Source organism: Diadema antillarum, unplaced genomic scaffold (genome assembly GCF_040938485.1).
Source record: "Diadema antillarum isolate AM-2024a unplaced genomic scaffold, OU_Dant_1.0 seq00001962_RagTag, whole genome shotgun sequence".
In the NCBI taxonomy this organism is placed as follows: domain Eukaryota; kingdom Metazoa; phylum Echinodermata; class Echinoidea; order Diadematoida; family Diadematidae; genus Diadema; species Diadema antillarum.
The window spans coordinates 26089-98177 of NW_027272621.1; the positions used below are offsets into that span (position 1 = coordinate 26089).

The 72089-nt window shown below is 37.8% G+C and overlaps 1 protein-coding gene and 1 long non-coding RNA gene across 2 annotated transcripts; both read left to right on the forward strand.

Annotated features, from left to right (window-relative positions):
* Positions 1-9390: 9390 nt before the first annotated feature.
* On the forward strand, positions 9391-14541 carry LOC139713432 (uncharacterized). The gene is made up of 5 exons (XR_011709639.1): positions 9391-9433; positions 11650-11793; positions 12397-12503; positions 12921-13069; positions 14026-14541. It is a non-coding gene; the product is annotated as an uncharacterized lncRNA (long non-coding RNA).
* Positions 14542-18894: 4353 nt separating this feature from the next.
* LOC139713430 (gamma-butyrobetaine dioxygenase-like) lies at positions 18895-36894 on the forward strand. Its single transcript, XM_071625162.1, has 7 exons — positions 18895-19220; positions 22806-22961; positions 23920-24065; positions 32669-32774; positions 35494-35693; positions 36110-36276; positions 36713-36894. The coding sequence occupies exons 1-7, from the start codon at positions 18987-18989 to the stop codon at positions 36892-36894; spliced, it is 1191 nt and encodes a 396-aa protein (XP_071481263.1). The 5' UTR covers positions 18895-18986.
* The last annotated feature ends 35195 nt before the right edge of the window (positions 36895-72089 follow it).

The following is a 72089-nucleotide window of genomic DNA, read 5'->3' on the forward strand; positions in this document are numbered from 1 at the left end:
AACAAAACAAAACAAAGCAAAAAAAAAAAAAAAAACTAAATCAAAACACACAAAAATCCTCGTTCCTCGTGCCGCTACAATTTTCACTGAATTTCAGGCAATTACTAAAAAAATATGTATTTAAAAAAAATGTATATAAGAATTATATATATATATATATCATATATATATATCTATATATATATATATATATATATATATGTGTGTGTATATAAATATATATGTATATATATATATATAGAGAGAGAGAGAGAGAGAGAGAGAGAGAGAGAGAAAGAGGGGGCGAGCACCCACTACCCCATCCCCCTTGTGCAAAAGTCATTGCGAACAATGCCCTTCACAAACTCGAGTACGTGGGACCATAATGATCTCGCGGCAGCGTTCTAGTTTTTGTGCAGCTCTATGGTTAGGACGAGGTTATTGGTCGCTGGCTTATTGGTCGCTCAGGGTAGCCCAATTTACGGTCCAAATTAAGGGCAGAGTGCCGATGTCCACAAACAATAGATGGCGCAGTCTTCAAATAAAAAACTGGCATCTAACCCTATTATTCTCCCGCCCTCCCCCGACGTTTCGCGTGTTTGTTCCGCAACGCGTGATGCTCTCGCTGCGACATTTCATGACTTTTTTTCTTTTAAGTATCGCGCAACTTTTCAGACCAAATTTGTCGCTCCCGGGCATACGATTTGAAGCCACGCCCCTTTGAAAAAAATTCGTCTACCCTAAAAAAACTCAAAAACATGATTTTGTGTACAACGTAAATTGTGTTTTTGTTATTAATTCATATAAAAATAAACATTTTTACTTTCAATGGCTGATGATGATTTTTTTTTTTTGCCTGATTATGCTTTAAAAGGTTTCTGCGACAAATTTTGATGAAAACTCCCCCCCCCCAAAAAAAACCCAAAGAAGTCAATAAACAATAAAATACGTAAGTAATGGTATGAAGCCAAATTTTTGCTTCAATATTATCATTGTTGAGAATATTGAAATGAATATGTTCACCAAAAAATAGAGGTCTTGGAGCTTTATTTTTTTATTTAAAGGTAAAAAATATATATATATTTTTGCATAAATAAGCATAATATAAAATACATAAATCAAATTTTGAAAAATCTAACTATACAGTCTTGTAGATTACATTGCCCTCTACCTTGGTGCAATTTTTCGCGAGGATCCACGACCGAGATCTGAAAGGGGGGGGGGGGGGCAAAAAGCCCCCCCCTTCATTTGCCACTCCGTAGCCCTTTATCCGATTTCAACCAAATTTGGTGACTTTTCCTAAAATCTTATTGCGAACATTTTGATGTATAATTTAGCCATATTTGATGTTGCTGGTTGCCATGGCAACCATAAACTGACAACCATGTCAGTCAGATTTTGCATCTTTTTTCTGTTCCCATTTCATTTAACAGCATTACAATGTATGAAATGGGTGTTTCTTGGCTGAAATTTATTGAAGGAGCAGAATTTGAAGTAATTATGGTCCTGGAAAGTCTTTCTTATTAATTCCTTTGTTTTTTATGTGACAAAGGCATAAAGCAATAAATATAATAGAGATAATTAAAAACAATAATATTTTCTAAAGATTGCCCTTCTATTTTGTGTTATTTTCATTCTTTCACCCAAGTTATGCCTCTAATATCATTAGTTTATCATATTATCAATTTGCAATCTCAAAATTCCACTATTATGCAAATATGAAATGTCATAACTATATGTACCCATCCCAAACATTTCATCTCAGGTCTCATAATGTACTTCTTTTTGTTGATATGAATAGCGCCGCCATGTGGTGACCTTGAGAAATTTAAACCATAACAAATAATAAGATTTCATTTGCTTATCATTTGTGGCAAATATGAAAATGATTGGTCTATGATAAGACATATATAATGGGAATAAAGAAATAATACAGAATAATACAGTTTTGGGCATATTTCCTATGTATTTCTTTATATTTTGGTAAATAGCGCCCTCCATGGGTGACGTTGAGAAAATTCTAATAAACGGTCATGTAGATTATATGTTATTCTAGCCTACCCATGTGCCAAATATGACGATGATACATCAAATAATTAAAAAGTAATATATATATAGGGGGGCACAATGTGCCCCCCCCCCCCTTGGGCCTGCGAGAGGTCAAAATAGCTTGGGCTTAATAGGGTTAAGTCATATTACTTTTTCGGGCCTTAAAAACAAGTATTCCTTAAATGTTTCCTGCACCCTAAAGAAGTACTTCATCATGATTGAACAATATACCACTTTCCCAAATTTCGGCCTTTTTGATACCCTTTGATTATATACGCTCGTACATCACACTTTCCATCTAATCCGTGAGAAAAAACGACCCCTATTACGCGTTTTCTTTAGCGAGTATGGTCACGGTGTCCACCTTTCAGTTGGAGTTTTCCATCCCATTGGATGCTGTTTGGAAGATGAAACATTCACTTTACTATACAGTATATCAGCCGTTGGTATGCGAGTTTGTCAAAAACGAAAATAAATAAGAAAATTTTTAAAACAAAATGAATTGTAAATGTGAACCATTTATATTTTGCCTCCTTGTGGTAGGATATTTCCAGCATTTCCGAACTTTCAAATAATCATTTTAGATTTAATAATATTAAAGGTAGTAGATCCGATTCACAAACATCTCCAATATCAGTCAAATGTCATATTAACCATCATGCTAAGAAGGTTTTCTTTGTGAAATTTGGAGGTCAGTGAAATTCAAAAATTAAACATCCGTTAGCCATTGGAAGAAGTTGAGTGCAAATTCAGACCTCAGGCTTAGTGCTCAGATGTTTTCCTATTTGATTTGATCTGTCTTACTGTGCACACTAAGATACATACTGGAATGGTTATTTCTTATTTATTAAATTATAGTAGCATATTTGGTTACTAGCTGTCTCTAGGCATTTTCGAATTTGGGCTGCAAAGAGATCCACTACCTTTAAGTTAGAAGAGAGATAAGTAAATAATGATAAAATAAACAAACAAAAAAGAATGAGTTTCTTTTGTAATACTATCTGACAAACTTTTTACTTTACCATTTTACTTCATAGCTCAGCACTTTCCATTCTCTCTCATACCCTCTTACCCATTACATTTAAATGAAATACAACTAAAATGAGTTTGCGCGCCTGCATAATACTCTTTGGAAATCATAAGTGAGAATGTTTTTAGGTTTTGGCTCACTTTAAAATGAGAACCAATAGAACTGTCACAACATGAGAAAATGTATAAGTAATAATCGACAGTACATTTCCGAATTTGGCCTGCAAAGAAATCCGCTACCTGTAAGTTAGTAAAGAAATTAGTAAATAATGATAAAATAAACAACAAAAAAGAATGAGTTTCTACCGCCGTATCCAGAACAGAGCCTGAAACGGTGCAGGCTCAAGAAATCGTTTGTACTAATACGTCTTGAAGTACTGTGTGATACTGTTGACTCAGACTTCTACAAAGCTGTAAGTGAGAATTTTAACCCAATCCGGCTCATTACCTGTGTTTTTTATGAAAAATATGAATAAAGAATGTGAATTAAATAACGACGCGTCACAATGCAGTCTAACGCTCTCACAATGTTATCATACATAGGGTTTTTCCCTAGCTGTTTTTACTCCGGAGCTCTTGCAATATTCAGGCTTTTGTAATACTATCTGACAAACTTTTTACTTTACCATTTTACTTCATAGCTCAGCATTCTCTCTCATACCCTCTTACCCATTACATTTAAATGAAATACAACTAAATTGAGCTTGCGTGCCTGCATAATACTCTTTGGAAATTATAAGTGAGAATGTTCTTAGGTTTTGGCTCACTTCAAAATGAGAACCAATCGAACTGTCACAACATGAGAAAATGTATAACTAATAGAGAACTGGAGTAAGACAGGCCTTTCATTTTGTTTTGTCTCTCCTGATCGTTCGTAAGAAATGCTAATTCATGACCACCTTTTCACAAGTTGATTGGAGCATGCATTCATAATGGAAAATAGTTGACATAATAATATATCCCCAGGCATTATCATGCCAACATGTGCTTATATGTACATGTACTATATCTTTGTGAGACGTAGATGTAAAATGTCTCAGGTTTTCGATTATAGTAATTTCGAGGAAATTTCTTTAATTTTTATCATATCTTTTTATATGTAAACTTGAGGCTATTAGATTTTCATCCACTTACCTCTGTTCCTGTGAAAAAATGCAAGTGTCAACCTCAATGTCATCCACGAATCGCATGTACTCGGGCGGCCAGTGGAAAAAAAAAAAAAAACCACCGGTCACACGCGCCAAGGGCCATGGCATGCAGTGCCAATATAATAATAGCTCGCACAAATTGATACATAACATTTGTGTTTGTGTGCATGGGGACGATCCGATGGTTCATACAACAAAAGGGTTTCGTACAATTATTTTTAACATTGTTAAACGTACTCTTCCACATTTACGTAGCATATAATGTGTCTTTATATTTATTTGGATTGTTATCTTGAGAATTGCTAAAAACCGTTATTATGAAAAAGTGGACCTTTCAGAATTTGGGGGGGGGGGGGGTGCGTACGCACCCGACGCACCCCCCCCCCCCCCCCCCCCCCCCCCCCCTGGCTACGGGCCTGTTTATGACAGAGACCGTACTTCAAAATCTTCAAAAATGGACTTATTGGTTTTTGCGAACAAACTCTTCATATATAATATTCACTATTTTAGATATAATTATGTATATATAAAATTATATACATATAAAATGTATATGTATATACAAAATTATACATATAATATATATATATATTGACAAGCGGATATGTGCAGATTTATATCGAGCTCTTGTAACTTGTTAACTATTATAGCAAAACCTTGTGTATAAACACGGACAGTAATGTTGCTGCTAATTAGAAATTCAACTTTCGTTAATTACCTATTCATATTATTACATTTTCTTTCCTAATATGTATGCTTTGCAAGTTTTGGGATTTTATACTGGTTTGTCGAGGAATGATAAGCATTGTTTTTTGTTAACATTGTGCAGAATGCATTCAATGCCATTCAGTACAATTCAATAAAAAGCCCTCTTTTTTATTATCAACAGCGAATATGAGACTGCAAGTACAAATAGCTTTCGATGAATGGCTGTTGTCACTCGTGTATATGTTCTCCAAAATTAAGATTAAAATGATCAAAGTAGGCCTATATATTCAGTTGTACCTTGTTCTTGCCTGTTATTTGTGAGGATAGACACATAGAACTATTATGTACAGACAGACATCCACACGAACATGATATGAACCTATTACACAATCCATACAGAAAGATAAAGAATAACATGCGATAATAGCCATCACGTGTCGCAATAGCAATATCCTTTTGATTGACCATTTTTTTTTTGGGACATCAAATGACCGGATTTATAATCGCAATCAGTTCGGTTACTGGGGTAAGAACGAGTATTCATACTTATACTGTGTGTGTCACAATGTTCAAGGCTAAACAGGATTGCAGGATAATGATGTCATACCATAGACCTTCATTGCCAAAATTTTGCAGGGAAGTCCAAAGTGACTAAAATCGATCAAGAGAGTGGTGAAGGCGAATGAAGTTCACCGTTTTTTGCGGGGTTTTTTTAAACTACAAACACACACACCATAACTGTCTGAACACACGACAATGAAACATGTTTGTTCATTAAGAGCAATGATTTCAAGAAAATGAAAATGAATAATAGAATAAATGAAAATACAAATGAATGAATAAATAAATAAATAAATAAATAAGTAAATGAATATGAGTGAATGAAAAAATTGAATGAATGAATGAATGAATGAATGAATGAAGAGAGGTCTTCTACGTAGAGGTCTTCTACGTAATGTAGGTTGTAATTCTCTTACACGGGACCCTTAGCTAATTTCAGAGGGACAGAGTACCTGATTTTTGACATTTCAGAAATCATTTTCCTGCATAATATTTGCTGGTATCACGCATACACCCTATAATCATTTCGATAGACGCTGTTCTATTTAGAACTTTTGGGGGGTATGCAATTCAAATATTTTATTTAATTAAGCGTTCTTTGTTAGTGTTTTGATTTGTTTTTGTCGAGGTTTTTATTTAGAAAGAGGAGCCAAGATCTGATAGTTTTGTTATTCTTATCTTTTCCAAACTGTATTGGGAGTCAGACTCTCATGAGAGAAATGCAAAAAAAAAAGCAAGCAAACAAACTACAACAAACAAATAACAGATAAATCGGAATGTGATTGACGGCGATTAAGCTTGTTGGATGTCATTCTTTCTTTTCATCCGTAAACTTAAAGCCTCATTTTTTTAAATGAAGAGGAGATTGTTGAAATAATAAGAAAAAATGTAATGTGCCCATCAGTGGATTATGTTTTTGTTATTATTTTCATAAAATGTATGTCTTGCAAAGGTTTGAAAACATATATCACGTAATAATTATTATCATATAAGCAGGGCCTTATTTGAAAGATTCGATGACTAAAACATTTTGCATTTACAGTAAAAAGCGAATACTTCAGAACATACTATAAAGTACTTTACGAAATTTCTATTCATTGGATTGGTTATGTTTCTTCCCCATAAAACAGTACTCAAACATGTACAAGGAGGGAATTTTGATGTAGTAGAGAAATGAGAAAGTTAAATGTCTGGAAACTATACATTGAAAAAAAAACATTTAGAGGAATTCAAATTTTACTTGATGCAAAATCTGTTTTGAAATGGCTGAGATATCTCAAAACAAAATAAGACAAAGCAATTTGTGGGTTCCACCTTTTATTAGGATCGCTTTGTTTTGATTATCTCAACCATTTTAAACCAATAAAACTGATATCAAATAAAATTTGCGTTCCCCTTATAATATTATGCTCTTTCATTTCTCATTATCTAAAAAAAAAATGTAGAATCATTAAAAAAAAAAAACTTTGGAAAACCTGAAGCCCAGTAATGTGTGATAAGTCATTTAATTGCTTTTTTTTTTTGCCTGTCGTACAAAAAAAAAAAAAAACCCGAAGAAGAAGAAGGAGGAGAAGAAAAAGAAGGAGAAGAAGAAGAAGAAGAAGAAGAAGAAAACACCCCACAGTCTGTGCCAAGCAGTCCAGGGGAAGGGAGGGGAAATTTTAATCTTTCGGGAAAGTCTAGGGGTAATATCCAGTTTCTCGTCTGATACAGTATCTTTTACTTCCCCGGGCTGCACGGACATGACGACGCACTGAACGTCAGATGAAAACAATAGCAATACCAGCTTTGAGGGGAAAACTGATTAAAAACACTTACATCAGAGCAATGACAGATAAAACACAAAATTTCTGATCATGTTATGGTTTGTTATTTTTGTTCCATTGATACGTTTATTTTATTTTTTTCCGTCGGTTATGTTATATTTTTGTTAGTTGCATTTCCATCTAACCTATTCCTCACAGTATGCGCTTCCTTTCGCTTTGTGATAGTCCTATATCTTTATTAATTTTTAGCTGCATGGCGCTTTAAATAACATAACGCGCATGATTTCTGTTTGTGAACAGCCCTTTATCCTTCGTCCGTTGTCAACCCATAATTTTGTTCTGCTATGTTATAGTCTTGTTCACCTGTTTTGCTTGTTTGTTTCTATATGTTTTCTCCGCTCGACTTCTCCTTTTCCCTCTTTACCCTATTGATCTTATTGATCATTGGATTTAAAGGATTCACTACAGGTAATTGTTCTGTCACGGAATGGACTAGGCCTCTCGAGGCTGCGAGAAAGACAGAGCCGGATTGTCAAGAAGATGCAACCCAGAACAACAACAACAACAACAACAACAACAATAACCAACAAATAAGTAAGTAAATAGATAAATAAATGAAAATCAGGCGGGAGGTACGTTTTACTGACGCCAGGCCTGGAAGCCCTCATGGAAAGTAAAACGAAAGCAAGCCAAAAAGATACAGAAACCCGCTACACGTAGATGGCGTCAATATTCTGCACTAGAATTGTACGCCACAAAACTTAACAACAACGACATCAACAACTGAAGACCCATCTGAGCATAAACTGTATTATATCCCTCAAAGTCTCTTGCCATAGGATTACACAGAGCACGAACATGGTGTAGTTTTACTAGCTAGCTACGAGCAGCTGGATGCGGTGCAATTGGTTACTAGCCAGCGTGATATAGTACTTTTGGGAATCCACGATCTGCACCCATCGTGATCGTGTGATCGATATCTACATTTCTCACTTTTATACACGCAGTGCGCATGCGCGTAGTAGCGATACTTTTGAGCGACCTAGTCCTGTGGCTTGTAGCTAGCTAGCGCTAGGCTCAGGAGCAGCGCGGTGTAGCCTCATGGCGCTATTTACAGTCACTACTGTTACAACCAATACTACAGAAATCTGTGGTGCGATGGCGTGTGTGTGTGTGTAACGTTAATGTGATCAATGCATTCAGCTCAATTGACAAAGTGACTGCTTCAAGTAACGGAGGAATGATCGCAGGAGGACACCATATCAGGTGCGAATTAGGAATAAACTAAAACCGATTTTGGAGATGATCTGGGTAACGAAGCCGCTTTAGGCCTACTTTTAACGTAGTCCTGGACCTCCTCGACCTTTCGGAGTTTTGCACGCTGTCATAGTGTAGCTCGTGTGTGTAGGAATCAACGTTGTAATACTCGGTGGCCTATACTAGTAGACCAGCCAAACCTCAAAAAAGGCTCTAGATAAGGATTCGACGGCATTTTTTGTTAATGCTCCGTTCTCATACTGAAAGTCTTGCAAAAATACTAAGGAATAGCGTACGGCCGGATGTCAAGCGTACTTTTGCCGAAAAATGTCATTTTTACCCCAAAATTCAGAAGCATGTCAAAAATCACGATTTTGATTTTTTGCTTGCATTCAATTCATATTTGAAAGATCATGAGTTTCAATTGTCCCTTTTAATGAAATTGCAGTTTAAATGTGTTTCTTTAGCATTTTAAAAGGTTATTTTGTACAGCCATATATGGGGCTCTCAAATGTTTGGGTGTTGTTTTCTCGAAATAATATTCACAGATTAATTAACGTTCTGTAAAGTTTGTTTTTCCAAGCTAATTAGATGATCTTCCAAAAGTAATTTAATGGTTTATAAAACTACAAATGCTTCTTTAATTGAATGTGTCAATATCATTTCTAGTTTTCTTGAAGAAATCTTTACTTTTAATCAAAACTCTGAACTTGCAGGAACTCAGAAAATGCATTTTCCGAGCATTTTCCAGTAGCCCCGCGCAGCTTGTGTGCGCGCGAATACTTAATACGTGTGCGTACGTCTACCACGCACTACCCCGACGATCTAGCTACATTGTGTATACAGGTAAAATCTCTCGCGCGAGAGCTAGAGCTGCATGTTTCGGTCGTTGAGTTGGAAACGTGGTGACTGGAAAAGGGACTATTTCCTTCGAATGTAAGTGACTTAGTAAATAAATACATAGTTCCTTATTGCACTGCATAACGGAACTTAAAAATCTGTTTTAACCTATTAGTTAGATATACAACTTTGATCTGAGACTTGGTTAATATCAAGGTTCAAGCGCTAGTACTACGTTAGGCCGATGTCTTTAATTACTGTATTTCGCACCGATCCCGTTGGCGCGGGCATGCCTACACCAACCCCCGGGCCGCCACCCGACCGTGCCGGCGGTGTTTGTTAGTGGAACAGCGATTATTCCGTAAAGCACGTCTTGACACGGTGCGAAAAGAGGCCTAACAAACATTAGGTCTACGTCTAGATTTAGGTGTCTTGTTAGTTCGATCTAGGTTTGTAATTTATGGCCTCATCACATGCAGTTGGACTGAATCCTCGTCTACTGTTGGGTCTAATCTATCTAACGGTAATACACTCTCTCTAACTGTTAATACTAACGTTAGTGTTAGACATTCTAGCTAGTAGGGGTAGTGTTACTCTAACGACGAATGTTAGTGTTAGTGCTAGAATGTACGGCTACGCCTGTTATTATGCCAAAACAATTCAATCGGGCTAGGCCCTATGACACTAGTAGTATAATCACAATGAACTTAACACCTAACGTTAGCACATTAGCAGTTGTATAACGTGGACAGTACAGGTCCACTACTACTAACGTTACTGCGCTGGTTAGATGTATTTCTATTTGTAGGGCTAGAGCCAGGTCCAGGGCAAGGGGCTGTAGACTATACAGAAGATGTAGATGTAGATCTACCAACGTTTAGAGTCTAATAGTAATATACTAGACCTACAATATAAAATCTAGGGCCGGGGTCTGAAGCATAAATAGCTGGCATCTGGAATTAGGATCTAGGTCTAACCTTAGTCAAGATCTGGGCCACTGATTCTACCTAACGTTAGAGGTTTCTAGTAATCTACTACTCATATCTAGGCAGTTTTGTTGTAAAGACCCAGCTTACTAGGCCTAGCTAGACCTAAGTTTAGGCATCTAGAGGTTCTAAAATCTATGCATAATAATTATACTATATATGCATGGGTGTATGCAAGGGGGGGGGGGGTCGGGAGGGTCGTACGACCCCCCCCCCCCCCCCCAAATTTTCAAAAGGTCCACTTTTTGTAAGAGACATTTTTGGAGGGCTTTTTACCCTATATACAATCAAGAAAAAACAAGTGACCAAGTGGTGTTCCAGCAAATTGTCAAAAACCTCGTAAATTTCGTAAGTTAATTTAATGGCAATGCCATACCTTATTTCTAAGTCGCACTGCCATGCCGAAAAAGTAACTTTTGTATGCACCAAATGGCCCCATTTTAAGATATAAAATTCAAAAACTCCCTACCGTGGGAGGGGGGACACCCCCCTCCCACACCCTCCCCCGGTCGGTCGCTCCGCTCCCTCGCAAAAAAGGTCCAAAAATTTTGATTACGACCCCCCCCGGAAAAAATCCTGGATACACCCCTGATATGTAGGCTAACTTTGATCAAAAAGTTCATGTTAGATCTAACATTAGAAGATCCTAACATTAGCTCTAACGTGAATTATCTAGGCTAATATTAGTCTCTAGAGCAGAGGTCTAAGGTTGATTCCACTCTTTCTGGTATTTGTAGACCTGTGGGTTCAGAAAAAGAGTCTAGGATTTAGGCCGAGGTGTTTTATATAAAAGCGAGTCTACAACCAAGTGATCTTGCCATTCGAATATGCCTGAAAGAGAGAGAGAGAGAGAGAGAGAAAGTGTTCAGTCCTGACTGCCAACCTCTCCTAATCTGTGAATCATTTACATGTACTCTTCTAGTTTACAAATAGATCTAGTCAAAGAGAAACTATTTAGAAATGTCTTTACTCATAAGTACCAAGTTCTTATGTTAATGTCTCAAAGAATAAAGGTTCATTTGAAAAAATGTAAATATTACATTTTTAATGGATCATTTATACCGACTCACTGAAACCTAAATATCTTCTTCTTTTTTAACTTTTTAAAAAGCTAAAAAAAAAAAAAAAATATCATCTTAATGAAAGAGATATATTTTTAGTTATAATTGATTTGCATGGGAAACAAAGAAAATTATGTCAATGTCAAGATGCCTTTTCAAAACAATTAAATTTCAAATTGATTTTATTTTTTGTTCACTATTAGCTTATGCTCTGCTTTAAAGATGAAAAAAAAATTATTTGAGTCATGTTGATTTCTGTTTTCAGCTAGATGTACCAACAAGTGGACAGACTGAGTCTTGTCTTCAAACTTCACCAAAGAGAGAGACATATGCCTATTCTGACTTGCCAAAATCTAATTGTAAAGACTGAGCTCTTTCTACCTGCAACAAATTGCAGAACAACCAGAAGGTAAGAAACGGTAAATGTCTTAAATAGCGGTCTAATTTGAAATATCTTTTAAATACTAACTTACTAAGTGTTTGATTATCAAATGTATCACTTCAGTGCCCAGTTGAAAATAATGCCAAATCTAAATACATTGAGTATCAAATATTCCTATTCCATTTGAATAAATTGTAACAAGCATGTTTTCGCTTTGACAGTTGCATTACAATGCAGTGTACAAATACTTTGCAAACAAAGAGAGGAGAATAATCTTATACACGTGTATCTCCATTTATATAATAAGGGGAGCAAATCTATGATCGGATGTGTATTCTTGTTTTCTTGTAAATTCATTGCATGTTCTATTGTAGAGGATCATATGAAAGAACGGTATTCTATCTACTGAAGATGAGATCATATAAAAATCAAACATAAATGTAATCAAGTAAGATATTATATGTAATGAAATATTTCTCAACCATGTCAATTGGCACAAGTGTTTAATGTGTGCACAAATGAAAATACGTCTGTAGTCAAAGATCAATTAACTTTCCATTGTTATTATGTTGCGTTAAGTATGACGTAAGGGTGATATGCTGTGATGTATTGTTCTTTATATTTATCAAGGTGTCACCAACAAATGGACATGCTGAGTTTGAGATCACATCCACTAGAGTGAGGGGGAGATAGAAAGATGTCTTGACTGCGATGTGAATGCCCTTTCCAGCTCAGAAGTAAGTGTCATCGATTTGAAATTAGGAATATCATCTCATGAATACAAATCGATTTATGCAAGGAAATCATATCCTAATCCACATACAAATGAGAGCATGATACAATCAAATATTTGTGTACAGGAATTACAGGTGTCAAGATGACTTCCATCCTACATAATTCATTTTCAGTAAGATATGGCTTTAGAGCATCAAAGATGATAATAACAATGACATGATTAATGTATTACATGTAAGACAAATTAATGTTGACAGTGACCTGAAGATCCAAAATCTCATACTAAGGGATTCATGAGATCGTGATGATTAATTCTAATTCATGATGAATGTGTTTGTTTATGTTGCAGTATGATTATCCTGTTTCACTCATAAAAATGATAACTTATTTAAGTTTTTGTTAATTGTATTTTCGACCAGAATTAGCACAAAGTGGACAAAATGGACCCTGCAAACCACAGCCAACTACGGACAAGAGAGAGAGAGAGAAAAAAGAAAGAGAGAGATGTCCTGACTACCAACCTCTAATCTGTGCATCCTGCACTCTATTTCGAAAGGAAATGTGGGAGGTAAGCAATAATACATGTACATGTAAAATGTAAACCCCAAATATGTTGGAATATTTTGTCAAGCCTTTGACATCTTGACCAAATTTTTGACTGTCGATCGTTCATTGGGCAGAAAATTAACGCATGTTTTGCTAAATGAATGCAGTACTGCATATGCATGTAGTCAATCACTCCAACAACGAAGATTTACATGAATTAACGCTGATTATTATTTTTTTTTTTAGCCTCTGTCAAAGATGGTTGCAGGAGTTTTTATGTTGTTGCAGTCATCATTCACACGCACATCTGTCCTATTCTCATCTTGCAATAACTTAACATTTACTCAGCAGATCATCTTCAACTTTGGTTTTATACAGAAGAGATGATTACCTGCTGAGCCTTGTACAAGTAGCATTTTAGTTATTGTTGTGATTTTGCTGCTGATTGTAAATTACAGGGAAACCCTGATTTTTATTGACTGTAGAGCATTGCTACCATGACATTATATTTACCTTCGGATGGCAAAGTTACCATAACCTCTAAGCAATTTGACTTTGATTAGTTATGAGGGTATTGATGTGAAAGGTCACAGGGACATTATATGCACGAAAGTGTTGAATGTATCCAGTTGCAGTATCAGGCAAGCACTACCTTGAAATTCTTCTGAATGGAATAAAAAGCTTAATGGAAAGAATTGGATATTTGGATCATGAAAGTTTCCTACATTTTATATTTCATCGTGTACTCACGGTTAAATTGCTACAATTAGGATCTACTGTATAAAATAATATACTTTACAGTTTCAAGGAAACACTACATATAGAGGAAATCAAGTAACCGTATGTCTTTATTAGCCTATATGTCACTGTGTCTTCACCAAAGATTAAAATGCCCATGTCACTTTCCTCATCAAGTAAAGACAGATACACCATTCTTTCTCTCTCTCTCTCTCTCTCTCTCTCTCTGTCTCTCTCCAGAAACAACCCTGCCAGGCTATCCGGTCCGCATCCAGATTCCGTATGAAGGATGTCATCAGAACCTGAACTTACATGTGGAATGCATCCATCTAAACTTCTCAAATATAATCACAATGTGCTTTCAGAACTATTATAGAAGTTGAATATATAAAAGACATGTGTATATATTAGACATTTCTACTAATCCAGATTAAATGCTTCTTTTCTAATCTTTTTTTTTTCTTTTTTTCCCTTAGTGATGAAGTAAAACAAGACCTGATATCAAAATGTGCACAACACTACTTGGCAAAGAGCATTTACAATATGATTTGATGTAGATCTACTTCCAATGTTGATGGCAGCATTAAAGGGATGAGGGATGGCCTACTTTTGGTTGAGATGGGGGCTGATATGGAGATTTTGTAAAATAATGAGAACCCTGTTACGAAATATTAAAGAGTAAACAATACCAAGAGGAATTCCAAATTTATTTGTTAAAAATTGGTTTTGAAAAGGCTGAGATGTACAAAAACAAAGAGGTCCTAATAAAGGTGGCACCCATTTCTAATTATTATCATTCTGTGTCACTTTTTAAAAAAATTTCTCGGCCGTTTCAAAACCAAGAACTTTAATCAAACAAACTTCAAATTATTCTAAGAATTTGATGCTCTTTCATATTTCATAAGTTGTTTTTATTTGCTTGCAAAAAGTTAAAGTCTGAATCTCCATCTCAACCAAAACTATACCATGCCTTTGAGACTCACAGTTACAAGCCGCATACTAGTAGTTCATGGAAATTGATCCTGTTATTTCCTTTGAAGCCCAAACGCCAACATTTTAATCCTGTCAGATTGGAATGTCTTTTGTTTTTGTTTTTATGGGGGGGGGGGCAGCAAAAGGGAAGTGAACTTTGCCTTTCTTCATCAGATGGAGGAAAATATGTGACATGTTAGTCAGAAAAAAAAAACTGCACGTTGAAGTGCTTAAAAAGAGAAAATTTCACAAAGTAACAGTTGGTGAATCTGAAGGGAAATAGCATAGAGCATGTTTTTTCTTTTCTAGTTTAAGATATAAAAGAATAGTATGTAGCTTAAAGGAACGAACATAAGTAAAATGTTTCAATCCAAACGCCAAGTACAAGAAGTAGTGAAAAGAAAATGTACTGGTCAAGATGTATGTTTTGCCAGGTTTTCTTTCACATGTGCCATAATTGTCATGATGTTGGTAATACTGTAATATATGTTAGCTATTCAGGGCCCCAGCAATGTATTCTGGTACTTGGAATGAGGGAAAGTATTAGAGGGAAATACCGGTACCATGCATTTTGGAGAGGTGATTTTTTTTTCTTCATTGAGAGACGAGTATTCAGTACAGATACCTTATCACACTGGTCTGCAGAACACAAAAATAATATCAGACTAAAAGTAGATTTTTAAAAATTTGGCAGTCACCATTCTAATTTAGTTGTACATTGACGAAAGTTCAATGCAACAGCGTACAGTCATAATTAGCTAGGATATGTAACCACAAATTTTTAAAAAGATAGAGATATTGAAATATTGCTTAAAGAGAACATTTTGTTTTTCTAACTGGTGTAACGTTTGTGATGCTGGACACATTATAGTATATGTCACATTAAAAAAAAATTGAGGCTGTCAATGCAGTTAATGTAGTCAGCGCAATTTGTATTGTTTTTCAAACTCTTTTGATGTATATCACAGAGATTTGTTCATGAAAGACATTTTCACTGAGGACTCATTCTTTTCTAAAGCTTTTAATCATTTAAGAAGATTGCTTTCAGATGGATTTTTTTGTTTGTTTTTAGATGTCCACAAATGGAGACTGAGGTTCTTTACCTTTCAAAACGAAATACTGTTGAAGAGAAATAATTATATATATTTTGCAGGATTCAAGCATGTTCTTACTGTGTATGGTATTCTAATCAGCATTTTGGTAACCAGCAACATAGATGTCAAGTGCTGCTATTCTAGTAAATGTACGCTAATGGCAAATCATTGCTTTAAAAAAGAGAAATTGCCTCGTTTACTGTTTACTGTATTTCATTCGTGAACGCTGTTTGAGACGGTGGTTGCGGGCGTGTGCACATTGTGTAGTACGTTTTGTTGGTTGACTGGGAATTTAGAGTGTTGGTGATAACTGAAATGATTTTTTTTTTTCACAAATTTGTGATAATATAGAAAAAAAAATCGAATTGCAAACAAACAAGTTGTTACATGTCTGCTCCAAGGACATAGAACTTGGCCAAGGATTAATATAATCTGCAATATAGACTCGATGATATAACCGACTTAATGATGGGAAGGGGAAATAAAGCTGTTATTGCATTGTACGCATTTCAATTCTACTTCCTTTTCGCTTCTTATTTTCTCTTTTGAGGGTGATGTTTGCCTTACTTTTTCACACAAATCCGGGATACATAATAACATTTTTATGTCGCCGACTAAGTGTGCGTTCCAAACAACGTTCATGTCAACAATCAACCATCATAAAAGAAACATTTAGTATAAGTCTTCTGCGGGAGAATAAATCAAAATAAAATGCAAACACCTCGCCTTAGAACATTACAAAAGTAAAAGCGATTTCGTGCCTATCCCTTGCAGGGCTCCGTTTCAGGGCCTGAGAATGCAAACTATATAGCATTACGAATTCCAAAGCATTCTCGGGGGAAGGGGTGAGTATGCAGGATGGGAGATTTGGTATCGTAATTTTTCCCAGTAACATGTGATTTGTTATCACGGTTTCCATGACAACCATTTCCGAACATAGTAAACAATTTTATATAACTCTTAGGTTTCATTGTTAAACATAGATTAGTTAGATTGACACATTTTTCACACAAACACAAAATGTTTCAACACTTTCGTACGTTTTACAATTATGAATATTTGAAATTTTCAGGGAGTGACCTAATGATGATCAGTTGCCATGGTAACAACACTACTGATTTTATTTTTTTTTTGGGGGGGGGGGGTGGGGGGGTGGGGGGGGGTGGGGAAGAAGCACCTTTCAGTCATATCAAGGTGCCACAAAGGGTTTTGCAGTCAGCTATCCAACCTGTCCATTGACTTCGCCAACTATGTAAGATAAATACCTACACGCACTATACCATGTACAATATATATGGGCTTACGCTATACATTCGATTTTTCATTCAAAATGCGCGTCCGGTAAAAATACATCGTCCCATTTAGGATAACATAAAACGAGTTATCTTTCGCCTTATCTTGTAATTTCTTTGCTGCATAAGATATCAGAATATATATTATATTTCGGAATAATAAAAACTTTTGAATAGATTGATTTAGGTAGTTTAAAAAAACTTTGAAATATTGGTAGATTTTACAAAGTACAATTTTGAGTAAATCAAGTTTTTATGTTTCATTGTGCCATATATGTGCGTGTAAAAATTCTACATTCAAATGCATATTAGTCAGGTTCTAAACTTGAAATGGAAGATAACACATTTCTAGTTTGAAAGGTACTTATCAACCATTACTTATTTCGGTAAAAAAATAAAAATCGTGATTTTTTACATTCTTTCAAATTTTGTGCTAAAAAAGACATTTTTCGGCAAAAACGCGCTTGACATCCGGCCGTACGCTAAGCTTGAGTATTTTTGCAAGACTTTCAGCTGGAAAACTTAGCATTAACAAATTTTGCCGTCCAAAGTAAAAAAAAATCGTCTTGGCTGGCCTACTATACAGTATACAGCGCAGCGGTGTCGTTCGCTACGCGCTGCACGCACTGCTGCTGCACTGCTACGGCCAACAAATCGTTCAGGAAACCTGCACATTTTTCCAAAAGGGAACCGTCATCACTCTAGTAAAATGCTCGAGAGGGATATAAAACAAATATCGACTGCTTTCTTTCGGGCCATGGTAAAACTATTTGACCTCGGTGATTTCTCAACAGTGCTATGTCCCTCGACTTCGTCTCGGGACATAGCACTGTTGAGAAATCACCTCGGTGCAAATAGTTTTACCATCTCCCTCTGCAGCAGTCGATATTTGTATACTATCCCTTGTTAAAAGTGTAACCTTCGAAGATGCATATAGTGTCTTGCTTGTACTGAATAGGTTTGCCGGAAAAGCTGTAATCCGCTCTATATGTCCCCCTTCTCTCTCTCTCTCTCTCTCTCTCTCTCTTTAACTAACGCTATGCAGAGTGGATATTGTAGAAATCAAGAGCGACAACCATACATGGGTAACTCTATACGAATAGGGCTGAACAGATAGTTGCACAACTTGAAAAGTTGCCAGATCCAATGGTTCTGTACAGTTTTGTGTGTCCTGATAGAGAGAAACGTTATATACAGAGACTCCAACCCCAAGCACCTTCTGATCGGGATTCTCCCGCCTGGAAACCCCTAGCAAACGGGAGACTCCAATTTGATGTGCGCGAAGTTCCTTGCTCTAGGGTTGCAGATGCTCCCTCGTGCTATCTAAGGCTTATTTTTTTCAACATACAATGATATTAAGTAAGAAATCATTTCAAGCGGGAGACACAGAGCCAGGGCGGGAGAAATTTACTCTCAAGCGGGAGAATGTGAGATTTTGCAAAAAAAGGGATTTCGGCGGGAGATCCCCCGTCGAAAACGGGAGAGTTGGAGTCTCTGTATATAAGTTCTTATAGGCTGCATTTAATTGTTGTACATATTTACGACTCCAACGCATTGTACGGATACAACGTTTGCATGGGTCCCCTGTGCGCTCGTATGTGTAATATACCATTCTTTATGCGCACGTTACTGGCTCTCTGTGCGGTAAAAAAAAAGACAACAACAAAAAATAAAGAGCGCAAAATTGCGGCGTACATTCAACGTTTGTTGTAATATTCTTTTTTGACGGGCTGTCCGTAAGGGAAAAATTGCGGTCTGGAGGGATCGTCATTCGATCGCCATCGTATCTTCAGAACACTTGTCTGTGCTTGTCAAGCCTCAGAACATAGTGTGCAGTACTACCATGAATCAGCCTGGAGACACTATCGTTCGGGTGGAGCAGGCCCCTGATTGGTATGAGCTGACTTGGACGGACGGCTACACCGGCCGCTACCCGTTCGTCTGGCTTCGGGACAACTGCCGTTGTCATGCATGTTATCACGCGAGTTCGAAAGAGCGATCGAGCTTGCTTTCTAACCTCGATGTCGATGTTCAACCCACCAATGAGGCGCTTACCAATGGCGGCCAGACTTTAAAGGTGAAGCCAACATTTTTCTTGTTACCCAATATTCCGTTTATTTTAAAGGAAACATGAAGGGAATTTTTACCTGACAACGTACAGAAGTTCTTATAACTCCAAATTTGTTCATATCTAATATTCTGCCCCCATAGAAAACAGTCTTTTAATGTATTTACTGAACATTCATTCATACCCATTGATTGCCTCGTTGATTGATAGTCAAGTTCTGCAGAACATAATTACCACTGATCAGGCATACATGGGTGGTATACACGGCCACATTAACAGCGGCAAATTGAATAAGTTCATATCTATGATGTATGTTATGCTCGCATGTTTCCATGGTATTTAACTCCCTCTGTTGCCTTTTCTGCCAGGATTATAGACAATATCACAGTTACATTAATTACAGACGCAGTGAAACAAAACAAAACAAAAATCGGGATTTATGCTGTTGATCATGAAAATTATGACTGCTAAGACTCATATCACGTACGACAATAGTTTTAATATAGTAATTGCACTGTTTTTTCCGCTCACCTAAAACTGTATAACATTAAAATTATGTAATATACAAATGTATAAATGTGTTCCTATTTTGCTAGTTCTATTTTCAGTGGCCGATCCAAGTTTCATCAATCTTTCCTCATTTGCCACTGTCGCGATATAAAGACTCAATTTGCTAATCTAAACTCAGTAATTTATACAATGTATACGTCAATAAATCAAGCAATGATTTTGATAGTCTGCCTGATGCATTGTGTACACCTGGTCTTGTTTGTGTTCCTTCTGTCATACTTTAACAATTCGGTTGTCATGAAATAAAATTGTCGTATCTTCCGCGCTTGCGAATCTGTGTGTGTGTGTGTGTGTGTGTGTGTGTGTGTGTGTTATCACGATTAACTCAGCTTTGCTTATTACATGAGAATTTCTTGATGTTCTCTCCGTATCTCTTAGTTTATGATATCGCGTTTCCAATGTTTCAATGTGTTCTGATTATGCTTGTGTTCTCTTTGCGCTGTGGAGATTTTAACCCCATGCGTGCCGGATTCGGTATTGCGACATGGCTCGTTTAAGCCCCCGTTCCACTATCACGATTTGGACCCCGATCTGTCCCGATCTAGCAGATCGGAAGAGAGCGGCAAAAGCGTACGGGGATCGGAAGCATCGTAGCAGCAGCGTGTGGAGGTCGGGGTTGGAGCGGGCAGTTTTTCAGATCGGGAAGAAATTTTGAACCGGTTCAAAATTTCTTCCCGATCTCCCCGATCAAAATTGACATATTTTTAATCGTATGGCAAGCGGGGAGAGCGTAGTGACAGCGTAAACGCAGCGGGGAGAGCGTAATGACGGCGTAAACGCAGCGGGATGAGCGTAACAAGGTCTTTCTGAGCGTAGTAACATCGGCACAAGAACGGGAAGTAATTTTAGCTTTAATTTTCGAAGAAGAAGAAGAGATGAAGAAAAAGAAGAGAAGAAAGCAGCGAAGCAGCTACCGAAAAGGCGAAGAAAGAGAGACTGCACGTGATGCTGAAAGAGGAGGAAGAGGACATAGCAGAATTTTGAAGAATATGAAATCATCTACAACTGGAGGAAGGCGGACTATAAAAGCAAGGACATCAAGAAAAATCCTTTGAAAAATCAGCACGTCTTTGTTAATACAATGCATTGCTGCAAAAGAACCGTGAGTTGAGGAGGCTCTTCAAGTTCAAGTTCAAGTTGATTTATTTCACTTCCAACAAACAAATAATAAGAAATACAAAGAAATGCTCATATACACAGACGTCATGAAATCAGTACCACAATGCAATGAACAGAATAACATTGTAAAAGAGATACAGGCAAATTATCAACAGAGATACAAATAACAGTTACGTCACTGTGGTAAATGCATACAAAATATTGCTGGAAATGGAGGGGTCTGCTAAAAAGCAGAGCTTGTAGTATTAGAATGCAGTCCCCTCATAGAGAAAAATATATAATTGCAAAAAACAACAACAACAAATTTCCCTAAGCGGCAGCAAAAAAAAAAAAAGGACAGACAGAGTTATACACACATACATGCACACATACGGACGCACATTAACAAACACATGGCGGCTCTCTTGTAAGGAAAAAAATTGATGAGAGGATAGAAAGATATATAGTAGTAGTGAAGAAGGTAGTAAGTCCGAGGTGGACAAGGGGGGGGGGGGGGGGAGGAGGGGAGAGGAGAGGGAAATGGTGGGTCATAACCAGGGCACTGGAGACACAGAAGCACGGGCTCGCTGATGAAGAAAGAGTAGTGAGAATAACGAAGCAACAACAACTTTGAAAATCAAAAGTAAAAAAAGAAGAATGAATCTTCGAGGTCCACAGTATATTTCTTCGGTTCTGCATGCTAATAAGTTGACTGACTGCTGACCCACAGTCGAATCGGGGTACATCGGGGCACATCGGGCACTTTTCAGCTCTCTGAACGGGGTAACAGCGTGATAAGATCGTATAGATCGTTCAGAGCGTAGATATACAGTGTGCATTGATCGAATAACATCGGCAACATCGCACTAACAGCGTAGCTACATCGTTCTAAAGCGTACCGGCAGCGGCAGAGATCGCAATGTGTAATTCCCGATCATCGTATATAGTAAGAGCGTAGCAAGCACTTGGTAGTCGTAACTGCAGCGTACTTAGAGCGTTCTAACATTGTACTGTGTCCAGATCGGCTCAGGTTTTACCCGATCCTTCCCGATCTGAGAAAATTGTCAAATCGTAGCGAGAACGGCATAGTGGAACGGGGGCTTTAGAAAACAAACAAGTTCCTGGCTTCTGAGCGTGGCTACTCTGTTTGCTTTTATTAATAAAACTTCAAAGATAAATGAATACACCAGCGCATTTATAAGTAGGCATGGGATTTCGATATGTGAAAATGATCGTTTCCATGGTATATATTCATTTCATGGCATTGGCAGTGAGGATGATATAATGAGAATGTCTGTACTGGAATGCATTTTTTTTTTACTTACCAGCTCGTCTCAGCAGCAAACTTGTTACATAGGGCGATTAGACTAATCAATATCGTTGCATAATCAATTAATCGAAATACTCCTGTTCTTCTAGAATGATATGAACGACTATACCGCCAGGCTCAGAAGCAGGATGGTGATGCATATTTACTGTTGTTTTAATTCATATCTATCTTAGTATTTCGCTAGAAAGAGTAAAAACGTAGGGCCTTATATATAAGATAATGAAATATTCCGTTTGAGTTTTCATCTCTTTTTCAATTTTAGTTATTTCTGCATTTTTCAAGAATATGCAAACGAAAATACAATAACTATGATTTTGCTTATTTTTGTAAGGAAGATCAAGACTGTTAGTGATCAAACAAAATTATTCAGTCATTTAGAAACAAACTACAGTATATTGTTACAATTTGACTTCCACGATGTTGCAGGAGCCGTCACAAAAAACATCCCTATGCTGTTTAAGCTCCAAATCTGTGATAATTGATAACATCTGAAAACACTTTTATTTACAAGCGCTAGAAAAAGATAAAAGGAAGTCAGTAATTTTAATAGGTAGGTTGCAGAAGGTGACATTCTTTCTTGCAACTTTTATTCGTAGGTCAGTTGGCCTGATGGATGCACGAGTGATTTTCCCGCCAACTGGCTGTACCGCATGCGCTTTGAGAAGACCAAGTTTGACCCTGTCAAAGAGCTGGTACCAAAGCCGTGGGGGGCAGAAATGTTGCACAATATTCCTCGATTTGACTATGATAAGGTAATGCACGCAATCATGATTATATGTAAAAGAAAATTCTTAGAGATTTCTATTAATCCGATTAAGTTCCTATTAGTTAAAGGGAAAATCAAGTCCAAGTTAATATAAGTTATTCTGATTTTAAAAAAAAAAAATCTTACGAATTCTACGGTAAAAATTTTGCTGAAATCGGATGAAAAATGAGGAAGTTATGAAATTTTGAAGTTTTGCTAATTTCTGCAAAACAGTTCTTGTACAGTGGGTATGAATGTGCACTTGTGTGAGCTCCCTATGTCATGTAACCTCACAGTTTTTTATTGATCGTGTGCGCAAATGACGTAAATTCAATGTCTCTGTTATAAAAGTCCGAGACATTATATTCATGGTTGAATAATTTCAGAATAGTAATCAGTTGGATATATCAGGATTTGAGCCTCGGGCATAACTGCGTTTGAATGACAAATTGGAAATTTCAAAATTGTATGTGTACAAACTATAATATGGTAAGTTAAAAGGGGATGACATGCTCACTTTGCCATTTGCATATTCATATTGACTGTTCAAGAACTGATTCCTCAAAAATTAGCGAAACTGCATGTGTATATAGGCCGGTTGTTACACAAAATGATAACCGTATGAAAATTTCGCAATAAAGCCAAAAATATAAATAGATATCATTACTTTTCTCAATAAACCTTAGATAGATAGTTTATTCTAGAAGCAATTTATCATTACTGTTGTTCACATTTTGTATATTCAACAATACTTTGATTGTACTGATTAACTTTACATTGGTTGCTTCTATATCCCTAACTCACATTTTACGATTATTTTCAAGCACTAAAGCTGGGTTTTTGTTTCTTCGGCAAATGGTAAATAACGCCTTTCAGTGTTTACAAATGACATCTGCACGTTTACCCGTTTTGCGATCAAGTTCTTAAAATTATCTTGAAAGTCTCGTCTTCTTCAAATTGTCTAGGTGATGGAAGACCCGAAGGTGTTCAAAGACTGGCTGACCACCCTGGTGGTCACTGGCCTGGCGCTCATACAGGGGGCACCAAAAGAGACAGGAGTCATTGAGCAAATTGGAAAACATGTGGGACACCTCCGCACCACCATGTATGGGTGAGTGTTTCGTTTCTTTGTTTTACTGTTACCAAGCACAAAGAATAATGGGCGTTTGGAGTAACAATAAATTTTATATTTCATGTATACAGCGGACAATTTCAGACTGTTTTTTTTTTGGTACAGATTACGCACTTTACAAAATTTTTAATTGTACACACACACACACACACGCACACGCACACAGATACCTGAAGCAATGGAAAGGATGCCTACTGAAGTGTACTGACAGACCATAGTCCACTGACATCGGGCAAGTTTATGCATTTGCCGCTTTGAAAACGAGGGAAGTCCCTAACCAACTGAGAAAAAAAAGAAAGGTAATTTCTACCAATGTCCACATGTGAAATGGATTATCAAATTGGGCTCTCAAATGAAATTTACAGTTGAACGTATCTTACGTTTGTCATACAGTAAGCGCTTCCTGGTATATAGGAATATTCGTATATTATTATCATCATGATTTGTGCGCCTTTCTGACATGGTTGACAGCACTGGCGTAGCCGGGGGGGGGGGGGGGGGGCGATGGGGGCGGTCGCCCCCCCCCCCCTAAGATTTGGACCGGGGATTTGGGAGGCGGAAAAAAAATGCGTGTATACTGTATGCATGCACATGAAGCGGGTCTCCTTTGCAACCTTTCATCAAATAAGATATTTTTTTTTTAATATTTCACTCAAAGTGTGCACCAGATCGTTGAATTTCAATTCAAAATATGCAAAATCTCTCGTGCTTGGCAGGGGGTATCCCCCTCCCAAACCCTCCCCCTCTGTGCCTCTTTCCCTAGCTAAGTACACTTTTTAGATTTACAAAAAAATTATGAATAATTCTGAGTGCACAAGACTTATCACTTATATTGCGAAAACTCAAGGTTCCCTCATGTATAAGGGGAATTTCCCCTTTTAATCGACCCTTTCCTCCCTCAGCCCCCCCCCCCCCATCAGTTTTTTTTTTTTTTTTTGCTGATTTCCCAAATGTTGATTCCATCAAATATGCGTATACGAGATATCTCAATTTCAACCTTAAAAAGGCAAAAGCTCCATTGGAAGGGAAGGGTTGAGATAACACTCGCCCACGCCTTCTCCCTGATCGTCCCCCCCCCCCCCCCCCGCCATGCATAGAAGTAGACTGTGGCTATACCCAGATCGCTTTATTTCAATTCTAAAAACGCAAAAGCTCCACGAGCGGGAGGGGGAATCCCCCTTCCCCTAAGCTCTACCTCACTAGACTTTATACATACACACAGATGGTGCACATTCGGAATAAGAGCTAAATTCCGTGATTTTAACACTTCGATGAAAAAGTATTGCACCAAAAATTTGCACCAGATCGCTGAATTTCAGGTCTGAAAACGCAAAATCACCTTCGTGTGGGAGGGGATATGCCCCTTATCTACACCCTCGTGTGCATGCATTTTCTGTTTGATTGCTGAACAGACAGCGTTCATGATATTCAGTGTAAGAATTAATACAAGAAGACTAGTGTATTTAAATTATACCATTTTATAGGTAAATTGTTCAATAATAATCTACACTAAAATATACTGCAACCTTAAACAAGTGGGACTGTTTCAACTCGTTAAAATACGCAAAAACATGCATCAAATTGCACCATTTGCAACATCAAAATCCAAAAAGTTCTTACCGTGGGAGGGGGGACATCCCCTCCCACACCCTCCCCTATACCCCCTCGATCGCTCCACTCGCTCGGGTTCAGTCGCGTTCATGATATTCAGTGAAAAGAATTAATACAAGAAGTGTATCTAAATTATACCTTTTTATAGGCAAATTGTTCAATAATAATCTACATCAAAATAAACTGCTACCATAAACAAGTGGGACTGTTTCACGTCGATAAAACGCGCAAAAACATGCATCAAATTGCACCATTTACAACATCAAAATCCAAAAAGTTCTTACCGTGGGAGGGGGGACATCCCCCTCCCACACCCTCCCCCCCCCCCCTCGCTCGCTCCGCTCGCTCGGGTTCAGTCGCGTTCATGATATTCAGTAAACAGAATTAATACAAGAAGTGTATCTAAATTATACCCTTTTATAGGCAAATTGTTTAATAATAATCTACATCAAAATAAACTACACTACCATAAACAAGTGGGACTGTTTCACGTCGATAAAACGCGCAAAAACATGCATCAAATTGCACCATTTGCAACATCAAAATGCAAAAAGTTCTTACCGTGGGAGGGGGGACACCCCCCTCCCACACCCTCCCCTATACCCCCTCGATCGCTCCACTCGCTCGGGTTCAGTCGCGTTCATGATATTCAGTGAAAAGAATTAATACAAGAAGTGTATCTAAATTATACCTTTTTATAGGCAAATTGTTCAATAATAATCTACATCAAAATAAACTGCTACCATAAACAAGTGGGACTGTTTCACGTCGATAAAACGCGCAAAAACATGCATCAAATTGCACCATTTACAACATCAAAATGCAAAAAGTTCTTACCGTGGGAGGGGGGACATCCCCCTCCCACACCCTCCCCCCCCCCCCCTCGCTCGCTCCGCTCGCTCGGGTTCAGTCGCGTTCATGATATTCAGTGAAAAGAATTAATACAAGAAGTGTATCTAAATTATACCCTTTTATAGGCAAATTGTTTAATAATAATCTACATCAAAATAAACTACACTACCATAAACAAGTGGGACTGTTTCACGTCGATAAAACGCGCAAAAACATGCATCAAATTACACCATTTACAACATCAAAATGCAAAAAGTTCTTACCGTGGGAGGGGGGACACCCCCCTCCCACACCCCCCCCCCCTCGCTCGCTCCGCTCGCTCGGGCTCGGTCGCTTCGCTCCCTCGCAGACTAACCCCCCCCCCTAAGATGAAATCCTGGCTACGCCGTTGGTTGACAGCCATGCAGCCGTGCGGCAGTCATGCAAACACCTGCATACATTATAGCAAAAGGAAGATAAAGCCAACATGGCTGCTCGTCTGAGGCCCGAGGCTCGAATCCTCATATACTGATCACTATTGTGAAGTTATTCAACCAGCAAAAACGTCATGTTACAGATGTCAATGACAGAAACAATGAATTTGCGTCATTTTCTGTACACGAGCAATGCAAAATTGTGACGGTATGACATGGTTAGCTCACTCATTTGCGTATTCATACCCACTGTACAAGAGCTGTTTTGGAGAAATTATCAAAAATTCAAAATTTCATAACTTCAATTCAATTCAATTTAATTCAATCTATTTTCATACTTCTCAATGAAGGAATGTACATCAAATATAATAAAAACAGTGAATCATCATATCTGGCTTGGATGTACAGTAAATTAATGTAAGAATATAAAACATATAGTGGTCAATCATCGTACGTTTGTTTCTATGTATAACGCTAAAGAAATATGACGGAACCTACTTGAAAGCGAGCTTGTTAAGCGTAGGTCCCTAATTCTGAACAGAGTGTAAAGATGAGGAGCACGGATGCAACGTAGGACCAAAACAAAGAGAAACAAAAATGAAAGGCAAAAATACCTGGTGCACTTCCTTATCATACATACGATTGCAGTCAACTTTTTACCGCTGAACTCGTAAAAAAAAATATATATATTTTTTTAAATCAGACTAACTTATTTTGGACTGGATTTCATCTTTAAGACTTCTTTATATCAAGGGTGTCCCCCTTAACCCTGAACTTGCTAGAAGGTGAAAGGAAGGAAAAAAGTGAAGGCCTCAGGGACCAGCTTCTGCATCAAAATGGTATGTAAACATTACACAAAGTCCCTGAGATAAACCAAAGATTCATTGTTTTGTGGTAAATGTCAAATTAATATCCAATTTTTTCCCACTACGATCCAAGAATCTGCAAGTTCTTTACTTTTTCCAACCCCACTTAATGGTGGTAAATTATATAAAGCTGACTTGATCTTTACCAGTCAGATTTGAAGGTTCTTCTAAATTCATTTTCGTATCAGAAACGAGAAACAATTCTAATCCCTTAAAAAACAGAACAATCCCGAAGTCATACAGGTTTTCGTTCAATATGATCTCTACGGGCTACGGGTGACGAAGTTTTCTTCAAGAGTTTACCATGATCATACAGGTACATCAGTCTTTCCACGGACGAAAGCTTTTTATTTGTTCTTTCTTTTCTAAATTTATCCCAATGCCAAAGCGAAGCATTGTCTGTTTTGAAATATGCGGATCTGATTGTCACCGAACATGCATAACAAACTCTGTGACTGACTCGACCTTGACAGTGCTCCAGGGGTGAAAAACCGCAGATAGCTCCCCTCTGTACCCTCGATTAGTAGTGCTTAAAGTATACGTGGCACTCGATTGGCCGCCAGATAAAAGATTCTGACACGATACCCAGTCACCTTCGATCTTTGCATGCATTCCGATAACGTACGATGATTATGTTGCCATCTGATCATAGGCAAGCGGCTATCCCTGTGCTTACATTATGTACGTTTGTTTTCGTTTTTTTTTTTTTGGTAACACACGGAAGTGACAACAACAACAACCACAACAAACAAACAAACAAACAAACAAACAAACAAAAACCGGCTAGAAATGATTGTTTGTTTGTTTTTTTTTTTACTTCCCGTAACTTCCCTCGTTGTTTTTCAACACATGAAAAAAACAACAACAAACCGATAAACTGAAAAAAAGTGCCAGAAAAAAAAAAAAAAAAAAATTTCCTGTAACTAATTCCTCCCTTTTGAAAACCTATAGGCGCTACATTTTGACATGTGAATGTACTATTGTCGAAAATTTCGAGTTTCAAGATACAAGTACGATGAATTTAATCATACACTCTCCTATGTATTATGCATAACATATTAAGGTTAAATGAATATAGTTAAATCTAGCTACAACTATGAAGCAGCAAGAATTTGACGATTTTACCATGCATGCTTACATGAACTCCCCATGCAATCTCATTACAGAATCTGTGGTGTACAGATTAAAGGACAAGTCCACCTTCATATACATGTGGATTGAGTGAAAGCAGCAATATTGTGACATCACACACTGCAGTAGTCTTCTCATCAAGCAGTGACTAAGCAGAAACTTAAAAAAAAATCATAACTTTTAAACTGATTGACCAATTTTCCTCAAACTCTGACTGATGTGTTATACCAATAATGCTGCATTCACTCGATCCACTCTATAAAGGTGGACTTGTCCTTTAAAGACTCGGTAGGTCGCGTTGGGATTTATGGGCGGCTCAATTCATTCTCTGCCCATTGCCAAAAGCCGGGATAATTTCGAAAACCACGACTTCAATCGATATTATGCAACAATGGGATTGTGTCTATGATCAGAGAGATCACAGAGATAAATCTATTCACATTTCGTTTCGGGGATTCTTGGTTTTTTTCGGCCTGGTCAGCCTTGAAACACCAGTAAGGTATCCATAAGCTGTACAGGGACTTTGGGTTGACATAGTTTTTCTTGAGATGGGGCTTCAACTTTCCAACCTTTTTTTTTTTTTTTTGGGGGGGGGGGTAATGAGGTATCCTTTTATGTAATGTGAAAGAGGGTACAATTCTAGGAGGAATTCAAAATCTATTTAATGAAATTAGTATTGAAAAGGCCAAGATATTCAAAAACAATGAGGTCATGATAAAAAATGGGACCAATCTTTCAAAAGGTGGACTAAATTTCAGGCCTACTTTTTTGGGATATCTCGCCCATTTTAAAACCGATTTTTATCAAGTAAACTTTAAATTCCTTTTAAATTATTGTATGCTCTTTAATAATCCAACAACAAAAAAGCAAAATCTGAATCCCCTACCTCAACTCAAACCATTTTAGTGTCTTCCCTTTAACTTGTCGCTCTGCTGAGTACTATAGTAGTTGCAATTGGCGTACAGCCAAGGAGGTGCGGAGGCGAGGCAAACCGTGGACGCTTTGCGTGCGTATTTAATAAAAGAGAGCATTAAAGGGATCGGTGAGATGTGGTAAAGACCCTACTCAGGGGATCTAACATTTTTGGGTGAGATAATGAGAAACCTCTTTTAAAATGTGAAAGAGCATGTAACTCTTAGAGGAATTCAACGTTTATTTGACGAAAATTGGTTTTGAAATGGTTGAGACATCCACAACAGAGCAATCCTAATAAAAGGTGGGACCCATCTTTTATTACGATCGCTTTGATTTACTTTGTTTTTGGATGTCTCAGCCATTCCAAAACTTTGAATTTCTCTTAGAATGGTATGCTCTGTGCTATTTCATAAATGGTTTCTTGGTATCTTACAAAAAAAGTTAAAAGCCCAATCCTTTCCTCAACCATTACTATACCATCCCTTTAAAGAAGAGTCATAGTTGACATACTGAAAAGTCTTACTTACCTTTGGGAGCACTGATTTTAAAAAAACAGTTCAAGATATCACTTTTGATGCATATGTGTAGGTCAGTTGTATCACAAAACATCCTATATAACATCTTTGCAATAAAGCCTAAAATATAAGGAGATATCACAATTTTTCCCATTAAAACATTACTTTATAAATAGACGGTTTAATCTGGAAACATTTTTATTATAACTATTGTTCACATTTTGTATATTTAACAATACTTAACATCGGTTATACTTGTTCAAATTGTTACATTGGTTGATTCTACCCCTGTAACTCACGTTTTAGAACTATTTGGAAGCATCAATGCTGGGTTTTCGTTTCATCTGCAAATGATAAATTATGCCTTTAAAGGGAGAACAATTTGTGCGTGGCTCTCGGTTATTCTTTTTTATCTACTTATTCTTCTTCTTTTTTTTTGTAAAGAGGCTGTTGATCTCAGCACATATCTTTTACAATAATGCACAATAATACCCCATCCACATTGTACAGAATATATCCTATGGTGTTCTTTTTTTGTCGGTGTTCACGCGATTGTATACTCAATTCATCTGGAACACTCATACGCAGATTGTACTCTGCACAACTCAGCACAAGCATATCATACTTATATTTCTCTCTACCGCAATAATCTGCAATGTCATCTCGTATCGGATGTGAGGCCATCTTTTTCTTGATTGATTGGTTGATTTTTTTTTTAAATTTTTACTGCGAATTAGGTTTCTAAAGGCAATCAAAGCCATTGCCGAAGCCATGGCACCATGTCCATGGAGGGTGCCCATTTAATTTGAGTTTAGATATAAATTAAACAGTTTCAATAGGTATCAGACCATTTATTACTAATTAGGACACAATATAGCGATGTTATCTTTCTGATATATGCCACCAAAGCGGGCTCTTTGATCCCTATTAAACGTCCTTTATATTCTGTTAATTGTATTGTCCGATGAAGTCTGTATAGATAGAGCGAACACTATCGACGTGTAAAACGGGGCCCCATACCCTCCCAACTTTCTTATCTCAGATTAAATATGTAAACAAGAGTAGATTGTGCCAATACTCCTTTGACACAATAATGCTATTAAAATCGTTGCCGATCATCTGCTTATATATTCTTATCACTTCAACAATTCAAAAGGAATAATCTCAATTGGGTCTGACTTGCATTTTGTTGATGTTATGTTTTTGTGTAAGTAATCTGATTGTATCTCTCGCTCCAGTGTTCATTCCTGCTTCAAATGTGCAATTCATAATTTTCTTGTAATGATTTAAATGTTTCATATGAATGGAATTCATAAAAGCATATTGTTTTGTATCGTGTGTGTAGTGATAAGTTAAATTATGTCCGTAATGGTGTAGTAGTGTCTTAATTGGATACCGTGCTATGAGCACCTTTTGGGTCATGCCTGATTGAGCCAGATTATGTTTATATACACGTACTGACAAAAATATGATAAAAAAAAGAAACTATATATTATGCAGTCCAAATAGGCCGACATGTCGGCTTGTATTGATTGCATTGATGCATTTATCATACCTTAGGTCATATTATAAGACGACCAAAATGATTATCATTCTGTATGTAATGAATCATACATTTTGTATAGGCCTACTATAGTACCTTTAATATTTTTCGTTAGGCTATACTTGGACATGCCCACAAAAAAGAAATAAACAGTATTTAATGAAAAAGCCGGCCTTCCAGACCTTTAATCCTTGTTACTAATTATGATCAACAAAGGATGAATTGCAGGGAAAAATTATTCAAGTTATGTTCCCTTAGGGAAAGGCGAATTATAATGACCTAAGTTCATTGTACTAGTGTTTTAGGAAGGATTTGCAGATGATGTCACTGGTAGAAATTTGGGTTGGAAGATTTTTTTTTTTTCTGTGAGTGAACCCAATAATCTGATAAAGAAAAAATTGTAAAAATTGTTGTGGATGTACCAAATAATCGGAAGAAAAATAGTTGAAATAACATTGTCAAATTTGTTGTGGGTGTACCCAATATTATCTGAAAAAAAAATAGTAGAAATAAATACATTGTAATTGTAAAATATATTATAATGCATGTGCTTAAATAATTGGTCAATACGAGCAATGTTGAGGGAATCATGAATGAACACAAGTAGCCAAAACGCATTTACATTACATAGTATTTTCAACCACAAATCTTTATTAGAAACAGGGCTTTGCTGATATGTTTTGTTTTTATTGTTGCTGTATTGGTTGTTTTTTTTTCTGTGTGATTTCGCTATTAGACGTACGTTTCAGGTAGAAGCAATCGCATCGTCAAGCAACCTGGCCTACACAACGAAGGCACTGGGGCTCCATGTCGATCTTCCGATGTATGATTACCCTCCCTCCGTAAGTGTGGTACAGAATTTGCGTATAATGTGTATTTGTTTGTTTGTTTGTGTGTGTGTGTGTGTGTGTGTTGCGTGTTTTTGTCTATGTAAATACAAATATGTTAGTGTATGTGGATGGATGCGTTTGCGTGAGTTCTTGTTTTCTCCATGTGTTATAGTAGTGCATGTAAATCGAAGCATTAAACCACGAATTTCCTTTAAATATGGGCCTTGGGTTTCTTTTACACGGGTGATAGGGCGTATACCCTTCTTTTCTGTCCGTACGGCGCTTTTCCATTTTTTGATTGTCCTTCCTATAAAATGTTATTTATGTGTACTTAACCTCTATAGATCCATGACGTCAAATTTATATTGGCTTTACAGAAAAACAAGTGACCAATGGTGATTACAGATTTAACCTGCGGGACAATTCAGCTTGGTGGAGATACGCAGCTTGTCTCCTCCTATACATTTCATTTATTTATCTATTCATTTATTTATTCTTTTTTTAGTGAGTGTACATAACCGTTGATCACACTATCATACGATGAACGTAATCTACTGCTTCCCGAATGTTCCTGCTTAATCACTTACTTGTTATCTTCCCGTGTGTTGGTACTGTAGTGCCCTTGTGAGTAAACGTGTTTTGTTGTATTCTTACGACCCATTTTGAAAGTCACTTAGACTTTGGCAGTTGGGTGTATGACTTTGACATTAAACAATGCTTTTAAAACGCATGCGCGGGCAAAGCGTCGCGATCAAATGTCATTGAACACCCCTGTTTATATCTTATGATGTTGTCATATTGATAACCATAATGAGAATTTGATTACGCATCAGTTAAACCAATGGTAACCCTATCAAGATGATCTTGAAAGGCAGAGCGACAGAAGAGAAAGAGGGTGCATGGGCTAAATTACAGTAGACACCCGTTACAACGAAATCCTCGGGACCGGTTCTTTCGTTATATTGACATATCCGAACAATAAACCATAAAATATATTATGTGTGTATATATATTATATGAAGAGTTTATTTGCAAAAAAACGATAAGTCCATATTTGCCAAATGGAGATATTTGCGATTAAAGGTCAAGAAAAATAAAGAGAATAATAAGAAAATTTTTGCTTCTTTTGACCATAACTTCAAAAATGTACGTTTATATGTAGTGACCAGTATATCACTTAAAATGTATTATTTTGTACTTTATGACAGAGACCGTACTTCAAAATCTTCAAAAATGGACTTATCGGTTTTTGCAAACAAACTCTTCATATGTACATATATATATATATATATATATATATATATGTGTGTGTGTGTGTGTGTGTGTGTGTGTGTATAAATATAAATACATACATATATTGAGCGGTAATGCTATGGTCTTTTTTTTTTCTTAATTCGCTGTGAACAGAATTTCGTTATAAATTACGCGTTCGTTACAACGGGAATGTCCTATATGAGATGGAACAGTATGTAGATCTTGACATTTTAGGCCACCGCCACGAAGTTTCACCTTAGGTATTATGCTTTCGAATACCGTGTTGTCCCTCCCTCCATCCGTCCTTCCCTTCGCCCTTCCCTCTGTAATCGATTTTGAGGTCAGCATAGCTCAAAAGGGCTTTTTACACTTGTAAAATTTTGCTTAGCCCCGGACCAACGGTGGGGCTAAGGGGGGGGGGGGGGGGGGGGGCCTTAGCCCCACCGTTGGTACGGGACTATCCTTAGCCCACTTTCTGTTTACACTCGTTTTTGCCAAAGTGGGCTAGCCCCACCGATAGTACGGTACTATCTGGCCCTGCAAAATAGCAGGGGTTAGCACCGCAATTGCGGTGCTGGCACCGCAATTGCGGTGCCAAGCAAGTGAGTGTAAACAGAACGAAAAAATAATCCTGGGCTAAGCGACGGAGACGAAGTCCGACCCTCACTGACCAATCAGAAACGAGGTAATCAAGTGCTGCCGGTGCGTGCGTGTACGTGTACAGTACACAGCGTAATTATGAATATTCATGTGGTTTGGAAAGTCCGGGGCTAAGAAATACGAGTGTAAAAAGGTCAGTTTTCTCCTTAGCCCCGGACAAGAGATAGTACGGGACTAATTGGCGACTGTAAAAAGCTGAAAAAATTGGTACGGGACTAACGATAGTCCTGGGTCAGAGAAAGTCCGGGGTTAAGAAACACAAGTGTAAAAAGCCCTTAAGATTGTTTGAGGTATCGAAATGAAATCTATCATAGTTTATTATATAGGCCTATGTATGAGTGGAAGAAGCTGTGCCTATTAACTTTTGGGTGCAGATGATCAAGGTTAAAGGTCAAAGCAAATTCTTAAAATTTCACCATTTCTCCCATATGTTTGCAATGCTTAAAGGAATTTTCATGAAACTTTAAATGTATACATGTTAGTATTACCAGGTAGAGATTCTTTACAGCAAAGTTTTGGGCCTTGGGGTCAAGGTTCAAAGGTCAAATGAAAATTCCAAAATATCACTTTTTCCCCCATATCTCGGAAATGACTTGTTATCTCCATGAAACTGAGCATAATGCGCATATATGCATGTGCTGCCTTACAATGATTCCCATTAGAATTTTAGGGTGCGTGGGTCAAAGGTCAAGCATCAAAGGCCAGGTGAAAATCCTAAAATTCTGTATGAATGTAGGCCCTACTTGCAGTAATTTTAAAGCATAGATGCCACCAGTTTGATTCTTTAAATATTCTTCATCTATTGCTACCAACGTAGGTCCAGATGCTGCACTGCATCAAGCAAGTCGAAACAATAGGCGGAGAGAGCCAATACGCGGATGCCATGAAAGTTGCTAATGACCTCAAGCTCTCTGACCCGGATGTGTATCACACTCTCACGACCCTGAAGGTCGACTTCCGGCTGAGAGGGGTCGACTTCATCCCGTACCACTATCAGTTCGCTAAGCCTGTTATACTGTGAGTGAGGCTCTCCTTCTCACGAGTTCTTGTTGAGTTCAGTTTGTGGTTAATTTATGCTCGTTGAGGTTTTGCTAGCTATAGAGCGGTTTTTTGAATTGTAAGTGAGCTCAGTTGAATTCAGTCGATATCAGATGATTTCACTTAAGCTGAATTGAATGACTGCCAGTGAAGTTTGATAATGCTAAGATTAGTTTTTCTTGGCGTTAGAGATAATTGGCAAACTAGACAGACTCATTAAACTAGCGGAGGTATTTTCTGCTTTCTAAATACATGTACATGTAACAGATGCATCCTAAAAAGAAAAAGTGCATGTGTAAGGCTGAATGGAAAGAATAAAAGTCGACGAATATTATTGTATCTGTAAGTATGTATAACTTTCTACATCCCCCCTCCTCTTTCCACACCATGTGTAGACTGGATGAAAGAGGGGAGTTCAAATACCTGAGCTTCAACAACGGCGTGAGGGCGCCGTACATCAACTGTCCTGTTGAGGACGTGAAGCAGTTCTACCGCAGCCTGAAACTATTCGAGAGTAAAATCGTCTCCAAGGAGAACATGATCGAAATCAAACTACGAGAAGGTACACTCACATCCACTTTAATACCGGCATTCCACTCAGCCATGGTCAACGGTGTTTATTACACTGCATCGTTTTTCTTATTTTACTATACCGGTATACTTTTCTATAACTTCAGCGAATCAGTCTTTTGTCGCTTCAGACAATGGCAAGTTCAAAGCTGGATTTCTATGACAATTGCCGCTACAGTCTTGACATTAATTTAGTCCTGTCTGTTATAATGTTTTGGTTAGCTCTACCTTGCAATGATCATTATGTTTGCGTTCAGCATATTGTACATTAGGAACCAGTTCCTTTTTAGATAGAATTGACTGTTACAAGACAGTGAAAGCAGTTTTTTTTTTCATTCCTTAGCTTCCTTATTACCACTCAGTTACCCCGTCTCATGAATGTGCTTCAGCGTTATACATTTATATTATGAACGGTTTGTTTCCCTCAGGCGATGTGGTAGCCTTTAACAACAATCGGGTGATGCACGGCCGAAGCAGCTTCAGGATGGTGCAGAACGAGAAAGACGGGAAGAAGACTCGGCATCTGGAGGGCGGATACCTGAACTGGGACGCCATCTACTCACGAATCCGTCTATTGGAGGAAGAAGTCAACGGCATGGTTGTCCTCTAGGCGCTAGGAGGACAGGCTCGCGCTGTCAGGAATATAATTCCTCCCGTCATACTGCCATAATACCTGCTCCTTCTGCCTCCTCCACCAAATCTCTTTGTTCCTCCTCCTTCTCCTCCTTTCCTTCTTCTCCCACCTCCTCATTTTCATCATCTCTTCTTCTTCGTTTTCTTCTTCGTCTTCTTCATGCTCTTTCCTTGCGTCACCATCACTACCGATCACTAGGGAGCTTTAGATTTTAGACGCGCGGACGTTCAAAGGGGGAAAAAAAATGATCTGAGCGTGCGCAGTAGCGCGGGTCAAGTTGACACACGCTTCTGCGCACGCTCAGATCATTTTTTTTCCCCTTTGAACGTCCGCGCGTCTAAAATCTAAAGCTCCCTACTACCAACTCAGGCCCGACTCTGTGCGTGGGTAGGAGGGAACGTGATGGAAAAGAAGGACATTTTGGTTTAATCCTTTCTTCCAGCTTCCTCTTGCCATAAAAAAGAGATGAACCAAAGTATAAAACCTATCTCTCATGAAATCCAGAGACTCTTTGTTAAACAGGATTTTTTTTCTGACGATTCTTTATTCGAATTTCGTTCAATTTCATATCACAGAAACAGAAACGTTCACAGAAACAAAAACAAAACATTATACAAAGACAAACTTCATTGTACACAAACATTGTGCAAACTAATGTCAAACTTACAACCAAGTAAACGAAATCCGCTTTTTTTAACACATAATTCTCGCAAAACGGGAACATAATAGATAATAATAGATAATGAAGATGCCTCTTCATTATATATCTCCTTCCTTCACACACACGCACGCACGTACGCACACACACACACACACACACACACACAGAGGCAAACCATTATAACATTGTATTATTGTACCCTCATTTTCCTAGAGTGTTTGAAATGAAGTATATGTTTGTACATAGAGGGTGAGCCGGTATCTCGAACTCAAGTGTACATGTATGTAGCTGTTCAACTATAAAGCTGAGCAAATGAAGAGTTTGATTGCAAAAACCGATAAGTCCATATTTGCCAAATGGAGATATTTGCGATTAAAGGTCAAGAAAAATAAGGAGAATAATAAGAAAATTTTTGCTTCTTTTGACCATAACTTCAAAAATATACCTTTATATGTAGTGAGCAATATATCATTTAAAAGGGATTATTTTGTACTTTATGACAAAGACCGTACTTCAAAATCTTCAAAAATGGACTTTTTTTTTTTGCAAACAAACTCTTCAAATATACATGTGTTACGCTGCTAAATTGTTTATCATTCATACAATGTATCGGTATAGTCAACCATGAGTGTGAGTGCATAAAAATAAGGAGGGCAAGTTGGTTTTCCAGTAAAATCACAGTGACAATGCTTAACGAGTTACAATGTTTATGTTGTCAAGTTTATAAGTAGCGGGTATTCTGGTCGCGAGGTCACTGTCATATCAATGTACACTGTAAAAACATCGGTGTTAGATTTAACACCACGGGTGTTAAATCTAACACCGATCAAACTTCAATAAAGGACCACACCCACAGGTGTTAAAAACGCACTGTGATGGTGTTGAAAAGTGTTCACCTGACACTTCGTGGTGTTAATTTGACACCGTACCTGGTGTTATTTTGACACTGTACTGGTGTTAATTCAAAAATGACACCACATGGTGTTGATTTGATATTTGCTGGTGTTAATATCAATGGTTTAACACCCGTCCAGCTTCAATAAGGGACCACACCAGCTGGTGTTACTTCGGTGTAAATGTATTTTCACATTTTTTCAAAAATCTAGTATTTTAATGTAAAATTCTTGATCGTCTTGTTTAAATTAAAAATCAACAAGAAGTGCAGTTACTAAGAAACTCTTCAATAAACAGTTTAAAATTTGGAAATGACACCCGTAGGTGTTAATTTAACACCATAAATGAGCACCGAAAATTTAACACCAGCTTGGTGTTCACTATTTAACACCGGACTTTTTGCAGTGTATGGTATCATTTTACAAGGGAATATAATAACGCGTTACTTATTAGAGCATCCATATAGTCAGCGACAATAATACTGAGTGTTGTTATACTGATACTAACCATGAGAAGACATTATGCAAGGGCAATTGTAATATTGATTTTTTTTTTAATGTATGTATGTGTATTATGTGTATGTGTATGTGCATGTATATGTATATGTTATGTATGACTGTATTATTATATATATAGATATATATATCTAAAATATATATACACACACACACACACACACACACATATATATACAGTCAAACCTGTCTATAGCGGCCACCTAAGGGAGACAGAAAAAGTGGCCGTTATAGACAGGTGGCCGCTATAGACAGGTAATCCAACTTTGTGTGCATTGCTTATATGTACATGTATCATTGTTGCATCCTTACATGTTCATGTATGTGCGTACGTATGCACACGTGTGTTTCATGCATTTAACCATGCCGGTGTATATGAAATTGTTGCACAGTAGTATGTGTACTGTCGTGAAGAAAGCTTAACACTAGTGCATTATTATGACTGAATGAGGGATGAATGGCGATCACTGAACGTTTCCCGCACGGCTACAAAGGAGAAAACACGCTGAATTATCGGCTCGGCTAGAGCTACATTGGGTTTTTTGGCCACTATAGACAGGTTAAAATCTACCGCGGGAAACAAAATTTGTGGCCGCTGGCCGCGTTAGACAGGTGTCCGCTATACACAGGGTCTTTAACAGGGCTTTTCTCTCGGGAGGATTTTTCAGTGGCCGCTGTAGACAGGTGGCCGCTATATGCAGGTGGCCGCTAAGGCAGGTTTGACTGTATATATATATATATATATATTATTATTATATGCCATAAACGAGAAGAAATTCTGCCTTGAGCTGGGGAAACTGTCGCCTTCAAAAAAGAAAGAAAGACTTAAAAAAAACTGCCAGTTGCTGCATGGTTACGTAAGACAGTGTTATTTGCGTCGAATCCATGTATACACTCTAAACAGAGGTAGTTGAAATGGGCATTGTGATGACAAGATTGTCCGGACAGTTTCGTCCGAGTTCTGTTGATGTGCAGCTCATAGCCAAACATACACTTTGAGACATGTCCACGAGCCAGGCGCTGTATACAATTAAGCACAGAACAGTCCTAAATTCCATGTCCTAGTCAAAGGTCATATTGAAACAAGTCCCCCCCCCCCCCCCACTTTAATAAACTGTTGCTCAACTGTGAGGACATAAACACTGCGTAGACGCAGAGTCTGAGACATATTTCATTATACAACTACATGTATAGACCTGTTCGACTTGGATGCTGTTTGTTGTTTTTGTTAATTTTTGTTTGTCTGTTGATAGAAATCAGGCGTGTTTTGCACGCATGCAGTTGATTATGCCCTGACAAAAGCAATGCACCTGACTCGTGGATTTCCAATCTAATCATCTAAGTTCGTGTGAAAGTCCCTCGATTGCGACTGATATAAGCTAGTGTTTTAAAACTGAACAGGACCATAGACAAAATAAGATTTTGAAATCAAAACGTATCTGAAATAGACAGACAGATGCATAGAACGATGGATAGAAAGATAGGAAGGTAGATAGAGAGAAGGGGGGGGGGGGGTGGAGAGAAGGGTGAGACGAAACGACACCGACAAATGCTTATTCTGAAATAACTTTATTTTGAACCCAGTTTTATGACATTTGATAAATGAAGGTACAAAATTATATCATTGCATCTGGACTTGCAGTTTTAATCCCAAAAGCGGTTTTGCGTCCGTTCTTGTATGTTTCATCATGCAGCTCGTCAGATTTGGTGGAGGGAAAACGTCGTATAGGTGATCGGCGCAGACGCACCGTCGACGTTATTGCTCGGAGTCAACTAGCATTAAGTTGAGGAATTCTCCGTCCTTTACGGAAGATTACCTGGATGAATAATCCAGAACTTACATCAATATTGATCATAGCATTTATGTCATAAAATAAAGTAGAACAGAGCTGAATAGATGCTGAACTTAATGATATAACTCAATGGAGCAATTGATTGTGTCATAATTATAATAAGATAGAGGATAAGTCTCCTGACTCCGAATCGAAGGACTCTACTTCAAATTCATTCAGTGTCTTCCCCTTGAACAGAATGTTTTACCCACAATGTCCCATTCGACTCACGTGTATGGTACCTGGCAACACTAATTAAGGTAATTATAATGACAGGGACCTCTGGTAGGACAGTGCAAACACCGACGAGACTATCCTGGACAAAGAACACTATTTCAGTATCTAATTATCATATTATTATCGTTGTTATTAGACCAGATAGAATCGTGACATTAACGTGCGTTGCATATATAATGCTCATTCTTTCTTTTCTTGTTTTTTTTTTTTGGGGGGGGGGAGGGTTCTGCTTTTGAATCGAATTATAAGAATGAAACGAATCGAATACCATAGAAGGGTCATATACATTGTGCTCGTATCTTATAGAATATGCCATTTTCGTACATCAATAAACTGAAATGTGTCAATATCTGTATGTTCTATGAGTAGGGAAGAAATCATGGGGTCTATATTCTCACACTGCTACTAGGCTACATAATGTATTTTGAATTCTTCTTTACCAGACTACTCGTATATCTGCTTTATCATATCCTTATGCTCGTAATCGTTTTATTGTCATAATTCAATGTATCCAGTTGTGTATAAATTCGATGAATAAAATATACTGTACGAAAATTTGATACACACACTGATTTGAATGTTTTGCATTACGATTAGCCTAATAGTTTGTGCAGTCGCACCGTGCTACAAAGTGAGCAAGTTTAAAGAGATGTATAGTTTTGGTTGAGACTTAATTTCAGGTTTCTAACATTTTTTTGTTTGTTTTTTGATGAGATAATGAGAAACCTCCTATGAAATATGTAAAAGCATGTAATTGTATGAGGAATTCAACGTTTATTTGATGAAAATTGGTTTTGAAATGGCTGAGATATAAAAAAAAGGGCGATTAAATAGTGTGGGACCCACAATTTATCACGATCGCTTTGTTTTACTTTGTTTTTGGATGTTTCAGTCATTCCAAACCCGATTTTCATCAAATAAACTTTGAATTCCTCTTAAAATGGGATGCTCTGTACTATCCCTTGTAAGAAAATACCATGGTTTGACTATGAGGTATACATTGGATCCATCGTACGGTAAACTAATGGTTTAAAAATAGTGCAATATGGTTTAATTATGGTCAAACCATGGTGCACTAGTGTTTAACTATAGTTTAACCATAGTGTAACACCTTTATTTTTGTTGATGTGTTCTTCGATGGCGTACTAGTAATCGGTGTTACATTGGTATTAAACGTTTTCTCGACGCTCCAAAGAAAGAACCAAGAGACATGCAGTTCATGTACATGTGCAATCCGGGCTCCTTTTTTATTCGAAGAAATATTCACTTCGGAATATGACAGCAATTATGATAACGGTGATAATATCCCAGGCGACGATGGAGTATGCCAGATTTAACACAGTATTTGATGTAATAGGTGTAATAGGTGCTCCCCATCAAACGGCCATATATCGCCCCTAAAGAGGGATGGCAAGGGAGACCAACGCTTGTGTCTTTACCCCAAGAGGGTGAAAGAGAGAACTCCTGACCAAAAGCACGTGGTCACTTTTATAATACACGTATGTACATGTGTACTAGAAGGAGGGGCTTAATCTACAATATTCAAATATTCAAAATAGAGGGATTCAAATTATAATAAAATAAAGGAGTAGGTTAATAGTGACCACTGACAATCCATGAGTCACTGACACTAATGACTCACATTTTACATAATGGGGATGATGGGGCGGAGAGAAATCTAGCACTGGTAGACAGTGGGGAGACAAGTTATCCAGAAATATTTATGGGAGAGGTTAGGCTCCTAGGGAGGTAGGGTGTGTAGACTGACCATAGGATGTGATGACCAGTGGGGTTGGACGAAATTCTGAGAATACAATGAAGGAGTTTTCCCTCATGTCTGTAGTGATTGAAGCTTGGGTTTGCAGCAACAACACTCCTACATTTGATATATTACAATAGTCTAATAATGGTGGACTGTGGATAAATCATGGTAACCACGGTTAAACCATAGGTTTAGCATGGAATAACTATGGTGACCATGGTTTAAAAGGTAGTAAATTTGAACGCTCACTACTGTGGTTCTACCGTGCCAAAACCATGGTAAAGAAAAAGTAAAACCATGGTTAGGAAATGGTGAAACTATGGTTAGGAAAAGATGAAACCATGGTAAACTCATTGTTCAACCATAGTGCAATATGGTCAATCCATGTTGCACTAGTGTTCAACCATAATTAAACAATGGCGCACTATGGTTAAACCATGGTAACCACGGTTAAACTATAGGTTTAGTGTGGGTTAACCTTGGTATCCATGATTTAAAGGTGGTAAATTAGAACGCACTTACCATGACATTACTGTGGTATTACCATGGTCACTACTTTTTTTTCTACCGTGCCAAAACCATGGTTAAAGATCGTTTGGTACCTCAAAAGTTTCCCTGAATTTCCTTGTCTTAGTTTGTAGGTTTCAGGTTAAAGTACCTTTCATATAATTAACACTGTGAGACTTACTCGCCCCAAAGTGCTCTCATGTCTTAGTAATCATGCAATAATGGTTTCGTACCAGAGCCGCCGCCGTTCGACGGCGAGGTAGTACACGTATTGTACGAAACCATTATTGCATGATAACTGCGACCAGCAGCGTGCAGCCCCATACAAAACACGAGTACGCATAGCTAACTGCGACCAGCAGCCCCATACGCATACCGTAATGGGGCTTTGCATTGTAGCATTCAGGATCATGACAGATTTAGTGTCGCGGGTAAATATCAACTTAAAATCCATAAATTTCTTCAATTTGAAGACTTACCAATTAAGTTGAAGTATTGAAAACGGGCTTCGGGCAACGTTTGGTTCTGCCAATAGTACCTTTCTGTTCAAATTGATGACTGAATGTGACTCGGTCGAGAGGACCTTGGGAGAGCTACATACACTGAATAGTACGGCCAGCGCATGCGCACACATCACATGTGCACAAATTTCAAATCCATGAAAGGATTAGATGTTTGTGGGCGCACAGTCAGTTGTGGTGAGCTGCGGTGATGTTGATGGTGAAGTTCGCTCAGCATGAGCTAATCTGAACCTCTTTAACAAAAAAAAAAAAACAACAAAAAAAAAACAACAAAAAAACAGCACTGTCAGTCTACAGGCATGCACACATCACAATGAACCTGGAATGACACAATGTAACATCATCACTGCCACTACAGCTACCACTATAACTACTGCCACCACCACCACCAAAATCAAGTCATTAGATCCTAAGATAACGACAAATGGAGATCGAGTAGCAGCCAGTTTGAAATCCAATATGGCGGCCCCTTGGTGAAAATACGCAATGCAGATTGTTACCATTGGATTCCTTGCCCCCAAAACATACATTTAGACACCAGAATCGAGTCAATAGCAGCATTAGACCCAGAGATAATCGCAGATGTAGATTTCAAATGGCGGCCATTTTGAATTCCAATATGGCGGCCCATTGGTGAAAATACGCAATGCAGATTGTTACCATTGGATTTCTTGCCCCCCCCCCAAAAAAAAAAACAAACAAACATACATTTAGACACCAGAATCGAGTTAATAGCAGCATTAGACCCAGAGATAATAGCAAATGTAGATTTCAAATGGTGGCCATTTTGAAATCCAATATGGCGGACATAAAGAGAGAATTCCAAGTGGCCCAATATCTGAAAATGTTTGCAATATGTTAATGTACATTTGTGCCAAATTTGGTGCTTGTATCACAAAATGCACAACAGGTTTGCTAAGCTGCCCCACTATTTTGCCTTAGCCGTATGGTTTACTACTTGCATGAATGAATCACATAACTTTTCAGTCTGAACCTCTTTGACAAAAAAACAAAAACAGCACTGTCAGTCTACAGGTATGTATACATCACAATGAACCTGGAATGACACAATGTAACATTTCTGTTATCATCACTGCCACTACAGCTACCACTACAACTACTGCCACCACCACCACCAAAATCAAGTCATTAGATCCAAAGATAACGACAAATGTAGATCGAGTAGCAGCCAATTTGAAAACCAATATGGCGGCCCATTGGTGAAAATACGCAATGCAGATTGTTACCATTGGATTCCTTGCCGCCAAATACATTTAGACACCAGAATCAAGTCAATAGCAGCATCAGACCCAGAGATAATCGCAAATGCAGATTTCAAATGGCGGCCATTTTGAAATCCAATATGGCGGCCCATTGGTGAAAATACGCAATGCAGATTGTTACCATTGGATTCCTTGCCGCCAAATATGGGCTATCTATTATTTTATGTACAGTATTTACACATTGTGTACTCGTATTTTGGGCAATTTTGTTTGTACACTGTATTTGCATATCAGTTTGATGAAAATTTGAACAACAACAATGGAATTGCATTTTTGTGTGTATGTGTTTTTGCATTACTTTGATATAATTGTTCGTACTGATTATAAATCCCAATGGTATAAGAATTAGTTATTTTGGATAGGCGATCCGACTACCAAAAAAACCCACAACAATAACTGGTTCCTTATTTTGTCATTAAGTGGTCGAGAAGTTTAATATGCTCGTGGACGCTGCCTAGTACTTTGCCTACTCTGCCTAGTCTTTGTTTGTTAAATAAGTTTATGTTAGGTATTGTATACGAGCCCATGGCCTTGTGTACCATCCGCAACGATGTTGATTCTGTGTCATCTGTGTTCATGTTCGTTTCCTTGTTTTGTCTGTGTTTCATGTTTCTCTGTACGCACTCGGTTTCCTTTCTTCTTTTAGGTCTGCATACCCCCACGTAGCTGCTGAGTTAGGACCAGGCGGGAGGCCAGTTATTAATTCCTGAATGTTTTATATTCTAACCCATGGCTGACACAATAAACTTTGCTTTTAATTCTTTGAATAATGATGAATTCTATAACACAGTAAGGCACTCTGAATCTGATCATGCAAATATGATCTCCAGTTTATATGAAGATTACATATCCGATAAATACAATACCTCAGCACAAGAATTTGAATATAGATTTGACTCAAATGATCCAGTCCAGAGTCCATCGTGTGTTTATTTGACCGAAAATCAGTATAAAAATCGGATCACGAATACAGTTGATGAAACATTTTTGTTAGCTCACTTTAACATACGCAGTATCAATAAAAATTTTGATAAGTTGCGCTTACTCTTAGAAAACCCAGATCATAAATCTTGCTCCATCATAGGGCTAACAGAAACATGGTTGAACTCTAATATCAGTCATTTATTTTCTTTACCCGGATTCGAATTTGTATTTAGAAATAGAAATGAGAGAGTTGGTGGAGGAGTTGGTTTGTACATCTCGAAAAAATTTAAATATATTATACATGAGGAGATTAGTGTTATGAGCGATGTTCTCGAATCCCTTTTTATTGAATTGATAAATCCATATGGAAAAAACATTATGATTGGTGTAATTTACAGGCCCCCTCGGTCAAATTTGAATGATTTTTTGACAGTTTTGCAGGATTTAGTACAAAATCCCATGATATCTATTAAAGATACATTTCTGATGGGCGATTTTAATATCGATCTCATGAAATGTAACTCCCAAAACAGTTCAAAAGAATTTATAGAAACATTAATGTCTGCTTCGTTTTTACCATTAATTTCCAAGCCTACCCGTGTCACCAGCCAATCGGCTACCCTCATAGACAACATTTTTTGTAATGTTCTTCCACTTCCTGAGTCTGGTATCGTCCTCTCAGACATCACTGACCATTTTCCTATATTTGCTCAGGTTCCAATTAAACTGAATAAACAAAATAATTATTATAAGCGTCGTAGGATTACTGCAGATAATCTTACAAGTCTCCAAAACAGTTTAAAAGAACTCGATTGGTCTTCTGTATACAACACTACCGATGTCAATTTGTCTTATGATTATTTCATATCTACTCTTACCTCCGAAATCGATAACCATATTCCCCTGCGTAACATAAAAAATAGATATAAGCAAATTCCAAGACTCCCGTGGATAACCCAGTCTATATTACGATCTATAAATAGGAAAAATAATTTGTTTTATAAATATAGATGTAATCCCACTGAAAAAATAAGAAAAAATATGTTTTATACAAAAACACACTCACCAAATTATTGCGTACGCAGAAGAATTTTTTTATGTTAATCAGATAAGCAAATATAAAAATGACATTAAAAACACATGGAAAACATTAAAGAATGCTATGAATACACCTAACAATTCATCTAATATTTCTGAAGTTCGGTGGGGCAATGCCTCCAGCAACACTCCCGCTGGCATGGCTGAAATTTTTAATGACTTCTTTTCTTCAATTGGAAAAAATCTTTCTCAAAATATTCCTCTTTCTAGTAAATCTTTTAGTGATTTTTTAGATACACCTAACTCTAAAACTATATTTTTTGACCCAACATATAAAGAAGAAATAATAAAGATTGTTGCTAATTTGAAAGAAGGTAAAAGTCCTGGCCATGACGGAATTGACAACCATTTGATAAAAAACATAATTCCTCAAATAGTGGATCCCTTAGTACATATTATCAACTCATCGCTTGCAACTGGCCATGTGCCAAATAGCATGAAAATTGCGAAAGTAATTCCTATTTATAAGAAAGGGGAGAAGGATGATGTCAATAACTATAGACCCATATCTTTATTATCTTCTATTTCTAAGATTCTTGAAAGAATAGTCTACATCAGGACAGTACGTTTTCTTAAAACCTGCGACATATTTTCAAACTTTCAATTTGGATTCAGGGAAAATCACAGCACAACACACGCACTACTTGCCCTCATCGACAAAGTCACACACGCACTCGACACACTTTCACACACAATAGGTATCTTCTTGGACTTCTCCAAGGCCTTTGACACGATTAACCACGGAATACTTCTCGCCAAACTGTCTCATTATGGAATACGTGGAAAGGCCTTGGAGTGGTTCACGAGTTACCTATCAGAAAGATCCCAATTTGTACATGTCAACGGCTTTGACTCTCAAAGTAAAACAATTGCATGTGGTGTTCCACAAGGGAGTTTATTAGGCCCATTGTTATTCATTATTTATATGAATGATTTTCATAGATCCTCGGAGAAACTATCATTCATATTATTCGCGGATGACTCTAATCTTTTTTTTTCCCACCCTGACCCAAATATCTTAATAAGAACAGTCAATGAAGAATTGATAAAGGTTATACAATGGATATACGCACACAAATTGTCATTAAATATTCAAAAAACAAAAGTTATGCTTTTTAGTAATTCTTTAGATAGCCTCCCAGGCAATATAACATTTGATACTACTCCCTTAGAAGAAGTTTCTTCTTTTAAATTTCTTGGTGTTTGCGTCGATAACAAGCTTTCATGGAGGAGTCATATTGATAACATATGTAAAATTATTTCACGTAACATTGGCGTAATGAATAGATTGAAATATTATCTTCCTTCATCTGCATTACTAACTCTTTATTCTAGTTTGATACTCCCTTATTTAAACTACGGGATTCTTGCTTGGGGTAATACATATCAGATGTTACTTGATAAACTTCTTTTATTGCAAAAGAAAGCGCTTAGAATTGTTTTTAATTTACATACCCGAGAACATACAGATGCTTTGTTTTCTGACCATAAAATATTAAAAGTAAATGATTTGTATGTGTTTAAACTTGGTCAGTTTATGTTTAATTACAATAGTACCTTTTTACCTAAAATATTCCACGATTTATTTCATCGAAACAGTCATGTTCATAACTATCCCACGCGACGATCCGACGAATTCCATCTTCCGTTAATGAGAACCGCACATGCCCAAAATACATTTCTTTATACCGGACCCAGACTTTGGAATAATTTAGATAATAGTTTAAAAGATTCCCCCAAATTTGTCACATTTAAATATAAACTCAGAAAACATTTACTTTCTACTTATAATCTTAGATAATTTAAATTGCTACAATTTATGTTTGAGCTTCCACCTGTCCTGATGTCGCAGCACTTGGCGTGTTCTGTGTGCAGACCTCTCTTCTTTCTTCTCTCCTTTTCCTTTCCCGTCTATTGTTCTTCGTAGACTTGTATATTGTTACCGTCTTCTCTCCTCTCGGTACTGTCTCGCGTCCAACAGTTTATATGCGTGTGGGTAATTGAATGTGTGTACGAATGTATTGTCCTTGTCATATTTCCCCGGTACACGTGGTTCAATGAACAGTGTCCGGGCACTATAGCATTGGTATTCTATATTTTTTTCCCGACCTGTGTATCTCAAAATAACTACATGTATATTGTTATAGAATAGTATATCATTCACTCATTATTTATCTAGCGATCCACGTCCGACAAGCTTTGCTTTTAGTGGATCACTATTTTCCATGATCGAATTTATTTTCCGCTCGCCCACGTAGTATTTGTACAGTGTTCCTCTTTATTATTGTACATATATGTTGTTCTATAATTTGTCTCGTATATTACATGAATCTTTTGCAAGCGTTTGAACAATATCATTTAATGACATGTATACATTGTACTATGTTTTTGATTTTCGTTGATTGGAAATAAACTATGATTGAATTGAATTGATTGATTGAAATACATTTAGACACCAGAATCGAGTTAATAGCAGCATTAGACCCAGATATAATAGCAAATGTAGATTTCAAATGGCGGCCATTTTGAAATCCAATATGGCGGACACAAAGAGAGAATTCCAAGTGGCCCAATATCTTAAGATGTTTGCAATATGACACTGAGGAACCATTATAAGGCCTATATTGGGAGTAGACATAACCGTATTCCTAGTTAAGTTAACATTCATGTGGGGCGGAAAGAACGTACTGATCCTCAAGTAAGTACGTCTGCCAAGGGACGGCATTCACATAAACTCTCTGTGTACCATACATGTGAAACAGCTCCACATCTTAACCATCCACCGAGTGCTTCTAACAAATGCCCGTCGATACGCAGCGGTGGGAATCACTACGTTCATTGACCGAAAGATCGGTCTGTATCTGTCCGTCGGGGAATGTTCCGCGGAGACTGCGTCTGGCTTCACGGATCCTGGAGGACAGCGTCGATGGCAAAATATAAAAGAGTCCTCCGGACAGACGGATCTTTCTGTCTACTACGTTCACTGCTCATGGAAAAGTGTATAGCTGGGGCTACACTGTAACTACACAATGGGACACCAAAACAAATCAAGAGTGCCAAACCTGGCTAATATCCTACATTCATAGTCATCATAAACCCTGCTCGCAGCGCCAAATGTAAGGGTTCGTTAGACAACACACAGAATGACTGATATCGACACCAGGAATATGCAATCTGTTCTCTTTTACTTTTGCCGACACGGCACACAAGTTTAACCTCTTCGTCATTACATCGTCGTTTTTTCCTCTCCCTCTTACATCGATCTCCACCAATCGTGTAAATCGTGTAATCGTTCTACACAATCGATCTCCTATTCCCCTTCCAATACTTTCACACTCAGTCTCACTCTCACTCTCAGATACAGACCAGTCTAACTCATAACTGGTAATGTAAGTAGTGTTGTCTGAACACTCGAGACTCTAGTGTTTACGGTCTAGCTAGCTAACGACTGGTGATAACTTTAAGGGTCTACGGCGACTTAGCCCGACCAGACGCTGTTCAGAGTACGCTGGGTGGGTAGGGCGGCAGGCTGGGCTGTGTACCCTGGCCTGCCTGGCCTGGCGACTAGACGTTAACGTTGGCGTTAGACGAGTCCGTTAAAAATAAATAAATAAATAAATAAATACCCAATATAGGTTTCTATATTATAGACTCTAATATATATGTATCATATTCAGTTGGCTTAAAAGTAAAGCCAAACTCAAAGTAAAAAGCTTGCCGTGCCATGCGAAGCATTATCCCCAGGCACATCGCATCGATAGCTCACAATACGATCATGCGAAATTTGCACAGCAGGGCCGCGGCCGGCCCCGGGTCGGTCGGGACAATCAATGCAAATCTCGCCGCTAATTATTTTAGCTAAGATTAGGTTTAGGCCTACTAATCATGTACTAAAAGTTATGTTGACCAACCTTCCTCGAAGAATCCCAAAGGAGCAGTTCCTCTCTTTCTTAGGGGCCGTTTGCTTGCCATTTCTCAAAATATCCCTTACGAAAAAGTCCTGTGGTACTCATGTGGTAATTGCCACAGGACGGTACCACAGGACAGTACCACAGGAAAGTACCACAGTTTAGTACCACGGGACAGTACCACAGGAATTGTCCTGTGGTATTTTGGGACGTACCACAGTGGACAGTACCACAGGAATTCCTGTGGTATTTTGGGACTTACCACAGGGCAGTACCACAGGAAAGTACCACAGTTTAGTACCACGGGACAGTACCACAGGAATTGTCCTGTGGTATTTTGGGACGTACCACAGTGGACAGTACCACAGGAATTCCTGTGGTATTTTGGGACTTACCACAGGGCAGTACCACAGGAAAGTACCACAGGACCAGTACCACAGAACAGTACCGCAGGAATTGTCCTGTGGTATTTTGGGACAGTACCACAGGACAGTACCACAGATCATTACCACATAGCATTACCACAGAGCAGTACCACACAGCATTACCATGGTACCACAGGATAGATCGAAAAAAAAAATCGGGGAGAATTTTAGCCATATATCAAGGAATATTCTGATAGGCGAGTGATGGATTTCAGGACAAACATGGCCTTACTTAATACTGATACTGCCCTGTGGTACATCCGAAAATACCACAGGACAATTCCTGTGGTACTGTCCTGTGGTACGTCCCAAATTACCACATGACAATTCGTGTGGTACTGTCCTGCGTTACCTCCCAAATTACCACAGGACAATTCGTGTGGTATTGTCCTGTGGTACTGTCCTAAGGTACTGCCCTGTGGTACGTCCCAAAATACCACAGGACAATTCATGTGGTACTGTCCTGTGGTACTGTCCTAAGGTATACGTCCCAATTTACCACAGAGATTCCTGTGGTACTGTCCTGTGGTACGTCCCAAAATACCACAGGACAATTTATGTGGTAAAAAATGTCCTGTGGTACTGTCTTGTGGTAATGTCCATAAATACCACAGGACAGTTCCCGTGGTGATGTCCAGTGGTACTCTCCTGTGGTACTGCCTTGTGGTACGCCCCGAATACGTACCACAGGACATTAGACCTGTTGTACTGTCCTGCGGTACTATCCCGTACCACCCATCAGTGCCTGCGCTGACATATATGCTTGTGCTATATACAGCCGTACTTCGGTAAAACGTCAGGGGAAAAATGGACATACATAATTATTGGCACTTAATTCATATTCCAGTCGTTTGTAAATTCATGCGTAATTTTACGATCAGCTTTATGAAACAGGGCTCTGGATTATCATATTTTATAAACTTGCACCATGTAAGACCCGTGATCTATGATGAATTAATCATTATTGAGAACATAAAGTGTAGGGTACCGTCTTACATACAAAGATATCATTGTTATCATCATCATAGTCATTATCATCATTATTGTTGTTATCATTGTTATTATTACTATAACTGTATACTTCAAGTTTGTTCAATGACGGATCCGGAATCACTGCCCCCGCCCCGGCGCCCTGTAGGAATCTGACTCAATGAATGTAATCACTTCTGATATTTCTCCAGTATCGGATTGAGTGCAGTGATGATTTGATGACAACAGGATGGATGAGATTTCTGCAGCCAAATTTCCTCTAGACATGGGTCCATGAGCTGTTTACTTGTGATCATGGAGGTGGGACTGCTTTGGAATGCATCGGACTGCATCATAGGGCCTACAATCGGCTATTGTATTCAGTTATGGAACTCTTTTTATTTCGCACAGCTCTGCTTCAAACGCTCACTAAAATCCCTTGCGTGTTGACAAAGAAAGTACTACAAGAACAGCAGAATGCATCGCGTTGACAAGCCTATATACATGACACAGAAACGTGTTACCTACGTCAGGCCTATCTATTGCAACGTTTGACCTCTTTCCGTCCCCACTTCCGTACAAGGTGGCAAATGAGTTATAAGAGCAGGGATGTGGAAGAGAGACTCCCTGATGAGAGCATTGGCACGCTATAGGTTTGTTCTCAATTATATTCTGAGCGAGCATTGACATGCCTCCCATGCGACGTTGCAAACTTTTGAACCTGCCAAGTATATTGTATGCTTCCTAAAACAGGGGTTTCAACTGCGTTTCAGCTCTCCTCGAGGAAGTGGCTATAGTCAAAACATGATTTCTTAGTGTTTTGCCACATTGAGAAGGTTTAAGAAGAGTTCAAATACTCAGAAACAAACTCCTCAAACCTTTCCGCATTTTATTTACTTGTTTAAGGTACAGGAAGGTAGATAGTCCTACCTATGGGTATAGAGCTGGTGTTCAAAATATACATTATGTAGGCCTAGGTGCATGACCTACAATATCTCAGTTACTCCCATGTCTCAACTCTCAGTTCTTTTGAAAGTATTTTTACTGTAGACTTTAGCCTCTGAATCAAAACAAGCACCGATTATAATGATAACGCGAGATACCAATTTTCTTTTAATTCATGATCGTATATGTTCGGTTGAGATGGGACTTCAGGTTTCCATTTGTGTGTGTGTGTGTGTCGTGTGTGTGTGTGTGTGTTTGTGTGTGTTTGTGTGTGAGAGAGAGAGAGAGGTAGATAATGAGATACAGCTTATGAAAAATGAAAGAGCATATAATCCCTACGAGGAATTCAAAGTTTATTTGATGAAATTTAGTTTTAAAGTGGCTTAATTACTGTATCCCCCCCCAAAAAAAAAACACACACACACACACACACACACACACACACAATCCTAATAAAAGGTGGGAACTATCTATTATAAGGGTTGCTTTGTGTAACTTTGTTTGTAAATATCTCGGCCATTTTGAAGACCGATTTTCATCGAATAAACCTTGAATTCTTCTTAGAATATTGTTTGCTCTTAAACATTTTGTTAGTCACCGTGGTTCTTTAAAGTATCTGGCAAAAAGTTAAAAGATGAATCCTCATCTCAAACAATACTATCTGGGACTGTAGTGGTAGGAACGTTTCTGGTAGCGGTGAATCTCACAATGGTCGATAGACGGGTCTTCCTCACATTATTTGAAAGTAGCGTTTTGTACTCCATTCCACAGAGATTTGTTTTTTTTTTTTTTTTCTCATCGGTCACTCATCGGAAGCTAATTTTATCGCTTCTGGCCACCCCGCGAAGTGTATCGCATCGCAGTCCGGTGGATCCGACTTGTATATGCTGGTCGAATATCGGGTCAGTGTCAGACACGTCGGGCGGTGATCCGATGAGGCAAGATCGTCCAATGAGGATCACGCGCCACACGTCTGACACTCACCTGATAGTCCACCAGCCAAGTCGGATTCATCAGACTGCGATCCCCCCAATATAATTAAGGTGGATGGCCGGAGTCAACAAACTCTGTTTCCGATGAGTGACCTATGAGAACATTAATCTCTGTGGAATCGGGGTATAAAGCTACAGTATAGTTGCTCGTGGGGAGGATACCTAGACCTTCCGGACAGTCGACTGCCAATAAGCCAGTTCGGAGTTCCACATGCGCATGTGCAAAAGAAACGGTCATTCGTACCAACAGACATGTTGGTTTTTAGGTTCACTGGGATAAGCATCTGTGATGTAATGATTTGTATAATTCTTATAAATGCTGCATGCCTGCCAGCACATCCACCTGACAGCTGCAGAAGTGGTATTTGGTAATAACAATAGGCCTAAGAGAGAGAGATTGTTAATACATTAAATGCGAAATAATGAAAAGGATGCTTTCCCAAGCGTTAAATGACGGATCATTCTGGTCATCTGGTATACGCAAGTTCGGTTTTTTTTTAACAGAATTGTTGAAACCCATAAATTGTTACTTAAAGCTTATGCACTATGTCCTCCTGAAAACGAGTAAAGTGCCCCTAACCGAATGAGTAAAAAGAAAGGTCATTCGTACCATATAATGTGTCTATGAGCTAACTCCGAACTGGCTTATTGCAAGCCGTCTGCTCGGTACGGGCCACGTTCGATTCTCGGCCTAATTCGGTCTATGATTCGGTCCATGATTATTCTGTTTTGTCGTAAACACTGATATCAAAAGCAGATTCACAATGATAAGTCTATTGTGTATACGGGTCAGCAGCCATGAAGTCCATTATCGTTTCACCAAGGAGGTATGGTTTCACATGCAAATTCTCTCTTCAAATAAGGTGCTTTTGCATACTTGAAAAGAAGAAAAAAATTGTTTACCTGTGCATAATGCGAATCTGAGGTCGTCTTTGCTGTTCGTCCTATTGCCGTTGGTGTTTTCCGCTATTTTACGACGTGGCCAGTGGCTCACTCACATGCACAAACACAAACGCTCCCATAATCGAACAAGGCATAAAGGCCACCTAAAGTTATTTGCAAACTGTTTCGGCACAACGACTGCGATAAAAGAAGCATCGCTGTCGATAACGCTAAGAAAACTGATATTTCAAGCCTTATGGCACAAGTCATCAACTCAAACGTGACAAAGATTATTTTCTCTAGTATCCTTGTTATTCTAGTCTTAAAAAAGAATACATTTCGCGTCGGAACTTATCACATGTGCTACAAAAACTGGAGATAAAAATCATTTGATTTGTGCATGCACTCTATGACATGTAAACTGATGCACACATATTCATTTTTTACGTTATTTATTCATTACCATACAAATGATATAGTACACACACCCGCATACACAGACACAACTCAGGCAATTTCTTCAGTCGTTTTCTCTCCCTCTCGCTCACCCAATGGCAACTGTACTTCAAGAATATCAATTATCTGATTTGCGTATAATTTGCATAATTCCTTGTTTGGTACTTTGAGCAAATATTCGATCTAAGTCTATTCGTATTCTTTAGGCGAACACCAAATGAAAACCTGTCATCTGATATTCCAATACATATCCCCACAGAATGTGAAATTGTGCACATTGCATAAGACGTACTTTGTATCAGTTTGCTGTGGTTTTTATAGTATACAATGTATCATACTGGTTGATGACCATTAGTCTTTAAATGCCCATAGTCAGATCCAAGGTAACACATACACTACAGGGTGTATAAAAAAAGTTACACTTTTTGAAAAAAATTGTCTAAATTACATTTGAAAATATTTGGAAGATTTTTTCATATTATGGATGCCCAATAGTCTCATCTATCAAGACAAGTGCAATTAACAAAACAAATTTTTGTTCACGCTTGGCTGAACACAGACGCTCTTTGTCCAGAGTGTGAAAAATGACTTGCGCCAAATTAAAAGAAGCTGGAAAATTCAGCCAGCAGTCCAAATATGTGTTCTCTTTCAAACGAATTGCTCTTTTGCTCACAGTTTTGATTATGTTATGATAGTTTAGGAATTTTCTGACGATTTTCTGTAACGTTTTAAATGATTCCATTGTGTTACGGAAGGTTCATTAACAACTTTAAGATCTTTTAAGCACAGGTATCACAAATCATGCACAGACATATCGAACCTACATGCCAGTCACTCAGTCAAGAAGAAAAGTACAAAATTAATGCATCCTCAGATTATTCAATCAATAAAATCCAATCGATCCAATCAATCAATCAATCAATCAATCAATCAATCAAGCAATCATTCATTGAATCAATCAACTGATTAATGTGTCCGTGTATTGTGAAAACTGTGCTTTAAAGATCTTGAAGTAATTACACACTGTAATTCTCACCAATTAACTTAGAAATGAAATCATTAAAATTACGATAAAGCTGACAAAAAAAATCTCAGACTATCACAACATAATCAAAGCTTTAAGCAAAAGAGCAATTTGTTTGAATGGGAGCACTTATTTGGACTGCTGGCTGAATTTTCCATCTTCTTTCAATTTGGTGCAAGTCATTTTTCACACTCTGGACAAAGAGCGTTAGTGTTCAGCCAAGCGTGAACAAAAATTTGTTCTGTTGATTGCGCTTGATAGATGAGCTTATTGGGCATCCATAAATTAGTATGAAAAAAATCTTCCAAATATTTTGAAATGTAATTTAGACAATTTTTTCAAAAGTGTAGCTTTTTTTCACACGCCCTGTATATTGAGAAATACTAGGCCTACCCTTGGAAATGAGTTATCACCGGGATAAGAGAATACACACTCCTATACATTCAGATGACTTTGATGTTTGCTTGGTTGTTGTTGTTTTTTTTTTTTTACGACCTAAAGAGGACGAATGCAGCTTTGCATAATATTCGGACATTAAATGGATGAGAATGAGCAAAAACTTTAAAAAAAGAAAGAAAAAAAGGGGGGAATTCCGTCGGGATTCGAACCCAAGACCTATGCAGTTAGTGACTTCCTGTAGACTGGACCTCTTACCGACTGAGCTATGAAAAGCCTTATTTAGTACGGCGTTCGATCTGCATGAAACATTTTTAATTTCCGTCGTTCGTGTGGTGAGAAGCTGTAACAAACCTCACATAAACCAGAGTGACTAGCAAAGAAAATAACTACAATCATCGGTCACTTCTATACAGACTACGTCATAGCACGAAATTTCTCTACAGGGCAGTGAGACTATAGTGGTTATAGTTTAGTCACATCGGATTGGCCCTTTTCACAATATAAATAGTAGGGAGCTTTAGATTTGCGGCGCGGACGTTTGAGACGATTGCGGTGGACGTTCTCCTCAGTTTCTCCCTGCGTCGTGCTGAAAAGTCGCTTTAGATTAAGCTGAGACGCAATGTATAGAAAATAAAATGGCGCTCCCATATCATGATGAGTGCATGAAGTAGCTCTCTACGTCGTGAATTGAGCGGACGTAAAAATAGCCCTGGGCCCCGTTGCTAGAAACTTTGCGTTTAAACGCAACTTGCAACTGATTGTCACTGGCCAATCAAAATCATTATTGCATGCATGTCTTCTTAATAGGGCAGACTCTGAGCCAATCAGAATGGTTGTTTCAAAATTAGCAATTATTTGCAATTGATTGCAACTTTCTTGCAACGGGGCCCAGAACGCGTAGTGAAAAACTCAGACGACGCAAGCTATAAATAGATCGACTTGACGCGCGTTTTTGCGCATGCTCAGAACATTTTTTTTTTTTTCTTCAGAACGTCCCCGTCGCGAAAATCTAAAGCGCCCTACTTTACCTTACAAAAACGGTATCGTCTGTGGTATTCTTTACAGAGCTGCATCACATTATTTCCAAATGTATAATAACGTCATGATAACCTTATACAAACTGCTAAACCATTGGATCGGTCAGTGTTGGCTACAGGACTTTTCTTGACCATGCTCTTCACGAATAAATACCAGTCAATCTTGAGATCCCCATCAATCTTATTCATGACAGGTCTGGATCTCTTGACATTTGACATCGTTTCCACGTGATGATTATGATGATGGTGTCTGCGTGTAGTGTTAAGACAATAATGTTCAATGTTCAATATTCGAATGTTGGTGAAATAATTTCCCTTTCTTTGGGCATTCTACGATATATGTTTCATTCTTTCTTATAGCACAAAAATCAACGCGTCCCCCCCCCCCCTCAAAAAAAAAAATGGCTCAATTTAACAAATTGAACAAACCAATTGAGCACAGTATAAATTGAATCTGACAATTAAATCGGACAATCTCCGCCCATTGCATGGCAATATCAGCGCTCGTCGGCGGGCTATTATTTTCCCCCGACGGCTGAAAAGAGGGATGCGGTTAATACATTGGTGCGATTAATACACCGTTATTTACGTAATGTGAAAACAAATACATTAGCATAAATTATCCTGCTTCAGAAAACCACCAAAACATCGCCAGACATGGAATTTCAGTGGAGGGCCGATTCTGAGAAAGCTGACTTCTAAAAATTAAAATGAATAGTTTACTCAATACAAATGGACTTTCCTAACCTATAAGAATGATGAAAAGAAAGCACACACTGATACTGATATAAGAGGATCTGAAGTTTAACGTCTATTCAAGTCTATTCAAGTAATGCTCTGCGTGATGAATGGAAAAACAAATTGTAAATCTCCTTAGCAACCAATATCAAGAGATTAAGCTGAAATTGTGCATACTCTATCAGCATATTCTATCCATGGCTAACATAGCTAATACCAACTTTCAAAGCAGGAGCATCATCCTCTGAAAAGTTATGATAGTTGGAAGTGAGGGGTGTGCTGTTAAAGGTGGGGTATACAGGGATGGTCTCCTAGAGGATAACCATGTCATTGAGTTCTTCTTCTAGCAAACGGATCCTCGAGTAAATAGCGTCCCAGTTCAGATACTAGTATCCGCCCTCCAGATGTCGAGCCTTCTTCCCGTTTTCTGCGGCATCCTGCATCATCGTGAAGCTGCTCCGGCCGTGCATCACCCGATTGTTATTGAACGTCACCACGTCACCTGAGTGAAATTTTTGCGCCAAAGCGGCAATGAAGCAGACAAACAAGCGAACAAACAGACTGTTAACGAAACACAGTCGAAGTGCAGACGATTGAGACGTGACTAAGTGAGACGAATCGAGGGCGAGAAATGCGACATAAACGTGACGCAGAATATAATTATTCTGCGCAGCATGTCTCCACGCCGTCTTAGAAATATCCAAATGGATCATTTTCAAATCCTGGCGAAATATAGGAATCTGATTTTTGAACATCATAACATCGATCTGTCTCAAACTAGGTGAGAGAAAGGATGAAAAATTATTGTCCCTATAAAAATTGCAAGAATTGAAGGCAATGAAAGGATACTAGTATTAGCCACAATATCTACAGAACTCTAAAACTAAGTTTGGTATCGGCGAGTTCATAACATTCCTGATGCCGAAAAAATGAAAGCCACTTGCTGAAGTAAAATTGTACTCTGATTTAGAAAAAAACAACGACAACAACAATATAGTGCGTTTTTTGACCAACGGCTGCCAGGTTTATCTACAAGACGTAGCTAGGTTTACCTTCTTGCAGTTTGAATTCGATCATATTCTCCTTGGAATGCACCTTAATTGTTCATGAATAGTTTCAAGCTGCGGTAGAACTCCTTCACGTCCTCCACTGGACAATAGATATAGGGCGCCCTCTCAGGGTCATTATGGCTCAGGTACTTGAAATTCTCATTTTCATCTAGTCTGTATGCGTGGAGAAAAATGCAAGAGAGAGTCTTTGGGTATTTTTCGTGGGTGGCTTTGTATCAACCTCCTCCCTTTTTCTAGCAACTCCCGCAACAACAACAACAACAACAACAAAACACCTCTAAAGTCGCTTCAGTTTTGCTTTACAGAATATAATCATTGCACCGTCCTTGACTCAGCTGGGAGAGTGGTGGAATTGTTTGGAAACAAAAAAAAAAAAAAAAACCATCAATCACTCAAAATACAGGGGGGAATCATCGAGACAATGAATCCACCATTCTGTCAGGCGCGGGGCTACAAAAAAAAAAAAAAATGTAGGACCTGACTTTCTGGTCGCATAGATTCTACACGGTGCAGCTGCAGAGCAATGACAATATTGTCATTCAAATTTTGTTAGGGGTATTGGTGGGATGTACTCGTATTGGAAACTAATCTGAGATGCCGTGCGGCCGGCGCGGCGTGTACATGTAAAAGATCAATCCCCGGTCAGGTAGTCAATGCCCATCGATAATGTTATTGACGTGTCAGGTTCATAAGACAGTTATAGGTAGCCTAGAGGTTGACATTGATGCTTTGAACCTGATTGACTTTGAAACTGAACTTGAACCTCTTGGCTTGCTCTTAGCTTATAAAAAACAAACAAACAAACAAACAAACAAACAAACAAACAAACAGACAAGCAAACAAACAAACAACAAAACATATAAAGAGAAAGCATGCCTTTCGTCGGTGACTACAAAGACGGTGTCAAAACGGTTTCATCTGTACAAAGTTTTTCCTATTGATTAATCTTTTCTTGAGTGCTTTGCTCAATAGATAACGATTTATATGAAGCCGACAAAAAAAAGATAATAAACATGGGTGCTATTAAAGTCTGAGATATATTCGGCTATGACGGGTAAATTCTGCCACAACTTTTGATTTCGTATTGTAACAAAACCTTTAACAAATTCTCACAATCTGTATGTTATTATATGCACAATGTAAGCCTACATTGGGTCTGGTAATCAAGTTGGGTGAATCCCTGTAGAAATCGAATCTCAACAAGGGGATAGTGCCAACGAACCTTTAAAAGAAATGACGTTTTTTTGCCATTTTCCGATCAAACAAACTCCGGAATAATGACCTGTAATCAGGTAATGGTATCCTTGGGTCTGTCGGACCTTTGACCTACTTTAACCCGTTCCTTCCGCAAATTCTCTGAGTGCCTTTAATGCCCCCAAACGAGATTCTTTTTGCCCGTCGACAGAGAGGCGCACAAGTTGGTAATCTAGCTGTGTGAAGGCAGTCAAGCGGTTCATTGTGTCCCACCTTCTACGGTCAACTACGTCTGCCCGTGAACAATGGAAATATCGATCGGGTGCGAGGTATGAATAGAGCGTGCGCTGATGAGCTCTCAGAATCTTTCGTTCTACACAAAACCAGATACCTGTATGAGGTGACTTGGGTCAGCGAACCCGCATTTCTAACTGATCTCTGCCTTGATCATTATGTACATGTTCGTACGAGTTTACAGCAGAACAAGCAAAAAACTAAATCAGGAAAAGGTACATAATACTGTAAACCCCCTTTTTTAAACAGCAGGAGAACAAATCCTGATAGAATAAACTCTGATCTTTTTATCAAACCCACTTTCTGAGCATTTTAACACAAAGAAACATGAATTTAGGCCACTGAAGCAGGCACCCTTGTCTTCATTTTGGGAACCTGGTAAACCAGGTTCCCGTATATCAGTTGCTGCCACGGGAACCTGGTAAACCAGGTTCCCGTAAGGAACGGGTTAACATCCATCAGATTCGGGTCTATCATAATAGGCCACGCTGTAAACTCTGGACCAACTTTAGAGTGCAATAACCTGCTCAAGTTAAAGCAAAACTGAAACTTAATGTATATAACATGACAGGCTTGGCACACTGACAGTGGAACAAAATGTAGTCCGTTCCCCTCAACCGGAAGTCCACCTTAAGGGTCGTGAGAGTGTGAGATGGTATACATCCGGGTCAGACAATACATTTAAGGTCCTCTGCGACTTGTCTGCAAATTGGCTCTCTCCACCTATTGTCTCGACTTGTTACTTGATACAGTGCAGCATCTGGACCTATATGCAGGTGTGATAATAAGGTGAAGAGTGAAAAATCAGGAAGTTTATTTCCCCAATAAGCAGGTCATCTCAAGTAAATATGAACAACTGGCTGATAAAGATATGAAAGATGTAAGAAAATTGGTAATATATCGTATAATTCCATTTCATTCATGTTCATATTTCTAAAATATCACTGTATTTCCCATATGTTTTAATATCTACTAATTTTTCACCTGACAGTATAATGAGAGAAACTGTGTGTATCCCTGTTGGGTGGATGCAGTCAGGAAAATGGGGTGGGAAGTGTATGTGGGTTATTAAAAACTTTCTAAGTTTCTTGAAAGAAACATGCTTGATAATTGAAGTGATATATTTTCCCCAATATGAAGCATATAGGGACTTAGATATTAACAAGGGGCAACAAATTGATATCGTTTCATGTCGACATGAAAACGGAAAAAATCTTGGTGTGTCACAATCAAAAGAACTATAATTAATAGCGAAAAGTCTCCCAACCCCGATATTTATAAAAGCAATATTTGTTGGCTTTGAGCCACAACTAGACCAATAAAGTATGTCCTAAGAGAGAGAGATACAATCGGATTTCCGCATTGATAACTTTCAATATCATTAAACTTTCTGAATGAAAGCCTCATTCAATTATTGGTTAAGTGGTTTACAGAGAAATGTTGATCATTTTATCATCATGTTATGGACCTGTTTCTTCCACGTTTAGCACTTTGAATGCTCTTGGAACTGCATATTAATGTGAAAACACAATGAACAGAACTTGTATAGGGAAGCGATTCCTGACATGCTCTACAAAGATCCTCACTTCTCAAAGATCCTCATTTCTCTGCTGAAACAAATCGGATAGGATTTTTTTTTTTAAAGATGTGGTAATAAGTTATAGTTTCATGCCCTCAAATTATATTTGGATTGATTCACTCTTTTTGAAGTTATAGCTGCGGAAGGATCCCGTTGTATTTTTATGGGGGAACATAGTATGTTCATTATTGGGCTCCCATTGAACAAAAAAAAAAACACCAAAACAACAACAACAACAAAAACAATGACAAAAGTACAATAGTCATCTATACAGTGCATCATTATTGCAAATAATCGCGTGGATTATGATCAAAGTATAAAAGTCAGGACCAATGTTCAACTGAGGTTACGTTAAATGGATCATCAAAAACTTGATAAGACCAGAATGCCTTTAAAGTATTAATAGCAAATCATTTACGATTTAATCTCGCGGTTGATACCATGCCAATAGAGAGATAAATTGATTGATATCTAATTAGGGCGTACAAACGACAAGAGTAGGCCCTATCTACATGAGGTAACTTTGTTCCCAAAGATATAAGGGGAAAATCACTTCAAATACATGAAACTGACAACATAATGACAGAAACAGGGTGTGTATTAAGAAATCCTCTTCGGTTAGAACTACAAGTTTGCAGATGGAAATGCAAATCGAAAGACTCTTTATACACTATTACTATTATACACATGCATGGAACACATTCATGGATGGGTATACAAGTTAGACCGGTTCCACACACACTCAAGTGGACGGGCCCGAATTCACGAGGGTGATACAATCTTGTCCATGGACAAAGACTGTGGGGCGCCAATTTAGTGTCGCATGGAATATTTCGTTACGAAATCAGTCATTTTCATCGACGAAATAATTATTTTGTAACGAAAGGACAACATTTGTAACGAAATGGTCATTTCGTCGATAAAATGACTGATTTCGGTAACGAAATATTCCGTGCGACACTTGGCGAGTCATGGTTTTTGTCCACGGTTTAAACCATGGACAAGATTTTACCACCTTCGGGAATTTGGGCCAGAGTTCTTCCAATGTATACTTAAAGAGGGAGGGCATACATACATTGAAAGATCAGCATGGAGTCCCAGCGCCTTGTTCGTATTTTTTTTGGCAACACTGCTAGCTAATGCAATCGCTTGGACTTGAAACGTGTGTCTGAGAGTTAGTATTTAAGAAAGAATAATCATTAATTTCCTCTTGCGAGTATTTTGAAGATTCTTTTGTTTTTTTCAAATCTCAGTCAAGTGTCTATATGTTTTGCATTGACCAATCACATTCTGGGAGGGGACTCGTAGATGTGCTGCAACATTATCGTGTTGTCAATAATAGCATACCGACGTGATGATATCGAAGTCTTTTGTTTTAGCTTTGGTTATTGGAATCGGAAGCGAGCCTATACTCCGGCCAGATTGCTGTACACTGTGTTTATATCAACAATGAGATACACTGCATATTCATAGATCTACTTATGGCCTATAGAGAAATACTAAATTGAAATTCTGACATTCAGTAGTCACTTTTGCAACGTCAGAATGAAAGTTACAAAGTGATTGGTAATAAACATTGAAACATTAAGAGTGGTCTTTTCAATTGTCCTGTCGATTCAAAATTCATTTTGACTGAAAGAAGCTGCATAAGCAGCGTGCAGAAATTCTGCAATCGAAACGTATATATATATATATATATATATATATATATATATGTATTATATATATATATATATATATATATATATATATATATATGTGTGTGTGTGTGTGTATAAAGTAACAAAGCTGCAACAAAGTTCATGCTGTATTCACCAACGGGTTATTTCTTCACACTGAAGAAATAAACCGTTGGTGAATACAGAACTTTGTTGCAGCTTTGTTACTTATCTTTTTATCTTGCCAACACGTGGACTACCTTATCAACATAATAATATGTATATATATATATATATATGTATATATGTATATATATGTATATGTATATGTGTATATATATATATATATATATATATATATATATATATATGTATAATATATATATCAATATCTATATATATATAAAGTATTTATATATGAAGAGTTTGTTCGCAAAAACCGATAACTCCATATTTGCCAAATGGGAGATATTTGCGATTAAAGGTCAAGAAAAATAAAGAGAATAATAAGAAATTTTTCTTTTCTCTCTTGACCGTAACTTTAAAAATGTACCTTTATATATATGTAGTGCCCAATATGTCATTTAAAAGGTACTATTTTGTACTTTATGACAGAGACCGTACTTTAAAATCTTCAAAAATGGACTTATCGCTTTTTGCAAACAAACTCTTCATATATATAGCGAAGTGTTCATTTAAAAGTTTGTTTGTTGTTTTTTTTTACCTTATAAAGAACTTACAATATCTAATGGATAAGAAAATGGTGTGTTCGATGTATCTTTCTTCTCTTTTCAGTTTGGATTGTTGCTTTTGTGAACTAGCAATACCGTCGAAAGAGGGCGGTAAAGCAATTTTACGGCAGACTGCTGCCGCAGCAGCTGATTATTTAGAAGTCGGTAATATAACAGTAATAATCCAAGCCTACCACCATTATGTCTGTGTGTATGGATGTATGACCTGTCTGTCCTTCGGGCCAAATGTCTTTGTGTGATTGCTTGTTTGTCTCTTAGTGGCTTTAGTGCCTTTAGATATCTGTGCATTTGTGTATGATAAACTACCGGACTTTTTTCCCGCTAAGGCCATCGAGTCAAGCAAGGTCATTTTGTTATATTCCCTTTAAGGTGTGATTGAATTTGAAGGGGAAATCCAGTCCAAATTTAAGTTAGTCTGACAAGAAAGAGTAAAATATTACGAGTTCAATGGTAGAATTATGATATTCTATTAAATAATATATGTAGGAAGAGTTTGTTTGCAAAAACCGATAAGTCCATATTTGCCAAATGGAGATATTTGCGATTAAATGTCAGGAAAATTAAAGAGAATAATAAGACAATTTTTGCTTCTTTTGACCATAACTCCAAAAATGTACTTTTATATGTAGTGACCAATATATCATTTAAAAGGTATTATTTTGTACTTTATGACAGAGACCATACTTGAAAATCTTCAAAAATGGACTTACTGTTTTTGCAAACAAACTCTTCATATATATCGGAAATGATTATGATATTATATGAAATTATATTATCAAAATTGCGTGAGAAATAAGAAAGTTATGACATTTTGAAGTTTCGCTATTTTTTTCAGGAAACAGTTCCTGAAAGATCAATATGAATATGCAAATGGCAAAGTGAGCATGTCATCCCCTCACAACTTACAATATAGTTTGTACGTTCGTAAAATGCTGAAATTCCCAGTTTTTCATTCAAACGCAGTAATATGCCCAAGGATAAAATCCTGGTTTGTCTAACTGATCACTATTCTGAAGTTATTCAACCAGGAATAGCATCATGATTCAGACTTCAATGACAAAACACTGAATTTTCATCGTTTTTTTTTTTTGTTTTTTGTTGTTGTTGTACACGATCAAGGGAAAATTGTTAGGGTATATGATTATGACATGGCTCACTCATTTGCATATTCATATCCAGTGTATAAGAACTGTTTGGCAGAAATTAGCAGAACTTCAAAATGTCATAACTTCCTTATTTTTCATCCAATTTCAGTCAGATTTTTACCGTTGAACTACTAGGATTTCAATATTTTTCATCAGACTAATTTTTTTTTTTGACTGGATTTCCCCAAGGCTTTAAGGCCCAAGAATTGACTAGAGAATCCAATAAAATACACATTGTGGACTGAAATAACAATGATTAGCCAGTCGGAGGCACCTTCATTATGTATAATTTAGCTATCCACGAGATAGACACTCACGAGTAATGAGACTCACGAGCTACACATTAAACAAACATTAAACAAACAAAAATATGTTTTTTTTTCTTCAGCTGAAGAAACCCGTAAGTGGAAGGGAAGAGATGAGCTGAGTACCCCCCCCCCCGCCCCCTTTTTTTTTTTTTTTTTTTTTTTTTTGCTTGTTAGCTTACGAAACCCCGGAAGTGGCCCTAAATCATCATGGTATCGCTTTTGGTATATAATCGAGGTACCACTCCGCATTATGCAATTTGGTGGGTACATTGGCCTTTAATAAATGTGCAAGTCACATTCTTTCATTGCTCAAAAACTGTGTTGCCATGGTTACAGCTTACTATACGCCAATTGATCGGGAAAATATTAGGGATCGTAAAAGTTCCTCAATTTTCAAGCAAAATCCTTAGGAAGCTTGGCACAAACATCAGTGTCGGGATAAAGATGTGCAAGACATTTTTCGAATGTGTTGGAAACTGCGTTGCCATAGTAACAAAACATTTTGGTAATATGTAAACGGCATATTATGGCAATAAATCGGGAAACTATTTGTGATCGCAGAATTTCCTTTTTTTTTCTTTTTTTTTTTGCAAGCAAAATCCCCACGAACTTCGGTACACACACATTGGTGTGGTGGCCAAGATATGTTGGAAACTGCGTTGCTATGGGAACCACATACGCCCAATCATGAAAATAAACCAGGACAAAATATTTGGATTAAACTACTTCCTCATATTTTGAAGTAGATAATGCTCATGCAATTCGGCACACATGCTGTTCTTTGGAACAAGTAGGGAAGCAGGACTCATGTTTCGAATGTGTGAAAACTGCGTTGCCATAGTAACTGTATATTTTATTTCCTGCCTTCCCGTTTTCGTCCCGGGTTGGACGAAAGCTGGCAAGCTTCTATAGAAGCTTACTGACATACACAATTATTTATATCAGCACGCAGTTATATATAGGTAGTCGCGACGGCTGGCGCTGTGCAACCTGTCGCGTTACTATAGTCCTACATAGTTACTTACTGTACTGCGTGCATGTCACAGCGTATAATCAATGAAGCCACCTGACAAATACTATACAACATACAGATTGGTTAATGGGACTTATCGGCTTTTACGACAAAACGAAAAGTAGACTTAAATAATCCGAATTATATTGCGTTTTGTTAAACTAATTATTATATCCTCAGATTGGTCCAACAATTTCCTAAATCGCAGTATATGTCGATTAATTTTCATGAAAAATTGAGTTTTCGGTTTTTGCGAGCAAACTCTTCAAACAATTATATTTTTAGTCAGTGTGATTAAACGACGACGACGACAACAACAACAACACCAACAACTGACCGTAGGAATGATAAAAGTGTTTGTGTGTCTTATACTGAATATTCTGTGTATGATTTTAGTCAGTGCTTTTACAACAACGACAACAACAACAAAATATCGATTTGCACCAAAGGCAATGGAATTATTACTTTACTCGTACTTCATTTTCTTCCTTTTTTTAACATTTTTGGCGCATTTCGTTCATATCAAAGACGGCCGTGTTTTGGGTAGTGGCCAATCTCTGCCCTATAGGCCTACTCCCCTCCGTATCACGTTACATTAAAAAAACAAAAAAACGAGAGACATATTGGCCTTGAAATTGGAACTGTACCTTTAACGTTTAAACTTATTAAACTTTAGGGTGGTAGTATTTTTTTTAGTATTCTTCTCGAATATGTTATACACTTCTCAAATTCTATTTTCTGCTAATTTTTCTTGTTTCAAACTTCCTAAAGTTATGTTTACATTGATCGTTTATCCAGACACACTTTTATTTTATTTGGCTCACTCTCAGCTGCAATGAGGTTCGAGAGATGGAGTTACAACTGACTATTCAATCAGCTGTCAGTTTTCTATGGATGGACACAAGAATTCCACAGGTGCATTTGTGCCTTTCATGTTCGATGCTTGAAGCCGCCATCTTTCTGAGCAATCTGGAGATTCATTTTTAAACGCTAACATATCATATCGGGTATGCTGCTCGTTTATATGTCAAATGCATTGAAATTTCATCTAATGATAAAGTATATAAAACAAAAGCAAATTCCGTTCGAAAATGATAAGTGCAAAAGTGTAACATCTGAGCTGTATTTTGTAAAAGTGCAATGTTTGAAATTTTACCCTCATGAAAAGCCGGTTTTATCACTTTTCCGATTATTTATCAAACATAGTTCTTTATAAATTAATATGTCAAATTAGCGTACGACACGTAAAACAGTCGAGTAATTTTGATATTCTATTTCAGCAATATTTGAGCATTTTCTATTCGCGCACCCCCGTGCCTTTACCGTTGTCTACCGCCCATCGTTTGTAAGTAGATAGCGAAAGTTTGTAAGGGATAGCGAAAAGTAATTACCATCATAAAGACATTATCTTATCTTCCTTAGATAGTGGCTGGTCATTATGCAATGAGACGAGAATTAATTTTCTTCCGGGGGGGGGGGGGGGGGCAGATCCAGTTTGACACATACTTCAAATATTTTTGAGTGGCGGCTTCGAGGATGGGATCAAATCGAATAAGACTGTTGACTCCATTTCTCGAACCTCCTTGCTCTCAGTAAGTTGAAGTTACATTATAGTGGGCCTATCAGGAGATAGGCCTATTATACCAACGTCTTTCTGCCAACTTATTACCTCCGCCAATGGAGTAGGTTATGTTTTCGTTACCGTTGGTTTGTGTGTTCGTTAGTTGATTTGTCCGTGTGCAAAATAACTCAAAAAGTGGTTAACGGATTGGGATGAAACATGCAGGAAAGGTTGAGAATGACACAAGTACCAAACGATTAACTTTTGGTAGTGATCCGAGAATTTTGGGGGAATTTAGGAAGGATTTTTTATCTTTTGGCAGGTAGGGTCAATGAACTTTAGGAGTTCAGGCTGCGCGTATTTGAGGTTTGCATGCGCGCACTAAAGTGCAGTGCTCCAATCTGCTATAGGGCGAGCAGGCGCGCCGTGCAGCTGAGGGTTTATGACGTATCAAAAGCTTCTACATTGGGAAGTCGGGCGATTTTTCAGCATGTCAACCTATGGGTGGTTCTAATCACTGATCCACAAGGAAGTCGCAGAGCCCAAAGAGCTTTTCCCCAGTGGTGGAATGGAGAAAAATCTCCTTGGGAAGAGCAAGATCATCGGTGGAAAATAGCTACTTGGCGGAGGTCTGCGCCCTCAGAGTGCTTTTCTAGTTGAATGATATTAGTAACTGACAATGTATACGCGTGATTGTTTAGGCAGAAAGGGGTATATCATCTGCAGATATAGGTGCCTACATTGAGTTTTCTGCTATTGAATTGAGTATATGAATATAAGAACGACCCAAGTCCATGGAAGACCATTTCGAGTAAACTAAAAAAAAAAACTTCATATCTTTTTTATTTGTCCAATAATATTCTATTTAACTGTGATGGGAAGGCAACATTGTATATACAAATTAGAACATATATTATTGTGACAATTAACATTTACATTAATTGTGGAGAGGCCATTTTGTGTGGTGGACTTGGGTCGTTCTTTGATTCATATGGACTTGGGTCGTTCTTTGATACATATACATGATATTCTGCTATAGAGATGAGAGAAGGATGAGAGAGGGCGCTATTATATGAATGTAAGAATGACCCAAGTCCTTCATTCTTACATTAATGTAAAATTTAACTCACTCGTTTCAGGCACTTTCGGGGTAATTAGGATTTATCATTTATACACAAGATGAGTCCATGCATAAGCTACAATTTCCCATGTCAAACTGAATTTGGCCAAAAATTGGACTTGGGTCGTTCTTATATTCAGGTGTTCAATCAATAATCGCTAATATCTGTCGGGAAATAATATATGATCTAGAAAAATTCCGTTCTACAATGATCAATTTGTCAAATTTGGCAAAGAGGCACGACTATCTACAGATCACACGCACGTCTGCCGTTTGCAGTGTTGACTACGTGTGGCAATTAATCTCCTAATGTGTGATTTAGTCCTCCCTACTTTTCATGCAGTCCAGTGTGTATTAATCAGTGTGGTAAAGGGTCTATGAAAAAAAAAAGATTAAAAATCCGTCATTCTGAAAACATTATCGGGCCGGTCTGATGAAATTCTTAGTGCTTTATGCCTAAAGGCCCAGTGATATCAAGAAAAGGATTTTTAAAGAAACAACGTATAAAGTTTAGCTGCCCTAAAGGTCTTGAAAACAAAACTTGGGACTCAGAAACTCAAGGAAATATGAGAATTGGCTACCGGTATATGAAAATTTTGGCCTTGAAAACGCCTACCTAGTATTAAATCTATCATACTTGGGGCCGTTTTACCCACACACCTCTAGACTAAGTTATTCAGTACAGTGATAAAGATACCAGGGAGGACTGGTGGGAAGACATCCCACCTGCCTGAAGACCAGCACGGGGCTAGTCATGTATAAATAAAATGGAATGTCCCAGACCCCTTCACAGATTCGTACCAAAGATACCAGAATAATTGGAGAAAAATTGATTAAAAATCAGCAATGCAGTTTTGCAAAAAACTGAATAGCTGTAGATATTGAGTATGAATTCCTCTACAAACTGCATTTTGGTTGGAAGATGAAAGCTTTTCTGATGGAATTTGAGGGTATTTCATTGGCTGCATGTACAGAAAATAGGTGATTATTATTTTGAATGAAAAAGAACTCGTAGTCTGGCTTTGCGGACCCTTGGACAGAGTTTGAGCCGAAGAACCTACTAAGTACCTTAGAAATTTGATGGATGAAAGGCTATCTCACTTATTCAGGTTAGTGAAGATGAAACACCTCATTTCTCTCAGCTATTTTAGGGCCTACAGAATTTTTTGAATACTGGTAACACACGTCTCTATGGGGAATATTGCTACCAGTGTGAACCCAGCCAGTGCCCTGTACAGAATAATGCCGTACTCATGTATCAACCCGCTCTGCAGTATGGCAAACAGCGCCATCTCTAAACCCATTTGGATTTCAAAATGGCAGCGGTAAGTAGTAGCTTGCGCGTGGGTCTGTTGCTACAATTATAATTTATATTGAATGTTTTCCGTCTATGTTTGTAATTAGATTGTAATAGTTTTATCCACTTTTCAGTCACCAATTAAACAAATTTTAAACATGTTCCGTTTTTC

Excerpts from the sequence above, each read along its gene's own strand:
- LOC139713430 (XM_071625162.1), top strand. The coding sequence starts at position 18,987 with ATGAATCAGCCTGGAGACACTATCGTTCGGGTGGAGCAGGCCCCTGAT. Across the intron at positions 32,775-35,493 it reads TGTATGATTACCCTCCCTCC|GTCCAGATGCTGCACTGCAT; the intron begins GTAAGTGTGGTA and ends CTACCAACGTAG. Across the intron at positions 36,277-36,712 it reads CGAAATCAAACTACGAGAAG|GCGATGTGGTAGCCTTTAAC; the intron begins GTACACTCACAT and ends TGTTTCCCTCAG.